Raw genomic sequence first — 72,089 nt, forward strand, 5'->3', positions numbered from 1 at the left:
GTTGTAACCGCGAGCACCGTGAATACCGCGAATGGTGAGCGTGGGCCGCCAAGTAAATTGCCTGGTGTAATTATTAGCCATTACAGCCAAGTCGTTAATTAATAATCCGCCGGGGCTGTGAGCAACACACTAATTACAGGCCCAATTAGGTCTCAATGAGGCTCGTGCTTCCGGAGGACAGTGGGGATGGTGGGGGTGGAGGGATCTGGACCAGCACCCTCTGCCAGGTTAACTGAAAGGGCCCAGGAGCTTGTTATTTGGGGGGGCGGGGGGGGACACTATGGAAAATCTGCTGTTACACAGGGTTTATGAGATGGTTTTAGCCAAACAGGGGTCAGCGACCGCTCCATGACCACAGACAGCATCTTTCCCGACTTTCCACTCTTATGCACCCAGTTAATGTTATCTGGAACCACGTACCAGAAAATCTATGCTGTACTGTCCTCCTAAAGCAAAAAAATTGATGGAACAAATCTCTTTCTTTCTCTCTCTTTCACACACACACACACACACACACACACACACACACACACACACACACTGTCCTTGATGCTCAATAGAGGCCTTCTTTTTTGAGGTTATGCTACCGGGCTACTTGTCGTATCAAGCGGCAGTTAGAAAAACAAGTGATGAGAAAGTAGCTCTTTCATTCTTTCGCACAAGGTCTGCTTTGAACGGATGTTCTCGGACTCCTGGGATTGGTACTCGGTGTGAAAAAGGCCGGTTGGGGCGGGTGGACTTGGGGGTGGCTGACAAATGTACTTCTGTACTGGGGAGGGGGGGCAGCTGAAGGTCTTCCAGGGCAGATGGGACAGTACAGACAGCATAAGAGTGAATCGTGACTCATGAAAGGAGCAAAGGGCCTGAGTGACCAAGCAGCTCCTGTTCTGGCACCACGGTAAATATACCGTCCATAAAACGTCCCTTAGTGTAATATGTATCTACCTACTGACATTCATCTGACACTTCTCTCCAAAGCAACATACAGTTATTAACTCATCAATACAACTGGGCAATTTTTAAGGAAAAAATTTATGATAAGGTTCCTTGTTCAAGTGCAGGAGGAAGGAATCAATCCTGCAACCTTTGGGTCTAAAGGCAGGAGCTATATCTATCCATCCATCCACAGACATTAAGGTAGCTGAGGGTCTCCTGGATTGAAATTCAGCACTTCAAAGAGTACAGGAGCATCACACTGCCACTCCCTACCAGAGGGGGACACTAGTTATCTGCAGTATATTTGCTCCAAAAAGGGTAGTGGGGGGGTAGGGCCAAAGCGGGGTGATGAGTAGGGGTGGTTGTAAATACTTCTCAGTTGACAGCTACCCTGAAGTTAAAGACTGAACATTTAAAACCGAACGTCACTTTATTTGGTACATTTTTAAGTTATTAGCACTCATATCTTTCAGTTTTTGCATTTCCATTTATTCATTTATGTGAATGAATGATAAATCCTTACAATGATTTACCCATTTATATAGCTGGGCAAATGTTTCCTGTGTCAACTCAGTAAAGAGGTAGCTGGTAGTGGAGGGATTAGAGGTTTGGGCTTTTAACCTTACTGTTGTAGGTTCGCATCCCACGTACAACTGTAATACTCTTCACCAAGGCAGTTATGCTGAAATTGCACCATTAAATTGCCTGACTATATGAATAGGTAAATAATGGTAAGTGTCTTTCTATAAAAGTATGAACTAAATAAATAAAATCAACCCAGGGTTCAACAGCTCAAGGGTAGTATAGCGGGTAGTGGGATCTGAACCCAGGTCCTTCTGGGCTAAAGGCTGTGACTCTAATGCCAACAAATATAATTTACGTAAAGATATTTTATGTGTGTTGGAATGCTGGAAACAAAGAACCACTGACATTTACAGAAAGTACAAGCCATGTGTAACAGGACGAATCAACAATCGAATCAACAATTTTCTTAATTCACCACTAGAAGCTCCTGTGAGGTCCTCAAACACGATATCTTCCAGGGTTTCCCTTCTGAATAATCATAAATGATATGAGTCAGAAAACTGGGAAGAGTCAAGGACAGAGGGAAGGGGGTGGACTTGAGTTTCGTACTTTTATTAATAACTCACCTCTCCCATTTCACTGTGTAAAGGGATATCTCTGTGAGGCTCCCGTTGCAGCACCACATAAATGTAAATATAGGAAACAACTACGGGTGTTTTGCATTAATCCTGGAGCCATAATGTTTGCTATGTTTGTCTGTTGGTCAGACACAGGTGGTGCAACACATACTACTAAAATATGTTTTATTTTTATTCATTTTTTGCATCCCACTCTCTACCAAGTGGTTGTTGTCACTGTCACAAATTGGGACTTATTATATTTATTTATACATATATGTCTGTATTTGTGGTGGTGCAGTGGGTTGGACTGGGTCCTGTTCTCCGGTAGGTCTGGGGTTCGAGTCCTGCTGGGGGTGCCTTGCAAAGGACTAGTGTCCTGTCCTGGGTGTGTCCCCTCTGGCCTTATGCCCTCTGTTGCCAGGTAGGCTCTGGTTCCCTGGGACAAGCAGTTCTGAAAATGTGTGTGTGTCTATATTTGTATGTAACTGTATATACATATATTGGGAAAGCAACAAACACAGTTTATATATTATTAAAAAAATTGTGTGTGTGTGTGTGTGTGTAAGAAAAGTGAGCAGGTGGATGGTGCAAAGCTGCACAGGTGAGAACTGCATGATGGATAGCTCCCAAGGGCCTATTCCCCTGTTCAACGACAGCCAGCTGCAGCTACTTCAGGAAAATTTCGAAGGACTTAAAAGCAGCTGGCCTGGAGGTTGGAGAAGATGGTTTCCAGTGTGTGGTTAGTAATTTTCCTTATTTTTTTTTTCTAAAATCTTAATGGGGTCTGTTTTTGGATTCTTTTCATTTGCAGTAAAACCAGTTTTGCTGGAGAACCTGCTGTCCTATATATATGCATATCCAGCTGCTATGCATATATACAGTATATATATATAGCAGCTGGATGGCCTAGAGGCAGTGTCACTGACTTTGGCTTTGACTTGAAGACTTAAAAGCAGTTGCTAGCCAACCAACTAGACGTAGTGGTGGTCGACAAGGAGGAGAAGAGGGCAATTGTGGTAGCAATCCCAAATGACAGCAATATCGGAAAGAAGGAGCATGAGAAGATCGAGAAGTACCCAGAGTTGAAAGAAGAACTGGAGCGGATGCGGAAGGTGCAGTCCAGAGTGGTCCCAGTGGTGATAGGAGCACTTGGGGATGTGACCCCCAAACTGGGAGAGTGGCTCCAGCAGATTCCGGGAACAGCATCTGAAGTCTCTCTCCAGAAGAGTGCAGTTCTAGGAACAGCTAAGATATTGCACAGAACCCTCAAACTCCAAGGCTTCTAGGACCCGAGCTTGAGGAAGACACACATACACCACCCCATATGGGGTTGAGAGGGAGATTTCTTTCCCATAAAGTGTGTGGAAATACGATATATGTTGAGAATTTTCAAGGAAAGCAACATATCTGTGTGTGGACTATCCTCTTTGATTCGCTGCCAGATGAGATAATGAAAGTCAGCGACTGGCCCACTGGGATCTTTCCTGATCCCTTCCTGCTGCCCCCTGCTGCTCTTGTATAAATGTACGCATGTCCTCACCATGACAACATCCTGTTTACTCCCGTTTTCCATGATTCTACATTTTTCCATGTTTTTCTCATCTGACATAACAGGTGTGTAATTACATTTACATCGCTTTTCTCCAAAGCGATGTACATATCATATAAAATACAACGTGTACATTACATTAGCAGAAAGAGACATAGAAGCAGATGTGTTATTCTGGGCGAGATCATAGGCGAAGTGAGTCTGGAAGAGGTGAGTTTTAAGACCATTTTTAAATCTGGACAAAGATTCAGCAGTTCTGAGTGAGGGGGGAGGTCATTCCACCACAAGGGAACCAGAACCGAGAACCTTCGTGCTTTACCTTTCGTGCGTGGGACCACCAAGCGGGCAGATGTAGAGGAGCGAAGCAGTCTGGTTGGGGTGTAGGGGATGATCAAGTGCTCTAGATGTCTGGAAGCAGTTCTATTGATGCATTTGAAGGCCAAAAAGACATAATTAACAATTCCATATGTTCTCTCACCCCCCCCCCCCCCCCCCCCAGCAACTCATACACATGCAAATAGCATCTCTGGAATGCAGGTGCACAACCTTAGCATTGTCTTTATTGCCATTGTCTTGCTCTTGATCACCAGGGTTTCATTCTGCTCAGTCCCTCGGCCTGCGAGCACCACTTGCTCTCGCTGGCACCCCGTTCTCACCATCCCCACTGTCTCTCACTCTTATTTTTAGCCGGCACCCTTCAAAACTTAATATGGGAAAGGCATTCTGGATCGACCCTCTCTCCCCCCCACAACTTCTCCCCTTCCCTGTTGTCACAGTACATATGTATCCCTGTCTCTCTCACAATCTTGCTTAGTGGACAGTGTATGCTACTGGGAACAGGTGCCAGCTGTCAAACATGTGCCCTAACCTGAGCCCGCCTCCTTTTTTTTAGCTTATCCACCCTCTGCTGCTACTTCCACTTTCTCGGGAGCCCCTTCGTCCCAAAAGCGGCTCAACAGCACACACCATCCCGGGTGCGGCTTATTCCACCTCCTCTCCCCCAGCCGGTCGGCCACTTTCTCCTTCTCACCCGTGTTTTCTCTTGGAAGGAGGGACCAGGAGTTGGCCTTGCTCATCACGGGACTGTGGGGGATCAGAATTTTACCTTTTTTTCTAAAGGAGCAACGCGATTTTTATTGATTTTATTTTCTGAGTCAAAAAAAATACCATGAAACTCTGCTTACTTATTTTGGGGGTCATTCTTACTCTTGGGAGGCTGTCTTGGGGAGAGGTAGGCCTAGAAATCCCACAATACGATGGCCGGGACCGTGTCCACGATCTCAATGCTAAGAACTTCAGATCCGTGATGGAGAAGTATGACGTTATGGTCATCTACTACCACCAGCACGTCAGGGACAGCAAGGCAGCCGAGAAACAGTTTGAGATGGAGGAACTCGCCCTGGAGGTTGGTAACAACTCAAGAGGAGGGTCTGGCTTTGCACTGAAAATCATGTCCAGGAGTAAGAAACAGTGTGTACTGCAGGCTGACGCATCAAGCTGGAAGTTGCCAGGGCAGAACTGGCATCAGCAGTATTTTCTGGACAGTCATGGGGTAATTGAGTAGGGCCAGATAGAGGGCCTAATCGGTTTGATGTTCTGAAAGTAGAGTCAATAGAAGGCACATCTAATGTTAGGTGGTTTAAATGGCTTCATCTCAGCAGATCAAGCAATGGTGGGATTTTCTGGAAGATGCCTAGAATGAAAAAAATTTAAAAAAAGAGTGTATGGAATTACTGTTACTAGATTCTGTTTGTGGTGCTCATTAAGGCCATTGAGGTTTGAGGAACAGGTCACCGAGCACCTGGATTGTTGGGCAACTTACAACCTTATTGACAACAAATGCTTATGAATTATGAAATCAGTCAATATTACGATTATTGCGGATGACATTGTTTGAAAAGGGCAGGACTCCAAGGTTGGCATACAGAAGAGGGAATTTTTGTCAGATGAAGTGGGGTTGAAGTGAAAGGGCAAAGGTGCTGGAACAAGGGGTAGCAGTGATATTGTATATTTATGTCTCTTACGCTGCTCTCCAAAGTGATTTATAGCATTGAGTTACAGTGATTTATCTGTTTATACAACTGGGTAGTTTTTACGGGAGCAATTTTAGTGTTGATACTTTACTCAAGGGTTCTTTAGCAGGAGGTGGGATTCGATCCTTGGTTCTTGTGCTGCTTACTAGTGTTACCTGCTGGCCCCATGGAACTGCCAAGGCCAGTAATGCTGGTTCATTGCCCAGCGAAGCTGCTGTTGACCTATTTTCCTCCAAATCTGCTTAAACTGTAGATGTTCAATCAAAAAAAAAAAAACCCAACCGGGAGAGAATTTTCATTTAATTTTCTGAACAAATGAGTCAGATATTCTCTCTGTGGATGATAATTTTCCTTGCTTGTATGGGGTATTCCTACCGTTGGCTCCCTAGGTAGGTTACTAGAGGAGCATGTGTTTGAAGAAGTACCGAGTGTAGATGTTTGTGCAGATGGAATATCTATCTCTCCAAAGCAGGTGCGAAAGGAGACAAGTGTGATTGTTGTTGTGTCCTTGTTTTATGCTGCTTAGGAGCTTGTGGTGACATTTGTCCAGAGAGCTGGTGACCCCAGGACTGGCTTCACATGAACAGCTGGATAATCCGCTCCAGTACACACCCATAGTGTATTTTAGAGAGTGTTATCTGGGAGTGTAGCAGCTACCTTTGAGTGCAAAGGTTACAGGTTCAAATCCCACCTCCAGGTGTAGTACCCTTGAGCAAGGTGTATGCCCTAAATTGCTTCGCTAGAATTACCTAGGTGTGTATGTAATGTATTTTATAACAGTATAAGTTGCTTTGGCGGAAACCATCAGCTCAATCAATAAATGTGCTTTGTTGCCGTAATAATCCAGAGTGTTATGTTAGAGACTGAAAAGTTGAAATGGCATTTAATGTTCCTGTGGACATTGTTGGATAATGTTGACACTGAAAGGACAGAAATGAGCTTTTAGAATAGAGTTTTAAACCAGAAGGTTGATTTTTCAGGGTCCAGAGGAGCGCTACTTGTCATATATGTATGTATTTGGTATATATGCTGTGTGTGCTGATAGTGTTGTGGGCCTAATTCAACAAAACACCAATGGAGGGAGGTGCCCACTTGACAACTTAATCAATCAATCAATCAATCAATCACTCAATCAATCCAATCAATCAATCAAGCAAGCAATCAAAAATTAATTTATCCAATGCATAACAACACAGCATATAGCATTGGTTGCTGGCAATGAAATGTCTTTTTCTGCAAGCTTGGGGGTGACAAAAAGTAACAACCTACATTGAGATTACAAATAAGTAAAAAAACATTTGCAAAATCCAACACAATAGGAATTGGGTTACTAGTAACTATTAAATGAAAGTATTTAACGAAAACCGAATGAGTTGCGGAATTTGGATGCTACTTGACTGGTCAAGAGTCTAACAGCTTGGAGGTAGAAGTGATCCCCCAGTCTGTTTGATTTTGATTGGATACATTGGAAACGTTTACTGGACTACGGGAGAGAAAATAGTGTGTGACCAGGATGATGGGGTCCTTGAGGATAACTCTGGACTTCTTAAGGGCTTAAACCTCAGAGATACACCCATGTTGGGACCCTGTAGTAGTGTCGGTTAGGGATCGAAGTTAAGCTTCTTGATCTCAAGTCACGGAGACGTATGTTGGCAATGTTGGATGTTGTTCTCTGTGGCTTCATGGTGAGGTTGGTTGGGCTGGGTCCTTGTTTACAGCCGTTGTAATATATGCATGGGCTTAACATCTTGTCCTGTGAATCCTGAATGTATGTGTATGTATGTATGGTATATATACACACACACACACGTCTTTCTTGCCTGTCATAATAGGTGTGTTATGAGCAATCCGCATATTGCGTTAGAGGAAATTATGTGTAGCAGAAACACACAAGTAGCGCAGGTGTAAAAATAAGTGAAGTTCAAGTTTCATTGGTTAAACCAAGTAGGTCATTTATTCATTTTATGAGTTTATTTTAAGATTTAACATTTAGATGTGATAAGCTTATATTGATATTTTATACAAAAATAATTACCCTCCCTATAGGGTTCCCACACTTTAAAGCAGCACAGTATTGTATAGAGATGTTGTGATGGAAAAACCAGGGAGAAACTTTTAATGAACTTGTTTGGAGCAGTCTTGAATTCTTTTTAAATTTCAACATTGCACTGAACTGTGCTAAATATAGATTAATTAATCCTACCGCATTATGTATTCATGCTGTGCTCAGTGATGTAACAACTGCAGCCAAACACAGCCGAAGCCCCCCCCCCCCCGCTCCCAACAGGCTTGGGACAAGCCTGGGATGGTGTGCAAACAAGCTTCAGAAAGTTTAGTTTAGGTTTTGATGATGGGAATCGTTATCAAGGTGTTCACGTGCGATCTCAGCCTCGATACCCCCCTCCCAGACCTCTGGTCTTTGCTTCACTGCTTTCCTCCACCCATCAGTCACAAAGCTCAAAGGTGGTTCGATCAGTGTTCATTTACGATCCATCGCCCAACATCAACTCCTTCAGCCTCGGCAACGGCTGGGTTCCGGGTTCGATCAATAAGATAAGTACGGGACTGATTAATCTAAGTAGGAAGTGAAACTGTTCAGTTTAAATTTAATAAAGGACAGGGAGCTTCAGAGTTTTCTCAAAGAAAGTGCAGTTTGCACTCATGAGTAAATGCTGCATACAAATTAGAGTTATGTAACAGCTTAGTAAAACCCAATTAAATGGAAGTGGGATCGATGGAAAGACAGCGCAGAGCACCATGACCAGAGATGGAAAACACTGCAGTGGTAGACAAAACAAACTTGTCAAAGTGTTTAAAGGGAAATTAACAGAAATCAGGCCTTTTCCATTCCACAGTACAAACCAGGAGCTATGAAAGAGAGCTCTGCTGTGCCACGTGACTCACTGATCTCCTCAAGGATTTCGGATATGAAAAAACAAGAAAAAGTATGCGATACTGGAGTTCTGGCTCGGCATAACTGCACTGCCTTTTGACCTCCAGGAGCTTAAATGGAGTGGTGCAGTGGGTAGCAGTGCTGCTTCATGGCTCCTGGGCTGTTGAGGTATTGGTTCAAATCCAGCATTGTCTGTGTGGGTTTCCTCGGAGTGCTCTGGTTTCCTCCCACAGTCCAGTGACATGCAATTCAGGTGAATTGGTAACACTGAGTTGGCCATGAGTATGTGCATGTGTGGCCATCCTGCAATGGTCTGGCATCCTGTCTAGGATATAACCCATGGCCTTATGCCCATTGATTCCTGGATAGGCTCCAAGCCACTGCGACCCTGACCAGAATATAGTTCTGGAAAGTTAGTGAGTAACAAAGTATTTCAATCAGCAGGTGGTAATTAGTGTCTTTTTATGCTTATAGAGCCTAAACATTTTTACAGGCACTGCTGGTTTATGTTGGATTGATCATTTAACAGTGCAAAACCTTCTAGAATATTCCTCTGTATCGCTGGTAACAAATGCGTCAAGTTAAAACCGCAGTACAACTCCGAAGATTTACCGCTGAGGAGTGCTTTCAAAAATTGCAGCATTCATTGGCAGACAATAATGTTTTTAAAGTTGTGAAGGGGCACTCCTTTGGACCCAGAGGTTGCAGGTTTGAATCCCGCCTCCAGCTGTAGTACCCTTGAGAGCATATCCCAAATTTCTCCAGTAAAATTAGCCAGCTGTATGAATGGTTAAATAACTAAACAAGCTTGACCAGGTATATTATTGAGTCAATACAGAATAAAGGCAAAAAAATTAATCTTGTCATTCTTGATTAATGTAAATAGTTTCATACCCAGCATTACTCACTGAGTGGGTGTATGCATTATGCAGCGGACACATATGGCTGCCCTGTGACATATGTAATATAGCACATGGGAGTAATTTCAGAATTGACTACATACATAAAATATGCAGAAACACACACGCAGACATGCACTGAGGAATTGCGAGATGTAAAAACACAGATCGTGTTTCCCTGGCTGATAATTAAGTTCATAAATACATCTGCAACACCTATCGGCACATTATGGAGCCATAACTGTGTACTGCGACACCCTGATCTTGGCCCAACACGCAGTCACATCCCCGTCAGGTTCCTGACGTCAACCTTCTTGTGAGAAAGACATGAGCACAGGTCCCCTCTTCTTCTGGGGATCCGTCTGGGAAAGTGAGACAGATGGACCATGAAGGTGTGTGTTCCAGATGAGGCCTGAGGAGCTCTGTACTTGTCAGCAAATCCCAGAGATGTTCGGGTGTCAAAATAGCTGGAGGCAGAGGACCAAAAGGCTAAATTTAACCAGGACGTGTGCCATCAAGAGCCGCTGCCCCCCTGACCCATTGAAATGCAAAGACATACAAAGTGCTGGAGCTCCGCCCACCGCAACACCGCAGGTCCCGGTGCACAAATCGAGATTCCTCCCGTTTCGACATGTGAGTTTCGCCCCCTGTCACCTGCCCTGCCTATCGATCGAGACAGAAAGGGTTCGGGGGGCCCTCGGCCCTGCTCGTCCATCTCTCTCACTCATCGTGACCAAGCTGGACATGGAACCATCTGGTGGAGGCAGCTGGTCACTGCATTTATTTATTTGTTCATTTTCTTTTCTTTGCTTTTATCTTCTGCCTGTTCTCACACGTTAATCCAATATCGGTATCTTTCGACATTTTCAACAAAAGCATCAGTGGAGCATTTACCAGTTGGCGTCTGTTGCTAGTGGTTCCAGGACATCAAACCACAAGTCATAACACCAGAACGCATTGCAATTTTATTTATTTGCTGATTATTTATTTGTTTACTTATCTATCTACATATACCCGAACAAGAGGAAGACAATTACATTTCCACAGCACTGTAGACATACGCACATTGACAGCTGGGACCACATTGAATTATACAGCCAGAGAATATTCTCCTTGTAATATTTTCCACATATTTATACTTGAGAATACATATAAAAAAAACATATCTATCTATCTATCTATCTATCTGGTTTCTTAATACAACTATCTATTTACTTATTTGCTTATGTACTTACCTATTTACTTATCAAGTACTGATGTCACTGCATTTTTTGCATGCAAACTCACATTTCTGGAAATCAGAACGCTTCATGAGGGCGTCGTGGTCCGACAATAAGCGCACTGTTGTTGGAACAGTGAGATGCAGCTCAACGGAGCATCAATAGCTTCAGTGCTCCAGCAGCGGTGTAAAGGCGTGGTATTGTGTCCTCTCTAAGTCGCAGTGTACTTTTGCTGACCAACACTGAGTCAGCAGAGTTGTGCAAGGGCTGTGAGACACTTGTTCATGTTTGGCGTCTCTGGCTGCCTCAAACTCATCTTTAAAAGGAAAGTTTCTGTCTCCGCATTGACAAGAAGATGATTCAGGCAACCTTGAATATTTTTCCCAAGAAAATGCTTACGGACAGAAAGAAAGGGCTGCTTCAGCCCCCCCTTCCCCTGCCTTTAGGCATATTTCATTTTTAAAAGTTAATTTCCAACAATTAACAATTTATAGGAGAGCTCCTTTGAATATCCCTAACAAAGAGGAATATATTTATAGCTCTTAAATGATGAAAGTAAGAGTAATGGTGATGAGTAACGATGAGGATGAATGATAAGCCCTAATGTGTCGTTATTCATTCATGGGGCTTTTTAAAGATCTGCTCACCTTCTGGAAAGAAGGTAGGAGCTCCATTAAGTCCACTCAAAGATCCGCCAAGTCTGCTTCCACCCTGAGGCTGAGATCCTCAGTTCTCGGTTCGAACGTTGGGTGATTTCATCCGAGCCATGTGCTCGTCAGGTTTATGGCTTTCTCCCAGTAATGTGGATTGTGCCGTGCAGATGACTTGTTTTCGGTTATCATCTCCATCCTGATGTAGGGACGTCAAAGTGATTTGGCCGGTTTTAATTTCAGACATCCTGCAATGTACTGGCATCCCACCCACGGTGTATGCTAACTACAAGTGGTCCCCGATTTACGATGGTTTGACTTCCAATGTTTTTTTGACTTTATGATGGTGAGCTGGCGATAGATATTCTATAGAAACTGTACTTCGAATTTAGATTTTTTTCCCAGGAAAGCGATACACGGAGTGATACTCTCTCAAGATCCTGTGCAGCAGCAGCGATCCGCATCTGTGTGTGTATTATGTGTATTAAATGCATTTTCGACTTACAATATTTTCGACTTACAATGGTTTTCGCGGAACGTAACCCCATTGTAAATTGGGTACCACCTGTAGTTTAGTACTGCATGCTTCTAGGATTGGTCCTGGACCACCATAGCCTTGACTTAACTAATCATTGGACAATACAGTGGTCCCCCCTTATCCACAGGTTTGCTTTCCGTGGTCTCAGTTACCCATGGTCAACCGCAGTCCAAAAATATTACATGGAAAATTGTAGAAATAAACAATTCATAAGTTTTAAATTGCACACCCTTCTGAGTAGCATGACTAAATGTCGCGCCATCCCACTTGGGATGTGAATCACCCCTTTCTTCACCGTATCTATGCTGTATACGCAACCAGCCCATTAGTCACTTAACGTCTCGGTTATCAGATTGACTGTCGCAGCATCGCAGTTCTTGTGTTCAAGGAACCTTTTTTTCTTTTTTCTTTTTTTTTTTTAAATAATTTTCTGTATAGGGAAAAAACATAGCATATATAGGGTCCAATACTACCCATGGTTTCAGGCACCTGCTGAAGGTCTTGGAACAAATCCCCCGCGCATAAGGGGGGGCTACTGTACTGAGAGTGAGTGATGTTATATTTCACACAACCATAAATCAGAACTGTTAGATACTGTATGTATCTGTCATTGAAATTACTCAACTCAATCACTGCCCCTGTGTACTGCAGTCCTTTACTATGTGATTTTCATGTTGCGTGCAAACAGAGAAATGCCCGAACGAAATGTAATCCTGATAAACAGGTGTATAAATTTCATCTTTATGTTTGCTTTCATGGTACACATCATTGGGCTGCTGGAAGGTACACAACACGGGAAATGAGGCGAGCCGGTACCTGGACAAAGATGATGACCTTTAGGGAGACAATAGGCTGGTTTTCTTCACTGCTGATGCTGATACCTGCTGACCCTTAATTCGTGGCTTTTAAAGTTTATGGAGCCCGTGTCTTCATAAAAGGCCAAGTGGCTATCCATCCTTCTTTAATGGGCTTCAAGTGCTCTGCAGCTTTATCCTACTTCGTCTTCCTGAGCAAACATCCTGACTCAGAATAATCTGACTGGGAAATGTGGATGTTGTGCCTGATGGCAGTAATAGCAGAGAAACCCCCCCACCCCCACAAGGCACACCTGTAAAGAGTCAAACACTTTTATCCTGAAAGTGACGTCTCGTAGAATACACTCAAGACTTAAGTGCATGTGAAGCTCGTGAGCTCAGATCTATTACTGGCGTTGCTGACCTTGCAAAACTATGCCATCTCCAAAAAACGGGTAACATCTGGTTTTCAAGGTTATGTTCTTTTATGTCTACATTACTTGCTGCTCTCATTTAATTGAATTGCGCTGAAAGCAGGGATAAAAACATTTTTTCAAAAGCAGATCTGTTGGCAGCGACAGCTCAGTCAGAGAAGGCTCAGTCACATGAGTAGCATCAGTGCAGATGGAACCTGTTTCTTCTGAAGGATTGACTTAAAGAAATGTAACAAATATAAATTTGTGAAAAAATTCCATTTTAGGATGTTTTTGAGTTACTGATGATTAACGTCAGTCCTAGTTCACTCATTTTTTGGTTAAATTTTGTGGACAGTGTCTTCAGCCTCGTTGGTTAGATGGCTCATAGCATCAACTCTGGGCGTTTTCGGTGGGTTAGTATTGTAGGGATCATGCTGCCTGGTGAACAAATATCACTTTTTCATATTAATGTACAGAATAATTTATGGGAGCCGAATAATAACAGCTCCTGTTTTCACCAGTTTAGAGAAAAAAAAACTGGATGACATGCTTCTGTGAGTGAGGGGTGAGGATGGCAGTTGACATTTTGACTCACAAAGGTCAGGTTTTTGAAATACCAGTCAGATTTGATGTGATTTAAGGACAAAAAAATGCATGCACAGAAGGCCAAGAGCAGGCAGTTCAGACATCGCAAGGGGTTGAGTCCAGATACATTCTACCAGAAACCAGCCATCATGAAAAACCATGTCAGAGCAAGATAATCGGCTGGGAATATTTTTACTGTTGCATGAGGTCTTTACCTAAATTCATCTTTTTTGGCGACATTTAGTATGACTCATCTAATAGCAGAACACAATACAACATGTAATTACCAAAAGCATATTAACCGTAACCCTGGAAAATATGACATCTGAGTCAGACGCTAAACTCCCCCAAACCATCCCGCTAATGACATTTTAACCATGTCAAATCAATGCAATCTTCCAAGGCAGCAGGCCTCTCTTTGTCACCACCACACAATAAATGAATAAAAACGGATATTTTACTCCCACTGTACGCTAAGATGAAAGCATGATGTGATTTTTGATTTTTGCTGTCATCTTGATTATGTCAGTAATTCATCTGTACTAATAGGCACAACATCCAAGTCTACCTTTTTTTGTCTACCAAATGAATAAGGTTACTAATTCCACGATACCCAATAGACCGGTGCCAGTTGATGTGCTTTCTTCATCAGTCCTACAGTTTATTAGAAAGTGTGGCTCATTGCTTCTCTTTACTGATGTGATGCCTGTAATAGATGGATACACTGCCATGGTAACAACATTTTAGTGCATTTTTTCATCAGGTAGTGGACTTGATGTTGGGTGATTATGCCCTCGCTGCGTCACTAGAAATCGGTGAACATTTCCTTTGCTAATTCTTCTTTGGCTATAGCAACATGCTTTCCATGGCTTGGAATGTATTTCAGTGACACGCTCTGAGAATTAAATATTGAATATTCTGTTGACTGTTAATTACTTCAGATGGGTATTGACTGATCTGTTGATTGTTGAATATTCTGTACATTGTTTCTTTGAATGAATGATTGTTTATAAACCTTGTGGATTACCATATTCATCATTTCTGGTCTTTGCTGATTAACCTGTTGTGTTAACTCCACTTTGTGTCGATTGCTTGGTGGTCTAAAGCCTGACACTTTTCTCTGCAGCTGCTTACCAGCCCTGCTGCTCTAACGTACCAGGTATGTTTAGCCATTGTCTATATTTACACATATAATCCCCATTGTCCTTTGCCTGTGACTGTGCATCATTGTGGCAGAAAGTGTGCTGTTCCCTAGCAGTAGGGTGTGTTGTACTTACAGAGCAAACAAAATCCCATATTACTAAATGCAAAACCGAGAAAAAAGTCTGCTCTCCGCTTATACCATCATTCATTCATATGTTTTAAGCACATGTTCTGGCTTTCCTTCAGGTGGCTTTAAGGTCTGCTTGAGAACAGAACTTGTCCCATTGGCACCAAAACAAACAAGGACCCAAGAGGAGAGACACTGTATCTTTCTCTCAATGAGAAAGCGTTGATGGGGCAAGGTCTTGGGTTGGTGTGAGACGCTCTTTTCACAGGACCTGATGAAGCATGTTCATATTCAGGGGATTGTGAATGTCTATTGCTGTATGTCATTGCGGTCCATGCTGGGCCGTTATGTTGTTCATTCATAGCCAGCAGGAGCTGCGTGACTTTTTAATGCCACTAACAAAATAGTTGCTTTCTGTGAAAGTTTAATAAGATTTTATGCTGAGACCTGTGTCCAAGACTAAGGACTATGTTTCACTGGCTGCACACAGAAGGTAATGTTTGTTTTTTTTTAAGATTTCCACTCTGGCTGCACTTGAGTGTGATGATTTTTGTATGGCACATACAATAATAATAATAATAATAATAATAATAATAATAATAATAATAATAATACTTGTTCAATTCTAATATTTTTTAATAGTAAGATACACAAAACATAAAAATTACACTGTAGCTCATACCCTATAGACACTGAACCAGTGAGGTGATCGAGTATTAATGTGGCTTCACACAAGAATATAATGAGAAACATTCCAATGCAAATTAAAAAAAATCTGGATAATATTAAGACAAGCAGAATTGAGGTAGGGGATTAGCATCCTACTGGAGTCTAAAAAATACAGCTGAAGTTGGTCAGGCTGCCTGAGGGCCAGGTTCATAACAGGACATTATGAATAAGAGCTGAAAACGGTTTTACAAAAATATGGCAGTGTTCTGCAGTGTTTGCTTTTACTCTTGAAGACAACTGAAAATATTTCGGTAGCATGAATCTAGAACATCAAGTTTAAAGCAGTAGTAGAGCATATTGGGAGGGTTCATGTGATCCTTGCCAACCTCTTTCAGAGTGAATTTAACTATCTCAAAGCTTGTTTAACCTTGGCAATTTTCCAATGTACCAGACTCTTGAAACTTCAATGTCAACAGTGACATCTTGTCAGAGAGTAATCATAGTGAGGATGATTGCGTGCTTGTTCTCATGGTGCACCTCAAGGCATCCAGGTTCCTTTTTTCACGCCTGATGAGTAATATGTCACCTCCCTCTCTGCCCTTCACAGCTTGCTGCTCAGGTTTTAGATGATCTTGATGACGAGGACATTGGATTCGGTCTGATTGATGAGAAGACGGACAGTGACGTCGCCAGGAATCTGGGTGATTTCTTCTCCTGCTCTTTGAGCTCTGCATCCTCCTCTTAATTCACTACAGATTGCTTTTCAGTCTCCTCCTATCTGCTCACTTTGCTCCTCCCTGCTTTTATTTCATTACAGTCACCCCAGTTTGAGACCAGTTCTGCACCTGTACCATACACACATGAGGTTGAGTTACAAATCCACTGCTGTTGATCAGCTCTTATGGTTCTATTGACTGTATCACTTTATTTTAACCATTTCAGGTTTGGATGAGGTGGAGAGCATCTACATCTTCTATGACAATGAGATAATTGAGTATGATGGAGAACTAGCAGCAGACACCTTGGTTGAGTTCCTCTATGATGTAAGTCATCTGTACATACATACCATTCTTGATCTTAACAAATAATAACAATATCTTGTTGACACAAGTCCTCATGGACACTGACTGACTCTATAGGATTTTGGAAACAATAAAAAGAAGGAAGTCAGTCTGGTGAGACTATATTTACATTTATTGATTTAGCTGATGCTTTTTTCCAAAGCGACTCATAATGTTAGACTACCTACAACTATTTATCCATTTATACAACTGGGTATTTTTGCTGAAGCAATTTAGCATCAGTACCTTGCTGAAGGGTACTACAGTTAGAAGTGGGATTAGAACCTGTGACCTTTCAATCCAAAGGCAGCAGCTTTAACCACAACCGGCTGTCTAAGGCTAATTCAATGTAAATTGAATGTTCCACATTTGACATTTTTTTTTTTTTTTAAAAATTAAAAAAAATACAGTTTGTGGAGTTACCTAAATGGAGCCTTAGCAAAATGCTAGATGGGAAATTGTTCATTTTGAAAAGGTGCATAGTACATACAACTTTTTACCTTGGTAAAATTTTTAGTTATCTGTGACTTTTACTAGCTGTGATAATTTTAGGTAAAAAGTAAGGAAACAGTTTTCTGTCTTTTCCCCATGCTGTGTTGTCTCAGGTGATCGAAGACCCTGTGGAAATTATTTATAATGAGCGGGAACTCAAAGGTTTTCACAACATTGAGGAGGACATCAAACTGGTGGGCTACTTTAAAAATGAAAAGTCTCCTCGTACGTACTGAGATTGGACCACTGTAAATACACACTTGTCTTTTCTCTGCTATTTGAGCATATAGAGTATTCAATAAATGTCCATGAATTACATTACTTGATTTAGTTGATATTTTTGTCCAAAGTGACTTAAAAGGCTAAGGTATATACAATTATTTATCCATCTATACTACTGGGTAATTTTTATTGGAGTAATTTAGGGTAAGTACCTTGCTCAAGCATACTATAGCCAGAGGTGGGTATCAAACCTGGGACCTTTGGGTCCAAAGGGTGTAGCGCTAACCACAATGCTACCAGCTCTTTTTAAGCATTGGTTCTGTGTTCTCATCTCGTTACTGACCAAAATCTTTTCCTTCCTTTAGATTTTGTGGAGTACAATGATGCAGCTGAAGAATTCCACCCATTCATTAAGTTCTTTGCTACCTTTGATGCAAAGGTGTGGATGCCTAATACAGCACATTTTTCCAGTTTTCACCCGAAATCCAATACCGCCTGGCTTCATCTTTACCGTTTCCATGCTTTGTGTTGAACATATACACAGGTCCCATTTTGTAATTTCTTAAGAGATGTCATGTCTAAAAGCCCTGCCCTTTTCTACACTGATACCGTGCTTGCTCTGCCACCTTTCATCTAGATTGCCAAGAAACTGGACCTGACGATGAATGAGGTCGACTTCTATGAACCTTTCATGGACAGACCTGTCACAATACCTGGGAAGCCTTACATTGAGGCACAGCTTGTTGCTTTCATTGAAGACCATGACAGGTTAGATCTATCTATCTATCTATCTATCTATCTATCTATCTATCTATCTATCTATCTATCTACACAATTCTGTTTGTTTTGGATTACAGGCCAACCCTGAGGAAACTGGAGCCCCATAGTATGTACGAGACCTGGGTAAGAGCCCTGCATATTCTACAGAAATCACCCATCACACACTGTAGGAAAAAACCTATATTAGAGCTATAAAAACTGCAATAATATATGAAATAGTTGAAGTTTTTTTCTGTTTTGCTCATTTTTCTCTGAAGCAATGGAATGAAGCAATCGTAAACTTACAATGTTAAGTTTTTATACTAAGCTACTACTTTTTTTATTTTACTGGAGCAATTAAGGGTTAGTACCATGCTCAAGAGCACTCCTGTAGGAGCAGGGATTGAAATGCACATCCTTTGCTTACAAGACATAACTGTTTTCCCTCCTGAATAAAAAATCATCACATGATCTCTCACAGCCATGCAGCTCTAAATGTTGCCAGTCCCCTGATAGCAACTACTGTTAATTGTGCCTTTTAATCCCTTCGTTGAGATCTGCTTGAGCATTGTACTACATTAAACTACATTCTTCTAACAGTTCATTCACAAATGTAAACCTTTTGTGCACCATAACATAATGGAGTATACATTCTAGGAGAGCTGATAGTGTAGTGGTTAAAGCTGCTCCCTTTAGACCCCAAGGTTGCAGGTTTGAGCCCTACTTCTGGCTGTAGTACTCTAGAGCAAGGTGCTTATTCTAAGTTTCTCCAGTAATATTACCCACCTGGACAAATTGGTAAATAATTGTAAATTGCTTTGGAGAAAAGTTTCAGCTAAATGAATATGTGTAATGTAAATTCAGTGTTAAACAAAATCAAGCTGTTTCACAATGGTATATCCCTTCCTCAGGAAGATGACATTAATGGCCAGCACATTGTTGCCTTTGCTGAAGAGGATGATCCAGGTGGAGTTGCAAACTGTATTCATTGCACTCATTTTCAGACTTGACTAACTCAAGAGTTTGTAAACACCACCACAATAACATCATAAGAAATTACAATTTATAAATTATCAGGATGGTCTGGGGATTCTGGGAAATATGTTGTGACTTTATTTTGACTCCTTGTTATTTGTGCTATTTAACTAAATAAATCCCTATTTGCCATGTCAGCAAATCTTTGTAAATATGTTTAAATGTCAAAAAAATCTGTTGTTTTTTCATTATCTAGATGGTTATGAGTTTCTGGAGATTCTAATGGAAGTGGCGAAGGAGAACACAGACAACCCCGATCTCAGTATCATATGGATTGACCCTGATGATTTTCCTTTAGTAAGTTTCTTTCGATACCACATACACACACACACTTTCTGAACCGCTTGTCCCATTCGGGGTCGTGGGGAGCCAGAGCCTAACCCGGCAACTCAGGGCGCAAGGCTAGAAGGGAGGGGACACACCCAGGACAGGACGCCGGTCCGTCACAAGGTACCCCAAGTGGGACTCAAACCCCAGCCCCACTGCAGAGCAAAACCCGGTCCAACCCACTGCGCCACTGCACCCCCTCTCTTTCAATACTAAAACATAGGTATAATGACCTAACACAACAGCTGATTTTTTTTTTTTTTTTAATGGAAAAAACACACGCTTGTCACAGCACCTATGGTTGAGCTTTCTGCCCCATAAATGAACAGAAAAAGTAAAACTATTTGTATTGAGATATAGATGACATAGATGAACAATGCTGGAAAGTCATTATAATGTACCTTCTTAACACAATAACCTTTGGAAAAGGATATAAATACAACGGGGGCGTGGTGGCGCAGTGGGTTGGACTGCAGTCCTGCTCTCCGGTGGGTCTGGGGTTCGAGTCCCGCTTGGGGTGCCTTGTGACGGACTGGCGTCCCGTCCTGGGTGTGTCCCCTCCCCCTCCGGCCTTACGCCCTGTGTTGCCGGGTAGGCTCCGGTTCCCCGTGACCCCGTGTGGGACAAGCGGTTCTGAAAATGTGTGTGTGTGTGTGTATAAATACAACTTGATTTTGCTCATTTACTGTAGAGTGTGACCCATTTTACCAAGAGTCATGTGAACCTGAGTTGGATTATTGATAGAAAGATATATATATATACACACATATATATTTACATATATATATATATATATATATATATATATATATGTAAATATGTGTGTGTTTGTAAATGCAAATGTATCCAGGCGGCTTGTTTTCATGCTCTTTGTTGTTTCCCACCTTTTATCTCTTTCAGCTTGTTCCTTACTGGGAGAAGACTTTTGACATCGACCTGTCTTCCCCTCAGATTGGTGTTATTGATGTTGAAGATGTAAGTCAGATTTGTTCTCTTGGTGTGGTATTGCTACTGCATGAAGGTCAAAGAGGTGTATGAGGTGACTGTTAGTATACTAATGCAGGACTAAGGCTGAGGTTGTAGAGTGCTAAAACTACTTGGTCCTGGATGGACAATTGATTAAAGTGTCTCAGATCCAGCTCTCTTCTTTTACTTCTTCAGGCTGACAGTGTGTGGCTGGCCATGGATGATGATGATGACATGCCAACAGGAGATGAGTTAGAGGAGTGGATTGAAGATGTTATAGAAGGCAGGATAGTTCCCGATGATGATGATGACGATGATGACGATAACGACGATGACGAAGATGAGGATGATGACAACAACGATAATGATGAATAAACCCATGTAGCCATCTATTAAGTTTCTATCCAAAGGCTGTTTTAAGTCCAGCTCATCACTTTAACTTTCTTGATCTGGCATCGTCAGCACACACCCTCTTGTTATCTTTATTTAAACATTTTTTTTTTTGCTCTTACTCACTATGACACCAAAGTGCTGTCCTGTCCAAAGAAGCACCTCCTAATCCCTTGATCACTCTTTACTCAGGCCTTAATCATAAAACCATCTCATTTTAGAATTTGCAGATTTCAGTTAAAAAAAATACCTTCTTATATGTTACATTTTGTTATACTTTATGCACTTTTCTCAACAGAATTACTTCTATTGTAATCAGGAATATCTTTAAAAAAGCCAAATACAGACTCAGCTTTCTGAGATGGTGCTGATGCACTGATTTCAATGCAGAAAATATGGTAAACAAAAGGTCTCTGTCATTAACAATAAAGGATTTTCCCCATTCATTTTGGAATAGCCATGAAAAAAATGCCAAAATGCAAGCATGGTGGTGTAAATGGTTTTGATTTTATTATTGAAACTAGTGAGAAGTCAGTTTTCTTCCTCATAGATCAGTACCAACTATGAAGGAGAGAAAATGAGTTTCTGAAGAGCCATCATATGCATACCTGGCACAGAACCAAGGCCTGCTCCCCCTTTTTGGCTCTGCTCACATAAAAGGAATTGGACTTTTCAGCATAGTGTGAACAAACAAAACTGTTTACATCCCCTTCAGGCCCCTGTGGCCAATCCATCTGTGCAAAGTAGAGTACAAACCCCACTGACATTTTAAGTTGAATGCGGATCCTCAAAAATGCTTTTAACCACCTTCTTGGACTTGTGTGGAACATCAAGAAAGCTGAATGCTCCTACCGTTGAATTTCTTAAGCTTTTTCAAAGGACACAACTTCGCTACAATGTCTTAAATAAATAATACAATTTGGAATTAAATATAATGGAGTTTTTGCTTTAGATGGAAAAAACAATTTGATTTGTGTCTTTTCTCTGTGTATATGCCTTATGCTTACTGCCAAGCATCATAACCTCAACTCTTGAGAAGTTATACAGTATCACTCAAAAGTTTGAGCACACCTGCTTGAGTCCAAAAAAACTATTTTTTTGGCAACTCAGTCAACATACTGAACACCTGCTCTCACTCACACCATTTAACCGAAGTATTCACTTACCTGCTTAAGCTTGCACTGGCATAGCTACATTTTAAAAGAAAACAAAAATAAAATAACACTAACAATGCAGTTGTGCTGCAAAACGCCTTTGAAGAGCAACTGTTGCTGAAACTTTGATAAGTGTTTTACTGAATGGTCGCTGACAGTGGTGGTTCACTTTTTGAAATTTGACATCGTACAAACATTACTGATGCACTTTCATAAAACTTGTGACACATCATTCCATATTTTCTGTTTAGCAAAAAAACAGTTGATTCAATGACAGACAGAAAGCCAGAAGAAAAACATTTTTATTTACTTTCCCTGAAGTGAGAGCCTGAGACGAGCTGAAATCACACACTCGCTCTATAGCACGTGCAGTGATTGGCTGAAAACATTATTTGATCCTCTACTGTAAACCCCTTAGCATTTATCTGTGAGACAATCATACCCTGTATCAACCGCAATCCTTCAAGGAAAAAAAAGTGGCACATTTCTTTTTTCAGCACAGCATAACTTTACCCTTAATACTGTTAGAGCAGAATCAACACACTATTCTTTGTGGTGCTCACTGAGAATTTTTCAAAAGACTAAGTGGGATTTCATAACATCTCTTGATTCCTGCTTCTAAGGAGAATTCAAATGTTATCCTGCTTCTACAGAACTATGGTCACGGTTTTTAAAATAATGGAATGTTACCAGCAATTCTGGGACATCTGCATCATAACAAGAAGCATTGATTTGATCATCCACATGACTGAGGATGAGAGAATTGATGAATTACCAAGGACTTATAACTGAGGTCATAAGTGCTCTTAAAATCTGGCAATGAAATGAGATGGCTCCAAACATAACTGGCATCATGTGAATGACCTAAAAAACTGAAAGGGATGATGGTTCCTTTCCACATGTGTAGCGTAGCTGCAGAGAAACAAGCACTTCTCAGTCCTGTCCTCAGAATGGGGGGGGGGGGGGGGAAGCATTCAAGACAGATTCTTTTATAAACAACAGTGTCTTACAGACTTTGTTAAATGTCCTCATCTTCCTCCTCTTCCTCCTCCTCTGCATCATCATCTTCCTGTTCATCTTCATCTGTGTTCAGAAGGAACAAGTCATCATTGGATTCTGTACCCTCTTCCTCCTCCTCCTCCTCATCATCATTTTCTTCGTCGTCGCTATCTTCATCACTGATATTTCCATCTTCCTCCCCATCACCTTCCTCCTCTTCTTCACCATCATGACCAGCAGCTGCAAAAGCATGACTGAGTTTAGAGAACAGTCCACTGAGTTTCAGGGCTAGATTCAGAGACATTATTAACATGGACATACAGACAAGGGTACTAATGTTTATGCACACACACAAATTAAGAATAGTGGCTGACGATTTTTACAGTGGCTATAGGCTTTTTTTGACATAGTAACATGAAAAAGGATTTTTCTGGAGTAGTTTCTGGGCTCCGTGGTGTCCTCTACACTGCCCATTACATACCTGCTTTGTGGAAACATGGTGATACTCACCCACGGAGTCAATAACTTCAAAGACCTGCATCTTGAGTAGATTCTGAAACTCCGACAGCTTGGCTTCCATGTTTTCTGCTATGGCTTGTGTGTCCACTCCCTCGTGCTCTGGGGAATAGAGTGGCTTCTTCAATAGCCTTCGCAGCCTGTTAGACATCAGCTTTCGGTGAGATACAGACACAGATAATACAGACATAATATAACACAGATTTGCTTGGAGATATTTCTCTGCCGCATATTTCACACAAGCAAACAAACCAAACGGTGATCCTGGTGCAGTGCTCACTTTTTTCCCGTGGTGCTGTACTCCTGGAAAATTAAAGACATTTTAGAGGTAATGTTTCCTATTTAAAATAAAATAAAATTTAAAAAAAAAAAAAAAAAAAGATTCCAGTAAGAGAGAACACACGACATTAAAATGTTTACATTATCACCTCAGCCGATTCTGAAAAAAATGTAATGATACTAAATGTCTTGTAAGCATTTTTTTTAAGATGATGTTTCACAGCGTTTCTTTGTACAGTAGCTCTAGATCTACACGACATCCAAGTAGCAGTTAAAATCGAAGAGGAATGAATTCAGAAAAAAAAAAAAGGTTATGGAATAAAGAGCAAAGGTGCTGCATTTTCTCATCTGGAAGAAATACAGGGGGTTCGCTGAAGAAGAGCTTACCCACCTGCAGAAAGGAGAAAGGGTCATTCTGCCTCAGGAGTGCTTCAATGCCAGTGTGGACTTCCTGCAGGCGTGCTTGGTCCTGCCTAATTTTGCTCAAGTTCTGCTGCTTGTCTATGTCAGAGAGGCCACTGTGAGTGCGAGCGCATTCCCTCAGAGCTGAGAGAAACTCCTCCAGCTGCCCGTGCAAAACCTCCCCCAACGTGTTCACCCGCTGCTCCGTCTCCTCAAAAAAACTCTTCAGGAAAAGACAAGAAGGAGGCATGTGTGACTGTGTCCTCCTCGGCACCGAATGCTGACATGCATCATGCCATCCTGTGGGGTCAAGGCCTTTATATGACCTCTGACCTTCTTCACTTGTTTACCAGGGATAAAAGTCCTTTGTAACCTGTGACCTTGCTTACCTGACTCTCATGCTCATTGTTCTGAAATTCCTGCAGGGTTTTCTCCGACTTGGTAATTTTTCTACTGGTCTTCTGCAGCTGGATCTCCAGGGATCCCTGGTTTGTTTAGAGAACAGAGTAAAACACAGCACATGTACCTGCTGTAGTTTTTACACAGTTACCATTTCTGTATTAACCGCTTGCATATAAAACTTTGTGGAAACAAACATAGTTCTCTCATATAAACAGAAAACTGATGTCAGTTCAACAAAGTAACAGTGTAAAATTTAATATTGACTGATGACTGCTAAAATAAGTGCAGGGATTTCATGGGCATAAGGAAGACTGACATGGTCCACGTCAATAGCGTCCTCTAGTGGTAACTGTACACAAGTACAGTTAAGATCAAGGGAACTTCCAGATTTATGTCATGAAACACAGTCCTCTCAGTCCAGCTTGACAACACTACTAATCATTATTAATCTTGCTATATGCTAATTTCAATATTTACGGATTAATCACAAACGCTACAAAACAATACTAATATAAATATCAGGTTGATATATTAGTCATTGGTACCGTTCCACTTCACTGTGAGCGTAACTGTCAGCTATAGCACTCCTAAATCCATCACTATAACTAAAACATAGTAACAACACCACTGAGAAAGCAGGGCCCCTATTCACTCACTCACTCACTCACACACACACACACACACGACAATGAAACCCACTGTATACAATAGAAAACAATATCACTGTGCAGAACAATGTTCCAGAATGAGTCCTGTCACTTCCATCATGTGACACTTGTCACATGCTTCTTGTTGACATCCCCGTGATGGGCAGCCTACCTTCAGGTCCTTCATCGTGTTCTTCATGGTCTTGATACTGTGTCCAGAATGGTTGCCTTCTATGGTGCAGGCGTTGCAGATGCACACCTTCTCATCCAGGCAGTAGTACCGGAACATCTCGTCATGCTCGGGACAGCGTCTCTTCCTCAGGTCACTCATAGGTTCTGCCAGAGGGTGCTCCCGAAAGGCAGGGCGCTCCAGGTGGGGCCGTACGTGATCAGCACACATGGACACCTCACATTTCAGGCAGGTCTTCACAGCTGCTGCTTGCTCCCCCAGGCAGTAGTCACAGGCGACCGTAGCAGGAACAAGGGTGGATGCCTCTGCCAGCGGATGGCCCCTCTTGCGGTACTCCTCTGCGATGTTGGCCAGCCGGAAGTTCTTCTGTAGCACCACGCCGCAGCGGTGCGTCTGCCGGCACTCGGGACACTTGATGCGGCCCCTCTCGGCTTGCTTCTTTAAGCGCTTCACGCACAGAAGGCAGAAGTTGTGGCCGCACGGCAGCAGGTGGGGGTCTCGGAAGAACTCCAGGCACACGGGACAGGTCAGCTCCTCCTCCAACACGCTCTCCTCCATGGAACTAGCCATGGCGACCTCCGCCTGCATTCACAGCAGCAGGCCCACTGGGGCTCACAGGGTCTCTGTTTCACGACAGCACAACATGGTAAACGTAGGACAACTGGTCAAGAAGCAGCAACGCACAAAAGCTACAGGTTTGAGAGGACAGCGCACCATTAAATTGGAGGTCCTTATGCTTTTGCAGGTGCCAGACACCTTTAAGAGCCAAACGAAAGCCAATGAACCCCTCAACAGAAAAACGTCCACAAGTTCCGATAAATTGCGTATTGTTTCATCGCGCGAAACTTGACTGCCTTTACAGAGAATGGTTGCAGACTAGCAGAGAAATAGTTTTAATTTTTGCATTATTTTACAGATGTCTTTTCCCAAAGCGACTGAGTGTTTGATTCGTACACTAAGCTACTTACACAAATTTAGTGCTGCTGCTGCCTTTCGATCCAAAGGAGCCAAGTTTCAGTTGCAACTGTTATACTGGTGCCCTTGAGCAAGGTACTTACCCTAAAGTACTCCAGTAAAAACTGCCCAGCTTAATAAATGAGTAAATCCCTGTAAGTGACTTGGAGAAAAGCATTAGCTAAATAGAAAGCGAAAGTACTTCACTCTAGGATTACTCAGCAGTAGCAAGATTTTGAAACTGGGGGCTTCTGGCTGCAAGGCAGCAGCTCTAACCACTATGCTACTGTGGTAACTTAGCTGCGTTATCTTCAAAAGCCTTTCAGTGTTATTTTCTACTAAGGAAAATGCTTCATGGACCATCTAAAGCCCATCCACTGACATCTCATAAGTCACTACACGTACAACTTATTCATTCATTCATTCATTCATTCATTCATCCATGGAACGCAGGCAGGGTAAGAACCCCTAGACTTAAGACAACAGAGTCAAAGAGTGTGCTGACATGGCTCTGACCCCTGCTGTGCTCAACTACAGAAGTTGAATCTGGGGTCGAATCCCACCGCCTGCTGTAGTACCCTTGAGCAAGGTGCCAGTCATTTAAAGCTCGTCACGTGCATGTCGCAGAATGAAATCCTCGCTCGAGTGTCTCCCGCAAGTCATAAATACAAACCAGGCAATAAAGAGACAGTAAATAAAACACCAATAAAGAGACAATGAACACAACACTGATCCATTATACACAAGACAAAACATACAGAAACAAACACAAGGTCAATTCTTTTTGCTCATCTCTCCGTGTCGGTGGGTGTTCGGGAACCTGGAGTACCTACCTTGAATAAATACAGGAAAAAAAGTTACCCAGCTGTATAATAAACGGCTAAATAATTGTGAGCAGCTCGACAATGTAAGCTGCTTTGAGAAGAGCGCCAGATAAATGAATAAATGCAAATGTGGGAAGGCGCGTGAGAGCAGCAGAGACACCTTCCGCTTCGTAATAGAACGGGACGGCAAACGCCCACCACCATGAATCATCGGCACGCGCACTATGTATGAAACCTGCTGACAGAGAAGCGGTGCTCTCGCGCTCTCCACAGGATTCTTCCAAACACGTTTCTGCTTGAACGCATTACATGACACACTGACTAAATGGATTTTTTTAAATTTATCTAGGCGATGTTTACGCATCAGCTGTGCGACGGAAGGGACGGCGGCGGGACGGTTCCTCACACAGACAGAAAACACACATGCTGCTGCAGCACTTTCGTTTTCGCTTTTTTAAGACCGCCTCGCGCCTCAAGGAATGCCACATTAAAACCCATAAATTTGCGACCGAACGACGCGGACGCGTTCCGAGAAGCGGGCTCGCTGTGTTGCGGTCCACAGTTAATGAAGAAAAGCACCGCGTTAGACATGAATTCAGTCGGAATCGAAGGAAAGCGCTTCCGCCATTTTTTAAAACGGCACGAGAAGGAGCGCTAATGCCAGCTAGCAACAGGTGGGCTCGCCGAGAGCGCGCAGCGAGCACCTGCTACCCGCGAATGCGTTACGGAGGAGTGCGAAAACGCTTACCGTGCTCAGGAAAAACTCGGTTTGCTAGTCACGCGCCCCGTCACAGAGTAAGCGAGGAGCTGCGCTTTACTCATCGCGCGCGCGCGCGCAAGTCCCGCCGTCTCGGGGAAATGACAGGTGAGGCACGCGACGGGCACGTGACGTGCTTTGCGGCCCGCTGGGGTTCGTCGAATACACGTTCTGTACGTGGGGGCCAGTATGGGTTCAGACACACAGACAACAAATGTGTTTCTTCTCTGCAGTGTCGTCACTGGGGGTGCGGGGCGCACTGGGTGACACCATCAGAGTGGGAGTGACACCAAAATGACTGCTTTATAAGTTTTATGTAGTGTTTGTGTCAACAGAAATTTATTATTTTTAATAAAATATTCCTGTAATTGGGGGCACGGTGGTACAGTGGGTTGGACCGGGTCCTGCTTTCCAGTGGGTCTGGGGGTTCGAGTCCCGCTTGGGGTGCCTTGCGACGGACTGGCGTCCCATCCTGGGTGTGTCCCCTCCCCCTCCGGCCCTGTGCCCTGTGTTGCCGGGTAGGCTCCGGTTCCCCGTGACCCTGTATGGGACAAGCGGTTCAGAAAGTGTGTGTGTGTGTATTCATGTAATTAGTTGTAACAACAAAAATGTTTTTCGTAATAAAGCCCAGCTTACATGTATTAATATACCTACAACAACACCGTGGTGATGTGGCGGGTCAGCCAGTGCCCGCTGTGTGTCGGGTCTGGGGTTCAGGCCGTGCTTGGGATGCCTTGCAATGGGCTGGCGTGTGTTCCCCCCCCCCCCCGGGCTTATTACTGTTTAGATAAGTTCAAAGTACTGAGATAAGATTGTCCATGTTTGTAGAGAATAATGTTTATTTGGGATATTTAGTTGGATTTAGAGAATTTTTTCAGTACGTTAGGCCCATTGCAATTTCAATTTTGTGTATTAATAACAAAAATGTGCAAGAGGAATGGGTAATAAACTTGTCTGAAACCATGAGTTTTTTTTTTTTTTTTAAAAATCTCTTTCTCTCTCTGACACACACCATTTTACATACTTTTGTCTACCTATCACTGGAAATGTTCGGTGTATTTACTGCAAAACAATTTTGCTCTCTAGACTCATTTAATGTTTGAAATAGACAAAAAAAAAATCTAAGAAATGAAGTAGTATTGTGCTTGTTTCTTTTTCTTTTGCAATAATAATTTTTTAATGTCTGGTGGCTCTGCTTTCAAGATAGGTCCCTCATTTCTCATGACACAGGCACACAGTTCTGGTAAAGTATACTGGTTGGAGGAGTGCTGAGCCAGTGATTCAGAGCCAGATGAATCCCTCCATCTGTGGTAGTAGAATTCCTGCTCTCAAGGGCAAATCCATGGTAGGTTTCCGGAACCATTTATACACCGCTGGCAGTGTCCATTTGAGTAGATCCAGCAGTGTATGGATCCTCCTGGATATCACTGGTGCTCCTGTTGCTGTCATCAGCTCTCAGCAGTCTTCTACAGCAAGAAGGCATTCTGAATACCCCCCTCATATCCTTTCTCATGAAGATATAGAGGACAGGATCTACAAGGGCATTGAGGTCCACGATGTTAAATGTAACAGCATGAAGGTAGCAAAACTCCGGAATTTTGAAAAAGAAATGAACAAAAATGTAAGGAAGGAATAATACGCAATAGATGCCCAGAACCATAAATAATGTGCCAAGAATCCTTCCTTTTTCAGCGCTGGGAAGATTTATGGTTCTTGACAGGCCCTGTATGGTGCCCACATTGAAGAAAATCAGAAAGGGGAATGGTAGAAGGAAGACTGTAGCATATATTTTTTCCAAATACTTGTCTAACTTATATGTAACAACTATGGCAAAAGAAAAGAGAATCAGCCAGGCGATCAAGGACACTATGATCGAATTTCTCACATTACGTCTGTAGCGGTACCAAACAGGATGAGCAACCACCAGGTATCGCTCCAGAGAGATGCCCATCATAAAAAATGGGCTAGCAAAAAACCCAGTGTTTAGCAGTAAAACTGCAAAGGCATACAACTTAGTACTGATTTGAATTCCATGATCACACATAGTAAAAATTGGCCTTGTTGAAATCTGAAGGAGGTCGGATAGAAGGAGGTTGATGACGTAGACAGGAGCCACATGGTCAGCCTTCACTAGACGAATCAAAGCATAGCCTACGAGAAAAATGGTCGGCAGCCCAACACACATAATGATCCAATTAAAAATGTGAGACATCTCATACTGAGGGCAAGAGGCTTGTGAGCTGTTGCTTGAGATGTTTGGAGTAGGATGGGAGGTATTCATGTTGTTGTCTTAGTTCTCAGTCTTGCGATACAACCCTGTCAAGATAAATATGGTTTTGGCTTATGAAATTGACAACAAGATTTGAGGTACTAAAACACATTTACATTTTTAAAAAAAAAAAATACATTAACCTTACTGAATAGTTCAATTTTACATGATCCGGAGCATTAAAATCTTGGATAATATGCTGTGATTTAAATTCACAAAGATACATACATATTCGGGGTCGCGGGGAACTGGAGCCTAACCTGGCAACACAGGGCGTAAGGCTGGAAGGGGAGGGGACACACCCAGGACGAGACGCCAGTCCCGTCGCAAGGCACCCCAAGCAGGATTCAAATCCTAGACCCACCCGAGAGTAGGACCCGGTCCAACCCACTGCGCCACCACACCCCCCCTTTCACAATGATAACCCATTTTTAATGTTCACATACTAATGTAAGTCCTGCTTAAACATCATTACCCCATGCAAACTTGTAATATGCAACAACATCCCGTAATTTTAGCATCAAACCATGTCAAAAATATCCATTTGATTTTTTCACATTAGCTAAAGCAATTTACTAAAAAATCACATACATTAAAGGGTCTAAAATTACAGCAGTTAAAGTCATTACAGTTATGTCTTTAGCTGACTCTTCTCCAAAGCAACTTTCAATGTTGAGGTTACAATTATTACAAGCTTATGATTAATTACCCTTTTATTCAGCTGGGTAATTTTACTGGAGCAATTTAGTACCTTCCTTCGGGGTACTACAGCAGCAGGTGGGGATGAAATCAGCAACCTTCGGATCCAAAGGGAGAATCTTTAACTTCTGTGCAATCAGCTGTCTCATACCTGGAAGAGGTGTGAGTTCAGGTATTAGGGACTTGAATGGAGACACTTCTAGAACTGTGCTGCGGTGTGTAGGGAATTTGCTGCTGTGTAGTTATATGCTTTTGCAGCTCTCACAGGAACTTTTTATCTCAGTCTTTGTCTGACGTGTCTTCAGCTTAGAAGTAATCAGTTAATATCTGTTCATCTGCGGCTGTGCGTCAAAATGTGTTTAATAGTGTGCACACAACCTCCATCTTATTTTTCCTGATCTGTAGAGATGGCGACTTTAACAAAACTGCGTTGGCTGGGAAATTTTCAGGATTTGTTAAATCTCAGAATCTCTATCCACATTTAAAAAGTGTCTGAAAACTCACCTCTTCCTGACTCTCTTCTTCGCCCATGATTTCTGAGGTTCATGTAAGGTGTAAATGTTTATGCTCCATAACTTTAAGATCATACCCGGGTAAACCTTTACACAGCTACTCCTGTAATGTAACGTAAATGTTTATATGTCAAAAAAATTGCCAGGTGCATAGCTTTACTATGTTGCATAATGTTTACGCAGAACTACGTGTGGGTGGTGTGAGAAATGAAACGAGGTTGCGGATGCAATCATCGTTTATTGGGCGACAAATCACGGCACTCTACAGATTCAGTGGAATCAGACACGGCAAGAATAGGGCGATGATGTGAGAAGTATGATATCGCCGCAGAAGATGATGTTCATGTCGCCGAAAAAATCGTCGAAGTTGATGTTGCCTATGTGCGAGTGGATGGCGCCTAGCATGCCGGCGCCGACCATGCTGACTTCGTCGATGATCGCTCTGTCTCAGCATCTTCGGCGCCTTGCTGCCCCGACCCGCTCGGCCCAGATATCAGGTCGGTCACTGCTGCAGGCACGTCCGTGGGCCCGTGCTGCACGGTGATGTCGGGTGCACGAGAAGTCGATGACGGTTGCGGCTCCGAGGCCGCCTGAGGTGATTTTGCAGCGTCCCGCACCGCCTTGTCCCAAGCACGCTGCTCATGCTTTCACTGAGCTGGTGTCTTATTCGCCTTCAGGCCCACTACCTTGGTCTAAATTAAGGTTTTCCTGCCAGTGCGATATGTATCAGATAGCACGGCTCTCTAGCGATGAACTGAGGTGCTGACGTCAATGCTATGACGTGCTTCGAACGTGATGACATGTAGTGCAGCGCGCGGCAACTCCATCACGAGGCAAATGTGGGACATTTTCGCAATGTTGCCAGCGAGCGAAATGTAGGACATTTTCGCAACGTTGCCAACTCACTCAGGCTGAACCGGCAGCGCCCGTTCATATCTCGTTTGATGCGGTGTTCCTTCCTCTGTCCAATGGTACATGCACTACCTCTCTGTGTCTTTTCATTTGCGAGCAGTAGCGGCGAGACGGGTTGCATTTTTTTTCGTGACGGTCAATTCCCAAGTTACCCCCCACCTAGTGAGGAGAAAGACGTAGTTCTACGTCAGGAAAAAAAAATGTAGGAAGGTGATCAGGAATCGTGGATATTTGGATAAAGTTTTATGCAGCTACTCATGTGATGAACATTGGTTCATATAGTAGAAAGAAACAAAATTACTTTAGAATCTTGTATCTGCATCTAAGCCTCTCTTTCTGCTAATGTAAGGAACACATTGTATTTTCTATGAGATGTATGTTGCTTTGGAGGAAATCGTCTGCTAAATAATAAATGTAAATGTAAATATAGAAGATCTGCTGATCCCAAAGCTGACAACCCAGAAGCTTATCCTGTATTTCTTGATGTGCATAGTTTAACACCCTATGAATTTTCACATAATGTTATGTCAGTACTGTGGTTCTGAGCATTGTGGTTTTCATGTTTAAATTCGACTTTTCCACCCTCTCACTTGTTGGCTAGTAAAGACACAACTGACAACTTATAATAGTCCTCCAGGAGCCACTGTGGATAAAATGTTTTTAGTCAAAAGCTTTATACAAGCTCATACTATACTATGTCAAAGTACAAAAAAAAATAAAAATAGTCCTTACTACATCCAGAAATGAAAACATAATTATATATTCCACAATTACAGCAATGAATTATATAATTGTACAATCCAGCAGCAGTTATTAGTGTGAAAAACCAGATTAAAAGCAATAAAAAATACTTACAGGACTTGATTTTTTCCTTCGCCTCAGAGAGAGAGTGCTTTATTCCTCAACTCCTGGTTTTTTGGTGGTTCAAAGCACGAGAGGTCTGAAATCAAAACTCTACAGGTTCTCTGATCTGTTGGATTGAGCCCCTAATATGTCTCAGATGAATTCCTTTCAACACTGATGATTCATCTAAAACCACATCTCTTTTGCAGCCGCTTTTCTCTTGATCTTGTAAAGCATCATCAGTTTGACTCACGTAATCTGTCACGATCGCCTTGTTATTTCCTACGAATTCTGTGGGTAGTTACTCGCATCATGCATTGGCAAAAGCAATGGTTTTGGGTACAGCGACTGCACTGAGGGATGTTAACCATAAATAATATTATATCAGAACAAAGAGAACTGAAACACACTAAACATGTAACCACTTGCTTTGCAATGCTTACTTACTGCAGGACTTACTGCTGCTTGGAGGATTGCCATAAAATTGGGTTTCGCTTCTCACAACGTGCATCTGTTATATTTTCTATATATTTCGAAATATATCACCCCCCCCCCCCCCATTTTTTTTCAGACCACTATCTTAACCAACTCTTTTAAACCAATATTTCCTCTTTCAAGAATGAATAGTTCCTGCGCATCACAGTTAATAAGAAGAAACACTTAAGTCTCTAAAAACTTCCTCTGTCAAGAAAGAATAGTCTCAGCATTGAGTATTTAGTTTTCTAACAATTCGGTCTGTTTCCTCCATCCCAGAGGGCCTGTGAGTCCATGTGCACAGCACAAATAGATTCACCCTCATGGCTCATGTGATGTGTGACCTCTTCAGCCTGCCGAAATGTCTGTATGGACCCCAGCAAGGGATACTGACCGTTAACTACAGCTTCTGAGAGAGCCTTGGTGCTCTAACAGCTCACAGAGATCTCTAAAAAAAGGTCTCTGATATGTCACCAAGTCACTGAGCACGTTGTTAAAAAAACAGATGCATTTAAATTACTTTATTTAGCAGATAATTTTCTCCAGAGTGACTTACAATAAACTCCATGTAGTGTTATCAACCTACACACTTGGATCACCCAGGTGACTTACACTGTTAGATACAATACTTACAATGGCTCACTCATCCATACATCAGTGGAGCACACTCACTCTGTCCCTCACACGGCATCTGCCTTGGTGCTCTCAGGGCCTCTGCCTTGGTGCTCTCAGGGCCTGGTCTGTAAGTAACACACACACACACACACACACACACACACACACACACACTTTCAGAACCGCTTGTCCCATACGGGGTCACGGGGAACCGGAGCCTACCCGGCAACACAGGGCGTAAGGCCGGAGGGGGAGGGGACACACCCAGGACGGGACGCCAGTCCGTCGCAAGGCACCCCAAGCGGGACTTGAACCCCAGACCCACCGGACAGCAGGACTGCGGCCCAACCCACTGCGCCACCGCACCCCCTGCCCTGTAAGTAACAGTGAAATTAAAATGAGTGAAAAACAAGGCCCACCTTGCCTGTCTAGGATTCAGCCGGCATGCTGTCTGGAGGTATTCCAGGTTATGGTGATCAACTAGGACCAGGAAAGGGTGCACTGCTCCCTTCAGCCAGTGTCACCAATCTTCAAGAGCCAGCTTAACAGCTAGCAACTCCCAGTTCCCGATATCATAATGCTGTTCACTTGGGCTGAGTTTGCGAGAAAAGAAAGTGTAACGGTGCAGTTTGGTCGGGTCTCCCTGGCGCTGGACCGCCACCACTCCCACTACAGAGGCATCTACCTCAACCATGAAGGAGAGCGAACAGTCAGGGTGTTGGAGGACAGGCGCCGATGTGAACCACGCCTTGAAGCCTTCAAAGGCACATTGGGCCTCCTCTGTCCATCTTAAGCGAGGACCCTTGTTGGATGTGAATGTCGTCGGGGGGCAACGACTGAGCTGTAACCCAAGGTAAAGCACCTGTAAAAATTTGCGGAGCCTAGAAACAATTGCAGCTCTCTCAGCATTTTGAGTCTCAGACACTCCAGCATGCCCTGAACCTTTTGCGGATCCATTGCCACTGATTGCCTACTTAGGACAACCAAGGAAGGACACGTGGGTCTGGTGAAATAAACACTCCTCACCTTTCACGTACAAACCATTCCATAGGAGTCATTGCAGAACCACCCTTAAATCTTGCACATGCTGGTTCGAGGACTGGGAAAACAATAGAATATCATTAAGATACATTAGAACGCATTCATTTATCAGGTCCTCCAAGACATGGTTGACTAAAACTTTAAATATGGAAGGCGCGTTTGAAAGGCCGAAAGGCATGACGAGATATTCATAATGCCCTAGGGTGGTGGAGAAGGCAGTCTTCCACTCATCTCCCTCCCGTATCCTGATGAGGTTATATGCACTTCCGAGGTCTAGGTTGGTAATCCCTGAGAAGCTGTGAACTTGCTCGAGCGCCGCCAAAATCAGAGGGTGCGGAAAACACACCGTGATTGCATTCAAGCCCCTGTAGTCTATACATGGTTGTAGCCTCCCATCCTTCTTTTCTACAAAGAAGAATCCCACAGAGGCAGGTGATGTGAAAGGTCTGATGATGTCCGCATCCAGGGCTTTTGTGATGTACGTTTCCATGACCTTCTGTTCAGGTAAGGACAGGGGGTAAATACAATCGTGTGTGGGTGCCGTGCCCGGAAGGGGGTCAATTGCACAATCCCAGCTACGGTGTGGGGGAAGCTCTGCTGCCTTGGCCTTACTGAAGACCTCACTGCGGTCACAGTATTCAATGGTGATGGTTACTGAGGTTGTGTCCTCAGAGGCTTTGATGGAGGTAGTGCAACGGGGGAGCATTAGACAGGTTTGGGCACATTGGTGCCCCCAGGACACAAAGTCCCTGGAACTCCAACGAAAAACAGGGTCGTGCCACACAAGCTACGAAAAGCCCAAAATCATCGGGGTTTCAGGTCTGGATAATGTAAGAAGTCATCTTCTTACTGTGACACACACTGACCGTTAGCTGAAAAACGTCAGTAATGGAGTCCACTACTCTGGAACCTAAAGGTTGGCCATCTAAGGCACTGACCTGTAATGATACGTCACATGCCTTCATAAGAACATTGCGCAAACTCCTCATACATGAAGCAGTCCGCAGCACCAGAATCCACCATTGCCATTGCCACATGTACCTGGGTTCCCTCCCAAGCCAGGGTCACCAGTAGGTTTAACTGAGATCGGGGCTGATGGGTATCACTCACCTGAGACGCTGGGCGTGGTTCGGGAGCAGGCTGTTGCAGACATTCCTTTCAGAAATGTCCATGGGTTCCACAGTACATGCATCGATTTTCCCTATCTGCATTTTGGCCTATCTGCATCGGCTTTGGGAGATCTGCGGCCGTCTCCAGGATGGGAGGAATCAGCCTCAGTTTCAGATGGTGCTCCCGGCCCAAGTTGTTGAGCACAATCGAGTTCTCAATGAAGCAATCCAGGTCCCAGTCATCCCCGCGATACACCAACTCAGCTTCAAACCAGGGGTAGAGGCCGGCTCGGAAGCTGACTAGAGGGGAGGTGGAATTCCACCCACTTTACTCCACTAGGATTCGGAACTCAAGAGAGTAAGTAGTGACCGATCAGTTACCTTGTTTAATTTTCATGAGATGGTTGCTAGTTGCTTGAGAGGACATGGGGTGGTTGAACACAACCTCAAACTTCTTCTTGAAGTTCTCATAGGTCATTGGTGAGCAGGTTTTTCAACCTGCTGTTTCCCAGTGTCACGTTGGACCCATCAGTAGTGCGATGAGGAACGCCACCTTGGTCTCATCATTGTGGAACAAGTGCAGGGAACACGAGAACATCAGCTTGCACTGCATAATAAATCCTTGGCAGTTTTCCAGAGACCCATCGTACCTCTCAGGAGCAGCTAGGGAGCGCTGTTGCGTTGGGATGCTGGAGCGGAAAACGTCTCTGGAAGAACCAGGGCCGTAGCACTGGGGGGCTCCGGAGAGGGTGGGGCTGTCTGTATTATCCCACTCTCCTCTAGAGCGGAGACCAACCCACGAAACGTCACTTCAGTCTGGTGCAGTGATCGCTCATGTGAGCCTAACATGGCGCTTTAGGAGGAGATGGCGTGGTGCAGACAGTCGAGCATCACTGAATCCCGGGTTGGAGCTGGAGACTTCTGTCATGTTGTACACAGGAGACGTACTCAGCAGACTCAGATGCACGTGTTTTTATTATGATGGGAAATCCACAGAATACACACACACACACACACACACACACACACACACACACACACACACACACACACACACACACACACACACACACACACACACACACACACACACACACACATTTTCAGAACCGCTTGTCCCATATGGGGTCACGGGGAACCGGAGCCAACCCGGTAACACAGGGCGTAAGGCCGGAGGGGGAGGGGACACACCCAGGACGGGACGCCGGTCCGTCGCAAGGCACCCCAAGCGGGACTCGAACCCCAGACCCACTGAAGAGCAGGACTGCGGTCCAACCCACTGCGCCACCGCACCCCCCATCCACAGAATAGTCGGGGACAATTAGGGTTCACTTGATTCGCAATCATCGTTCAAAATGGAGCATTCAATAATCAAAGTTCGAGGACAGGAGCACAAATCAGGGAGCCAAAGGAGATGTCGGGGGGAAAACCAGGAAAAGGGAGCAGGGAAACACAGCGAGTAGAGCACAGGGCGTGAAGCACTGGTTGCGGTGGCTCGTAAGAAGTTCCGTGATCCGAGCCAGTCTGGTTGCGTCCTTTATACTCGCCTGCCTGGATTGCCCGCAGGTGCGGCGGCGGGCGTGACAATGCCAGTATGGCATCATTTTTAAAGCAGAATTAGAAATGATGTTTCATGTTTCATTCTGATGGAAAAGTGTACCTACTAAGCAAGATTTATTTTTATGACAGAATACAACTATATTTGTGACCTGACAAGTGTCTTGAACAAGGAAACACCGTTTAATAGGATTTTTCTACCGTGAAACACGTGAAAGATTTTTTTTTCCTTTCCCATTCAGCCATAGAACACCCTGAAAGAAATACACTCAGACAGACAAAGACTTTTCACAACAACATCTGCTGATGGGAGAGCCCCGGAAATTGGGTTTCTCTCTGATCAGTCTTTATTGTCTGTTTTTATTTGCCAAACTCATACATAATTCATTACATTGCATTACAGCAGGTGTGTTCAATGTTATCCCGCATTTATGCCCAGTAACTTTCCAGTCCTTCTCAAAACCCTTCACTCTAAAGCTGAACCATCCATCCCTCATCATCCAGCTTACCTTAAACTGACCTCGCTCCGGGCAAGGCAGGACCACTGGCCTATCTTGATATGCTGTTGGTGTGTACATCCTGCCATACTAAATGGCCTTTGACCTGGTGTCTGGTACAGCCTGCTTCTTATACAATGGTCTTACATTCCACAGCACAGAGCACAGCCTTAAACCCAGTACAAAAATATTACCATGTTACCATGCTGAACAACTTCTACAACTACTAAATTTTAACACCACACACAAGTGACCCCTTTTTTATATTACAGGTTTAATTGACGCCAAATCACTTTCATATTACATTGTGTCTGGTAAAAAAAGCCACTGAAATGAAATAAGGAATAGTGATCCTAATAATTTCTCTTCTCTTTCTTTTATTATATATGGGTTGCAGTTTCGTGAACATTCATCCTGTGATTGCTGGAAATTTTTAAGGTTACATGTTTTGCCTCTGGAATTTCAATGGACACCCCTTGGGTATCCCAGCAACAATTTGTGGCCACAGTAACTGTTTTGCATGAAAAAAATCTAATTTTGGAAAACTAAAAAGCATGAAACAATTTTTGGTTAATGTCAGTATAGTTTTCACAACGTTTTCTTCACTAGTATCATCAGTATAAACGTAGAACAGGGTGCACTAGGGTGCTGAGATACACTTCATTGAACATCATGGCATCCATGCAACAGAAGTACAATTTATCATATAATTCCTTTCAGTAACAATACAACTATAAGGAAGAAATGACACACAACAGATGCCAAGAACCATAAATAAGGCACCATGAATCAAAAAGCATGGGGCAAGTTGTTGGATCTTCACGGGTTCTTTATGATGCCCACTCTGAAGAACACGAGGATCTTTGCTTGGGCTGCTGGAACAAGTAATGCATTTACAAGTGTATCTGGACCTGAGAATGACACTGGATGTTGTCACTGAAAATAAATGTGACTTTAGGATTTATGATCTCATTTAGAGGACCTGCAAGGACTGCTGTCAAATTCCCATGGCTTCTCAGATGCTACTTCATATTTATATAGCAGGAACAAGGGTGAACGCCTCTGCCAGTGTCACAGAAAAAATCAAAGAAATGAAATAGTATTGTGCTTGTATTTTTTATTATTTTTTCCTAACAATTTGTAAATGCCTGGGGGGGGGGGCGTGGTGGCGCAGTGGGTTGGACCGAGTCCTGCTCTCCAGTGGGTCTGGGGTTCGAGTCCCGCTTGTGGTGCCTTGTGATGGACTGGCATCCCGTCCTGGGTGTGTCCCCTCTCCCTCTGGCCTTACGCCCTGTGTTGCCGGGTAGGCTCCGGTTCCCTGCGACCCTGTATGGGACAAGTGGTTCAGAAAATATGTGTGTGTGTGTGTGTGTATGTGTGTGTAAATGCCTGGTGGCTCTGCTTTCAAGATGGGTAAATTCACGGTAGGTTTCCAGAACCATTTATACACCGCTGGCAGTGTCCATTTGAGTAGCTCTAGCAGTGTGTGTATCCTCCTGGATATCACTGGTGCTCCTGTTGCTGTCATCAGCTCTCAGCAGTCTTCTACAGCAAGAAGGCATTCTGAATACCCCCCTCATATCCTTTCTCATGAAGATATAGAGGACAGGATCTACAAGGGCATTGAGGTCCACGATGTTAAATGTAACAGCATGAAGGTAGCAAAACTCCGGAATTTTGAAAAAGAAATTAACAAAAATGTAAGGAAGGAATAATATGCAATAGATGCCCAGAACCATAAATAATGTGCCAAGAATCCTTCCTTTTTCAGCGCTGGGAAGATTGATGGTTCTTGACAGGCCCTGTATGGTGCCCACATTGAAGAAAATCAGAAAGGGGAATGGTAGAAGGAAGACTGTAGCATATATTTTTTCCAAATACTTGTCTAACTGAAATTTAACAACTATGGCAAAAAGAAGGAAAATCAGCCAGGCGATCAAGGACACTATGATCGAATTTCTCACATTACGTCTGTAGCGGTACCAAACAGGATGAGCAACCACCAGGTATCGCTCCAGAGAGATGCCCATCATAAAAAATGGGCTAGCAAAAAACCCAGTGTTCAGCAGTAAAACTGCAAAGACATACAGATTAGTACTGATTTTAATTCCATGATGTTTCAAAGTAAAAATTGGTCTTGTTGAAATCTGAAGGAGGTCGGATAGAAGGAGGTTGATGACGTAGACAGGAGCCACATGGTCAGCCTTCACTAGACGAATCAAAGCATAGCCTACGAGAAAAATGGTCGGCAGCCCAACACACATAATGATCCAATTAAAAATGTGAGACATCCCATACTGAGGGCAAGGGGGTTGTGAGCTGTTGCTTGAGATGTTTGGAGTAGGATGGGAGATATTCATGTTGTTGTCTTAGTTCTCAGTCTTGCGATACAACCCTGTCAAGATAAATATGGTTTGGGCTTATGAAATGGACAACAAGATTTGAGGTACTGAAACACCATTTACATTATTTTTTTTTAATACATTAGCCTTAGTGAACAGTTAGATTTTGCCTGATCTATGGTGTGAAATTCTTGGATAATATGCTGTCATTTAAGTTCACAAAGATAGCCCATTTTGAATGTACATACACTAACGTAAATCCTGCTTAAACATCATTACCCCATGCAAACATAACAAAATCCCATAATTTTAACCTTTGATCACATAAGCTGAAGCTATTGTTTTTTTTTTTTTTTAAGAGGGAGTTTGCTGCTGTGTAGTTACATTTATTCCTTTAGCTGGTTCTTTTCTTCAAAGCCACTTACATTGTTAAGGTTACAATTATTTACTCATTTACACACACATGGGTCATTTTACTAGAGCAATTTAGGGTAAGTATCTTGCTCAAGGGTACCACTGCCGGAGGTGGGGATCAAACCTGCAACCTTCACATCTAGCAGCAGCACAGACCACTACACCACCAGCTGCCCCTGTAGCTGCATGGTTTTGCAGCTCTCAGAGGAACTTTTTATCTCAGTCTTTGTCTGTTTCTTCAGCTTAGAGGTAATCTCTCACACACACACACACACACACACACACACTTTCAGAACCACTTGTCCCATACAGGGTCGTGGGGAACCGCAGCCTACCTGGTAACACAGGGCGTAAGGCCGGAGGGGGAGGGGACACACCCAGGACAGGACGCCAGTCCATCGCAAGGCACCCTAAGCGGGACTCGAACTCCAGACCTACCCCTAGACTTACGTAAACAGACCGTTCTTCAACCCCTTACGTAAGTCAAAAGTTACATATGTGAGATTTCCCCTCCTCCCCCCCCCCCCACTATTCAACACAGGCTAGCCAACCCTAGCCTAGGCATTTGTTGCAAACACGGGTATAAAAAAATGACACAATATAATCCTCTAGTAAATGTCTGGGTAATTTTAGTGGATTAATTTGGGGTAAATACCTTGATCAAGGATACTATAGCTGGAGGTCATAACTGTCACCTTAGCATTTTAAGTCACTTTGGAGAAAAGCGTCAGCTAAATTAATAAATGTAAATGGGATTCAAATGTGTAACCTTTCGGTCTAAAGTCTGCAGCTCTGCCCACTACATTATCACTTCCCCAGGACTACAGTCTAAATTTTTATAATACAAAAAACTAACATGATGTACATGACTGAACCTGCTCAGAGGAAAAACATACATATGATGGAGAATGTGCTCCATACCCTTTAAGCTCCCTAAATCTTTCCACATCAAATAAAGTGATTTTTCAGACACTCCAGCAAGTCTTGAAATTTGTTATAAGCTTTTGTTTGTATACATATATATGTTTAAATATATAAAATTAGGGGGGTGCGGTGGCGCAGTGGGTTGGCCCACAGTCCTGCTTTCCGGTGGGTCTGGGGTTCGAGTCCTGCTTGGGGTGCCTTGCGGCGGACTGGCGTCCCGTCCTGGGTGTGTCCCCTTCCCCCTCCGGCCTTACGCCCTGTGTTACCAGGTCAGGCTCCGGTTCCCCGCGACCCCATGTGGGACAAGTGGTTCTGAAAATGTGTGTGTGTATATAAAATTATATTTAAAAAAAATTAAAAAAACTAGGGAGGTAATTTGGAATTTTGGATCTTCAGATTAAGTTTTATGCTGCTACTTGTGTGGTGATCATTGTTTCATATGGTGGAAAGTAACAAACTAACTGTACTTTAGAATCACACATCTGCATCTAAGTCCTCTCTGTTACTCTGCTGCATGTCTCTGAGCACTTCTTCATTTCCTTTCAAACCTGCTTCACCACTAACTCCTCGCCTCTTTCCGCACCCCTTGTCACCTTCCACAGCAACTTAAAATCTCTCTCGCCTTCCTGCCTTGCCTCTGCCATGCTGTCCACTCTCCCTTCTGCTGCACAATTCTTGGATCTATCAACAGACGATGCCACGAACATTTTTCTCTCTGCCCTATCTTCCTCTCTTGACTCTCTTTGTCCACTATCTCTAGTGGCACTCCATGGCTGACTGATAAATTACGTGCTAACAGGACCAAACTCCGGGCTGCAGAGCGAAGATGGCAAAAATCCAAGACTCGCTTGGACCAGGATGTCTATAAACAACTCTTAGCTACTTCTCACTCTGCTGTCTCCTCAGCTAAAACTTCCTTCTACCACAAAAAAAAATACAGTCTGCAACTAAAAAAACCACACAGACTCTTGGCCACCTTCTCATCCCTTCTGTGTCCTCCACCGCAAGTCAATGTGATCACGGACAAGTTCTTAGTATCACCCTGCCCGGTTCACGCTGGACCTCCCTGAGAAGCTATCCTCTTCAAATTCAAGCTGCTCTCCGAATCTTAAATCTCTGACTTCCTGATATCCCACAGAGCCACCACCTGCTCACTTGCTCCGATCCCATCGTCACTCCTACAGAACATTTCCGGTAACTCTCCACCTTCATCTGTAAGATCATCAACTCCTCGCTCTCTTCTGGCTGCTTCCCTTCTGCCTTCAAAATTGCTCTCAGTTAACCTCTGTTAAAGAAACCCTCCTTGGATCCCAACTCAGTCCAAAACTACAGACCAGTCTCCCTCCTCTCCTTCCTATCTACAACTCTAGAATGGACAGCCTGTGATCAACTATCTGAATTCCTCACCTGGAACCATCTCCTCAATGGATATCAGTCTGGATTCAAAGTTGATCACTCCACAGAGATGGCGCTCCTGGCAGTTTCTGATGCTCTCCAGTCTGCAACAGCCACCTCCCTCTCCTCAGTCCTCATCCACCTCGATCTGTGTGTAGCATCCTACACTGTCAACCACCAGATTCTTCTCTCCTCTCTTAGTCAACTTGGAATCAAAGGAATGGTTCTACGATGGTTTGAGTCCTACATATCTGACAGATCCTATCAAGTGGTCTCGCAGACCTCCTGTTTTTCTCCTCTGCCTCTCTCAACTGGTGTCCCGCAGACCCAGCTCTTCCTCTCCTTTCCACCTGGAGCATCAGAAATTTTTGCACACATCCCTGCCTGCCTGCCTGTCAGACATCTCTGTACGGATGCCTGATCACCATCTCAGCCTCTCCAAAACAGAGATTTTTCACCCCCGAGCTGGCCTGTCTTCCTGTCTTGATCTCTCGATCAAACTGGACAACTCACTCATTTTGCCTACCTCCTTGGCAAAGAGTCTGGAAATGAGGTTTGACTGAAGTCTATGTTTCTCTCAGCACACTGAAGCCATAACCCAGACCTGCAGATACGTCCTGCATAATATCCGCAGGATCCGTCTTTACCTCGCAAGTGACTCTGCCCAACTGCCTGGCCATGGTGACATCCCATCTGGACTACTGCAACTCTCCCTTGTGTGGCCTTTCCGCTACTGTGAATAAACTTCTGGAGCTGATAAAAAATGCTGCTACATGACTTGTGTTTGAGGCGCCAAAGCATTCCCATGTATCTCCTCTACTCATTTCTCTGCACTGGCATTCCATAGCTGCCTGGGCCAAATTTAAGACTCTGGTTATTGCCTACAAATGCATCAATAGAGGAAGGGGTGTGGTGGCGCAGTGGTGCAGTGGGTTGGACCCCAGTCCTGCTCTGCGGTGGGTCTGGGGTTCAAGTCCCGCTTGGGGTGAACTGGTGTCCTGTCTTGGGTGTGTCCCCTCCCCCCTCCTGCCTTACACCCTGTGTTACTGGGTAGGCTCCGGTTCCCTGTGACCCGGTATGGGATGAGCGGTTCCAAAAATGTGTGTGTGTGTGCATCAATAGAACTGCTCATAGCTATTTACAAGACTTGATCAACCGCCACACCCCAACCAGACAGCTTTGCTCATCTACTTTTGACCGCTTAGTGGTCCCACACACGAAAGGTAAAGCAAGGAGGTTCTCAGTTCTGGCTCCGTTGTGGTGGAATGACCTCCCCTCTCACTCAGAACTGCTGAACCTCTGTCCAGATTTAAGAAGGGTCTGAAAATTCACCTCTTCCAGACTGACTTTGCCAATGATCTCTTAAGCTCATGCAAGGTGCCTTTACTTAAAAATTAGATGTCTGCAGCTATGTCTCCATTTCTTCTAATGTAATGCACAAATTGTATTTCTCTGAGATGTATGTCACTTTGGAGAAAAGCATCTCCTAAATGAATAAATGTAAATGTAAATGTAGAACATCTGCTGATCCCAAAGCTGACAACAATCCTCTATTTCTTGATGTTGTGTACATTTTGATACCCTATGAATTTTTCGCATAATGTTATTTCTCCTGTCAGTACTGTGGTTCTGGGCATCGTGGTTTGCATGTTTAAATGTAGCTTTTCCACCCCCTCACTTGTTGGCTAGTAAAGATGCAGTTGACAGCTTATCAAAGTCCTCCAGGAGCCACTGTGGATAATATGCTTTAAATCAAAAATTTTACACAAGTTAATGAAATGTTCTTACTATGCTTGTCTTAAAGCCCCCCGCAAAAAGAACAATCCTTACCAAATCCAGAAATGAAAACATAATGATATATTCTACAATTACAGCAACTAATTATTTAATTGCACATCCCGGGCAGCAGTTATTAGTGTGAAAAAACCAGATTAAAAGCAATTAAAAATACTTACAGTGCTTGATTTTTCCCTTCACCTTAGTAAGAGTGCAATACTCCTCCACTTCTAGTTGTTAGGTGGTTTAAACCGTGGGAAGTCTGAAATCAAAACTCCTTAGGTTCTCGGATCTGGCTGTGATGTGTTGGACTGAGCTCCTTGTGTCTCTCAGAACTGCTGAGTTCCTTTCAACACTGATGATGGATCTGAAAACACATCGCTTTTGCAGCCGCTTTTCTCTTGATCTTGTAAAGCATCACCAGTTTGGCTCACGCAATCCGTTAAGATCGCCTTGCTATTTCCTACGAATTCTATGGGTACTTACATCATGCGTTGGCAAAAGCAATGGTTTTGGGTACAGCGGCTACGCTGAGGGATGTTAACCATAAATAATATTATATCAGAACAAAGAGAACTGAAACACACTAAACATGTAACCACTTGCTCTGCAATGCTTACTTACTGCAGGACTTACTGCTACTTGGAGGATTGCCATAAAATTGGGTTTCGCTTCTCACAATGTGCAACTGTTATATTTCATATATATTTCAAAATATATCCCCTCCCCTTTTCTTTCAGACCACTTTGATGATACCAACTATGTCACCCCACTTGTTTAAACCAACATTTCCCCTTTCAAGAATGAACAGTTCCAACACATCACAGTTTATAAGAAGGAACACTTAGGTCTGTAAAAACTTCCTCTTTCAAGATAGATCGGTTTTAGCATTGAGTATTTTGTTTTCTCACAAGTCTATGTAGTGTTATCAGCCCACACACCTTATTCACCAAGGTAACTTACACTGCTACATACACTACTTACAATGGGTCACTCATCCATATATCAATGAAAGACACACTCTCTGTGTTACGCACACACTATGGGGGAACCTGAACATCATATATTTGGACTGTGGGAGGAAACCAGAGCACCCAGAGGAAACCCACAGAAACACAAAGAGAACATGTAAACTCCACACAGACTGAGTGGGGATCAAACCCACATCCTCTTGTACCACCCAGGTAGATCAGACTTTTTGAAAGGAAAGATGTGTGGGAGGTTTAACCTTTGACACAGTACACTTACTGTCTGTTCTTCGCACTTCACAGCATAACAATTGCTGCTTCAGACACCATGTGATATTATCAAATGACAGAGCAAAGTTTTTTTTTTTCTTTTTCTTTTCTCAGTGAAATATTCTATAAAAGCACAAAGGGAATTGACTCATGTTAAACATGTAACCAGCTCTTTATTAAGCCTGCCATAAACTGAGTTACACTTCCCACAATGCAACAGTGTTACCCATCTGTAAAACGTCATGAGTCAATATTTATTTATTAAAATAATCTAATCTTAAAATGTAATGAAAATAATCTAATCTTAAAATGTCAATTCCTCAAGTATGTATATACTGGCAAGCAACTTTCAAAATAACATACAGTTCTAAGTAGTTGCAACCCAACCGGACATGGTTATATCTATAGAGGGTATGACCTCAGACATTATGAATTTCCTAAATAAAACTGCTTGAACTGCACTTTGAGAATGTGATTATTTTAACGATATAGCAGCACTAACCCATACAGGAAGTGTTTTTTTTTTTTTTTTTTTTTTTTTGGAGCCTTTCGGTAAACATCTGCTCTTATGCTGGTGTGGGTAAAATTGTGAAATATCATATTTGCATTGCATTTGTTCATTTAGCAGATGCTTTTCTGCAAAATGATGTACAGCTCAGAGAACAATACAAAGAGTGCATCACATAAACAGAAGGAGAGATCTGGATGGAGACACGTGATTCTTGAGTACAGTCCATTTGTCACCTTCTAGCTTATGAACCAGTGTTCATAACATGAGTAGCTGCATAAAGACGCTTCCATCATTAAATAAATTGTAATTAAAAATGATTAAATGTAATTATTAAATATAAGTGGGTGGCACAGTGGCACAGCGACTCGTCGTAAGAAAAGTGTCAGCTGAATGAGTGAATGTTTCCTGATGTCTTGCAGCAGTTTAACGAAGAATTTGTAATGTAGTCAGGCCTGCGTTGCTTGCTATGCACACATCTTTAATAAAGTGCATAATATTTTTCCGTCCAATTTAAGAGATCACTGGCCTAGGTGTGCATAAGTGACGTACGTTGTATGTGGCAGGTATTCGTAATACACACAACCACACACACGTTTTCGGAACCGCTTGTCCCATACGGGGTTGCGGGGAACTGGAGCCTACCTGGTAACACAGGGCGTAAGGCCGGAGGGGGAGGGGACACACCCAGGACGGGACGCCAGTCCATCGCAAGGCACCCCAAGCGGGACTCGAACCCCAGACCCACTGCAGAGCAGGACTGTAGTCCAACCCACTGTGCCACCACACCCCCCTGGCATGAAACAATTTTTGGTTAATGTCAGTACAGTTTTCACAACGTTTTCTTCACTAGTATCATCAGTATAAACGTAGAACAGGGTGCACCAGGGTGCTGAGATACACTTCATTGAACATGATGGCATCCATGCAACAGAAGTACAATTTATCATATAATTCCTTTCAGTAACAATACAACTATAAGGAAGAAATGACACACAACAGATGCCAAGAACCATAAATAAGGCACCATGAATCAAAAAGCATGGGGCAAGTTGTTGGATCTTCACGGGTTCTTTATGATGCCCACTCTGAAGAACACGAGGATCTTTGCTTGGGCTGCTGGAACAAGTAATGCATTTACAAGTGTATCTGGACCTGAGAACGACACTGGATGTTGTCACTGAAAATAAATGTGACTTTAGGATTTATGATCTCATTTAGAGGACCTGCAAGGACTGCTGTCAAATTCCAATGTCTTCTCAGATGCTGCTTCATATTTATGCACTATTCTGCTGAACAGCAGACACAGGAAGAGCAAAGAACTCATTATCATCTGTAATTTTACTCTGTTTTCTTTTTATGGACAGATATCCAGTGAACATCGCTCTATCTTGCGGTGTGTTACAATAATAGTGCCAGTGGTGCCATCTTTGGTTCTTTTATATGCACAGTTATATGCATTTTGTGTGAAGCCTACAACATATGCAGAACTCTGTTGTCTAATATGCATGTGCTTGACTGCTGTTCATAACACACAGAGCTATATTATGGATCATCATGGGTGTGTATTTGAGCATGGGTTTCAAACCAACTCAGTCTGAGCAGTCCCACAGTCTAAATATATTCATTTCACTTGACTTTGTGACTCTGGAGTGTGTACATGCATGTGCATGCGTGTGTGTTTGTGTGTGTGTGTGTGTGTGTGAGAGAGAGATCTCCTTTCAAAAGGAAATTTTTTCACAGTTTTTCCTTTGGCTGTTATGAGCGGGGCGGGGGGTGGCGCACTGGGTTGGACTGGGTCCTGCTCTCCGATGGGTCTGAGGTTCTCCGGTGTATCCCCTCCCCCTCCAGCCTTACGCCCTGTGTTGCCAGGTTAGACTCCGGCTCCCTGCAACCCCGTATGGGACAAGCGGTTCAGACAGTGTGTGTGTGTATATGTATATGTATGTGTATATTTTGATAATGTAGCTAAATATATGTAATTACCACCCCAACCCAGCTCAGGAAAAGCTGTTCTTGACATTGGATGAATGGATGTTGAACAACACATATGTTTTTTTAAAAAAATCCACTGTTAAAAAGTTTCTGTTGTCACTTTTCATGCAAAATTGTAAACATACCCTCAGTTCCAGCACTAACCAATTAAAAAAAAAAAAAAAAACATCCGTTAAGAGTAATAAGAGTGACAAGAATTTCCTTTGGGATGAATAAAGTTTTTATCTTGTCTTAGCATACCTAAAATGAAGTGTGACTTAAAATTTCACAAAGCAGTCCTGCTGAGGTTACACTCTGATCAACTTCAGTGTTCTTACATTTTACATTGACATATTTAGCAGACACTTTTCTCCAAAGTGACATACAATAAACTCTATATAGTGTTATCAGCTCACAAACCTTATTCACTGCGGTGACTTACACTGCTAGATACACTACTTACAATGGTTCACTCGTCCATACATCAGTGGAACACACACACTCTTTCTGCCACTCACACACTTTGGATGAACCTAAACAACATGTTTTTGGACTGTGGGAGGAAACCAGAGCACTCAGAGGAAACCCACACAGACACGGGGAGAACGCGCAAACTCCACAGAGGCTGAGGAGAGATCAAACCCACTCCCTGTGGGTTGGTGTGCTAATGTGCTGTCCCGAAGCTCATAGATTTGAAGATGCTTTCTGCTGTTTCAAATTTCTGCACTGTTCAGCTGAGCTGCTCACACAGGAAAGAGCACGGAAGGCCTTATCATCTCCAATTTTATTTTATCAGCAATTTTTTTCCCATTTTTTTGACTAACTTGACCATGTTAGATATCTAATATCTAGTATATCTGGTTTCTGGTGTGTCATAGTAGTAGTGTCAGCGGTAGGCCATACATACTTTCCATGCTAGGTTTCTTTATGTGGACAGAGAGACATATTTATGAAGCCTACTAAGTGTGTAGACCCTTGCTGATACACATTCATAACAGACATTTAAACATTTAAAACATATTTCTTTTTTTTTTTTTTTTGGAAAAGAAAGACAGTTATTTTCTCCACAATCATGAAAAAAAAGAAGAAGAAACACAGAGTCTATGACAATAAATTCTCAATTTGAGAAACATGGGACAGATTGCCTTGTGGTAAAAAATAAAAGACTGAAAAAGTTGAAATAACATGGAAAAAAAAACATTTTGGGTAAAAACTGAAGAATACAGAAAGGTAAAGTTTATTGGAAAAGTAACATTTCATGTTGATACAGTACATGAAACCTTTCGGTTAGTTTTCGTGTTTCCATTTGAAGTAAGGTATTAGCGGAAACACACATATATGCACACACACACACACAAAAAGAAATGCATTATTCTATTTCTTTATGTACATATATATATATATATATATATCTAATATACAAAGAGAATATACATACTATACATATGTAGTATGTACTGTATATTCTATATATAGACACATCTATATATTTGAAGTTGTACATTTTATGCAGATGTTTACATACAAGGGGGCGTGGTGGTGCAGTGGGTTGGACCTGGTCCTGCTCTTCAGTGGGTTTAGGGTTTGAGTCCTGCTTGGGGTGCCTTGCGGCGGACTGGTGTCCCGTCCTGGGTGTGTCCCCTCTGGCCTTACGCCCTGTGTTACTGGGTAGGCTCCGGTTCCCTGCAACCCCGTATGGGACAAGTGGTTCTGAAAATATGTGTGTGTGTGTGTGTGTGTGTGTGTGTGTGTGTGTGTGTGTGTGTGTGTGTGTGTGTTTTTGTTTACATACAAATTAAAATTTTGCCTTTTTCAAAAAGTTGTGTAATTCAGATTAGCAAATTACTTTTATTATCAGTGATGTGGTGACTGGAGAACATTGAAGATGTGGAATTTTGGAGACTTGGTGACAAGGAGACTGGAGAACTAATAGGATCAGACTTGAACAGACAGGGAACTGGGACTTGGGACAAAAGGTAAACACACAAGACCAGAAGCTAGAGGTACTCACAGGAAACCATAGTGATCGATAGTTGCTAATAAAGTATCCACAGCCTTCAGTTTGTCCTTTTCTCCATTTCAGGAGCTGTAATCAAGTAATTATGAGAAATGACTGCTTGCGACTCATTTTCAGGTTCAGCTAGGTGGTCCTGAGCAGCGCCTCTAGGGGTCAATGAGAGTATTGTTCTGGGGAGTTATGAGTGGGGATGGTGTACAGACATGTGTCACTTAACAATGGGGACACATTCTGAGAAATGTGTTCTTAGACGATTTCGTAGAGCGTACTTATACAAAACTAGATGGTATAGCCTCAGTCATAGAGTGTACTTATACAAACCTATATGGTATAGCCTCGATCACAGAGTGTACTTATACAAACCTAGATAGCAAAGCCTTGACGCAGTCAAGAGACACAGTCAACACGAGACTTATGACGCTGATACCGGCGTAACACAGCAAACTGTTTTACGGTAAACTTTTTTTTTAATTAGTAGAAAGAGTACACTGTAAAATAACAATAGAAAGTACAGTACAGTAAATACTTAAACGTGTAACATAGTTGTTTATTATCATTATCAGGTATTATGTACTGTACATAATTGTATGTGCTATAGTTTTATATGACTTCAAATTAAAAATGTTCACAAAAGTGCTAATGTTACCAGTTTGAGGCGTGGTTCAACGTCACATTCAAGTACAACAGATCGTATCTACGTCACATTGTTCAGATAGCATATGTGACTTAAAAAAAAATAACAGACATTGAATAAAATAATTTATTTAGGTGTTTAGACTTCTAATAAAGAGAAGCTTATTTCCAGCAATCAGAATGAGGGAGTTCTACTTAAGTTCTGAAACAGAATGGTGCTGAAATGTGATTGGTGCATATTTGGGGCAGCATTCTGGCATCAGGCCTACAGGTCTTTCCCCCACCACTGTAGTCCCAGGCAGAGAGTTACATGCATCGGGAGCTTGTTTCCTCATGATTTGCATGTACCTGTGAATAAAACAGAGAATCAATATGAAACACTGCCCCTAGTGGCCAGTTAGTGGAAAGATACGTAATACTGAGCTGTTGTCAAGTTTCAAGTTTATTGCCATAGGTACAAGTACCGTGTACAAGTATCATGAAATTCTTTTTGAATTCTTCTCCATAAACTATGGACAAGGACAAAGACAATAGAAATACTGTACGAAACAAAACAATGACAATGACAATGACAGTGAGTAATGCAATAGCAATAACAATAAATAACGGCAGCAATAATAACAATAATACTAGTAGACAGCCAGAGAACTCAGAATGTGAGAATGAGAATGCTTAAAGTGACAGTGTAATTTACCAATGTGCTTGGGTGGATCAGTCCAACTCTAGTTACTAAGGGTGGCATATTGGTTAGTGTTGTATACTCTTACAGCACTGGGGTAAAAGGTGTTCCTGTACCTAACAGTGTGGGTTCGAATAGACCTGAGCCGCTTTCCAGACTGCAGAAAAGAGAAAAGTGCCTGTGTGGGGTGACTGTGATCTTTCATGATGTGCATCGTCTTTCTGAGGCAGCGTGTGGTGTAAGTGTCCTTGACTGCTGGTAGTTGTGTGCCGATGATTTCCTGAGCTGTTTTGACCACCCTCTGTAGGGCTTTCTTGTCCTGTATGGACAGACTCTTTCTATATCCTTTCTTGTCTGATGTCATACTGAAATAATTATCACGGTTTTTCAGTGAATGAATTCTTCAAGTTTCTCCATCACAGTTTACCTTTTGTTTCACTGTCATCATCTTCTTGTAGATGATAAATCTGTCCATCCAGTTGAGTCCTCCAGTGCAGTGTTGTATCATTTGACATCCCTTGGTTAATCAGCTCCTTGCGTAACTGGAAAATAGCAGGTGGCAACTTTTGACCATCATGACACCCTTCCTGTGAGGAGGTTTACTAACAAAATGGAGAAATGCTCACATGTTCTAACACCTCCTTACTAAATACAGGACTGGTTAGTTCTCCATCAGTACTGATTGTAACTTTCACCACCGTTTTCTTTTCTGTGGGAAATGAAGAATTGAAAAGTCAGCAATAAAATAAATAAATAAACAAGCAAATTGTTTATTATCTTTAAAATATGAATTAAAAAACATTATTTTTATATTTAAAGGATAAATAAGCATTTCCCCATGCAAAATGGCATATCTATGAAAAAAGTAAATAATCTCATTAAAAGAAAAATTGTTGATAAAGTATTTAATATTTGCTATTTTTAATTTTATTAAAATTTTAATATTTAAAATGATGGTGGGTGTATTACTGTGGTTTAATGTGCATTGCTATTATTTCAAAAGCTACTTAATTAAAAAAAATGCTGCCTTTCAAAAAGTAGTTAAAATTCAAGAGTCAAAATTGAATAATTACCTTCACTCATCACATCCGAATTATTATATCAGATTGCCCGCAAGTATCAAAAAACTGTGTGAATAGTATAAGGCCATTTTATGTAATATTACTTTCATATTCTATAGTGTCTAAAGCCAATAACAGCTACTTAATTTTTAGTTTAGTTTTGATATACTTTATATGTTGTTTAGATGGATATAAATCATTATATTTAGCACAAACAAATGGAATTTGTTCTGTTCATTCACTCAGAGGAAAACTGAAAGACGAAGGCATAAATACAAGTGCATTGTTTTGGTTTCATTTGCAAGCAGTGATTCAATGTTTTTCCTGCTGATATCAGTATTCATTTGATTAACTTTGCTTTTCAACTGTGCATCGTACTTGACTTACTGGACAACATATAGCTGATTGTGTCTCCCAGTCCTGTATGTAAAGATTTAAAAAAAAGTATAAATACAGGCAGTAAATATCAATTCAAATATATACTGTATAAACACAGAAACATTACACACACAGTTCCAGTAGTTATTTTCCATTCGTAGCAAATACGTTTTAAGAAATATTTATTATGTTATGCTGTTATGATTGTAAATATTTTAAAAGTACTTGCTAAATGCTGCATTACTGCAGTACTAATGAAGAAGAGTGACAGCGTTGGCTATCATTGCTAGATATATATATGTTCATTATCAGATCATATACTCTAGGTACTGTATGAGTGCGTATTTATATCTATAGAGTATACACACATTTTTCTGTCACTATACTGGAATTACTGTAGTTTCTTTTTTTGCATTTTGAAAATACTTTATGGGAAAGAATGCTGAAATAAAGGATACTGAAGTATATTACAGCCTATTTTATTAATTCCTATAACTATAGTACATTTGATACAGTAAAGAGGTGCCATTCTAGTTTTGTAATTGAATCATGGTTTAAAAAAATCAGATAAATCAAAGACAGTGCAATTTAATGTTAGTGTTTTTTAGGCCATTGTGTTGTAAGTTTCAGTGTTCCTAACTTTTGTTAGCATTATGGTGGAATGAATTGACATACTGTATACAAACTGTTCCCGTAGTTTCAGTGAATTTTTGATGAGAAATTAATCGATGTTGCAGTGCTGCATTTGTTAAACTAAGTAGGTATTTTAGAACTGTAGAACTTACCTAAACCAAGTATTCACTTTATAAGTTTAAGATTTAATGTTTACACTGTATACGTGTATCTTAATATTTTATACGAGAATAATGACCATCCCTAGAGGGTTCACATTCTTTGAAGCAGCACTCTCTCTCTAGATCATATACAGTGTATATATATAGTTATATACTGTATATAGTGAGTATGGCTGATATTTACTCTCTCTTTCTGTCTCTCTCTCTCTTTTTATATACTCCCTATATCTATACAGTGTCTCCTGTCCAAGGCATGGTCAGCCATATTCACTATTTTTTACTAAGTGGACACATACACGTATAAATATACATTATTTTGTATTTTGACCATGAAAGCAAAGGATTAACAACTTACTGTTGTAGCAGAGGAACGGTAGGATTAAATCACACTGTACATCATCCCATTTACCCTTGCCTGGGTTTCTGAACGAGGTTACAGCACAATTTTCATTCCTATAATAATTATCAGGTTGTCCTCGTGCCCAGTAGCGAAAGGAGGAGTTCCTCTGGTCCGACCACTTCCAGGTTTCTCTGAAGAGACCGAGCCACACGGTGTTCGTTCTTAAATTCTTGGGCTGTAGAATTGTCGTATATATGTAATCATTTTCAGTCTGGTCCTTCACACTGACAAGATCTGTATGATTATTCCTACAGTAGCTCTGAGCATCACTCCAAGTCTCCTTTTGCTCAATCAAGACGTAGCTTTTCTGGATTTTGTTTCCGTTGCTGATTTCGGTGCTCATTACTGAATAAGGGGACATGGGTTAAACCTGAATGACCTTCACATATTGCCGTGTGAAATAAATACAATTATTATTTAGTTTATATCAATTTTAGCATATCATAATTTTACATTTTTACTACTCACGCTCATAGCAGATAAAGAAGAACTTATTTTCACATGAAAAATCTTTCCATGTCCCAGTCAGAACGGACATCCCAGCACAGCTCTCGTTCCCATTTTCATTGTTTGGTTCTCCAGATTTCCAGTTCCTGAACGTGATGTTCCAAACACCACTGACATTTTGGTTTGTCATTGACCACTGCCAGCTGTCAATATCATTATACAGTCCTATCCAGACTGGACCAGTATAATAAAATCTAAAAAAATCAAACAACATGTTTATTTGCTCTAGGAGGTCAAAGGTAACCAAGTCTTCATAGTTCTTTCTGCAGTAGTTCTGTGCACCAGACCAGCTGTCTTCTACTTCCACAAAGATATATTCAGGAGAGATGCATGGAAGTGAGCAGAGCCCTGCAAGTTCCAAAAACAACAATTATTATACATTAATTTAGTGATTTACATTGCTTATATACTAAGCTACGTATAACATTTCTCATTTTTACTGCTGCTTAATTTTTGCTGGTGCAATTTGTGATAAGGACCTTCCTCAAGGGTACAACAGCTGAAGCAATAATTCAAACCCAGGTCTTTTAACTGCAAATTGATGGCTTTAAAAACTTGGCAACTTGCTAATGAAGATACGCTACTGATGGAGCATACAAACACTATTTTAGCGTACCCTTACCCAACAGCAGGCAAAGAAGCACAGTGAAATCCATGACAATGAACTTTCGTTTCCTGAAACATGCACAACGCCTGCACTGGTGACCATATAAAAATGATAGAAAAAGTGGCGATGAAAAAAAATCAGTTGAAAATCAACAGGAAAGCAACAAACAACACTATAAAATCTATCCACTTTGTCGAACACAGGGTCCCAGTGCCTTGGAGCCTATCTCAGAAGCGTAGGACTTAAGGGAGGGTCCAACCCAGATGAGAAGCCAGTCCACTGCAAAATAGGGCATTATTTAATGAATTGTTCTCAACTTGAAATTCAGTAAACTCTTATTGCGACATCAGTGAGCTCTTACCAGTGGCGAGTGTTGACTGAATTCTGTGAAACCTCTTGAATTGCTTTAAAGTCCCTGTTACAGGTGTGTGATTTGGGTACCAGTGAACCAAACCCTCCCCACATTTTGTTACTTTTACGCATTTGGATACCAATGACCCAAAGTGCCTTCGTATGCAGTGAGTTGACGAGTTAATATCATATCTGCAATTGTCTGTGTTTTCTTGGTGTTTATAATCTGATCAAAGTTTTTTTGTGCAGAATTATTAATTTATTCATAGGAAATGTTTTTTTGGTTAACAGCTGAAGGTATGAGAGAATGAACAGCAGAAAATGTAGATGGTAAAAGTACGCGAACATCATGAGGTTTCATTAAAGTATATTAAATGTCTGGGAATATTTTGTATTAATATGCAATAATCTGTGTCGTAATGGATAATAATTCATACTCAAACATAAATATATGTCATTGTTCAAAGTGCACATGAGGTTTTGGATTTTCAGAAGATATTTATATCTGAACCTTGAGTGACAGTTAATCAATATTAATTTACATTTACATTTACATTTATTCATTTATCAGACACTTTTCTCCAAAGTCACATACATCTCATAGAAAATACAATGTGTTCAACAAGCGAGCAGGTGTGGAAGAGTGAAGCAGTCTGGTTGGGGTGTAGCAGATGATCAAGTCTTGTAGATAGCTGGGAGCAGTTCTATGGATGCATTTGTAGGCCATAACAAGGGTCTTAAATTTGATCTGGGCAGCTAAAGAAAGCCATTGGATGTAATCTGGATTAAAAAAAATTAAATGTGTCATCGCAAATTCACATCTGACATAATTTACATCTATTTAGACAGGCAAACAGGGTTGGTACATTTTTCAGATTTGTGTCAGAAACACCTGGTTTGCCTGGACACAGCTGAGTTAACCTGGAAAAACGTGGTATTTGTATAGAGCCTGTACTAGGGAGCTTCAGAAAAAAAAAAAAAAGACATTCATACATAATTTTGAGGCGCTCTCATTATGTCAAAAAATATTGACAGAATCAAGTTTCCCTGGTCAATCACTTCCGGTGGAACAGAGTAATCTACAAATTCTGCACCTTTCTCTACATTATTGCTGTACACTGTCTCAGCACGGTTCCCACCACTGACCAGTTGGTAACCTTCCACTCTGCAAAACCCCCTAGTATTGTATCCATCTTTCCAGTGGAAACATCAACATTTTGTTTACTTAAAAAATTTACCTACAAATAATTAACATTGCTGAACATTACAGGGACAAAATTTTTTTCACAGCAAATGGGTGATTTTGTTCTTCTGAAATTCTGTTCATGATGCAAATTTCTATAAAATAAGCTCTTCATTAACATTAAATTAAGTTACTTTTTTAATGGGAAACATAATGTATTCTGGAGCGACAGAAATGTTTCACACAAAAAATTTATTGAGATCCAAGCTCAGAATATCAGAACTACTCAGGAAACCTTCAGATATAGCCTCAAGACCCACATGTTCAAAACCCTTTGTACACAATACATTTGCATTCTTCCTTTTTCTATCCTCTTTTCCTGTTCCCTCTCATAATTTCTATCGCTATTATTTTCTGATATTGTTCTAATAAAACCTTATATAAAATTATTGTATCCTATTAATGTAGATGAGTAATTTTTCCTGGAGAAATTCGGAAGTACGTTGCTCAAACTTTAAACCAGGGATTTGAACACGTGTCCTACAATGGCAAAGCAACAGATATAGGAAATGACCCAGATCTATTCTGTTCATGTAAATTATGAAAAAAAAAAAAAAAACTTGGACATCACCAAGTATTCAGTTGAGACATCACCTGTTCATTTTCAATAACTGCTCGTCAAGTTGGTGTCTCGTTGAGATGAAAGCAATATGGACACAACAAGGTGTGATGTAACATATTCCTGTATTACAGACAGGAAGCTAGAATGCCATTAAATGCCAACACACTCAAACACTGGCACACACTGAATCACAGAACCGCACACTAAGGGCAAATTCCTGTAATGTGAGTCAATAAATACAAGACTAAAGGATGCAAATGTCTCTCATTTTATTCAACAAATACAAATATAATGCATTTTTTCTCTTTTTTTTGCATTACATAATATATACACACCTGAAACCAAAAGGTAACAAACACCTGAGAAACACTGCTGATACCTCAAAGCCAGTTATACATGCAATGTTATTTTTCCTGTTGTTTATACACATTTCAGACAATATACAGTTTCAGATCTGTATCACTGTACGTGTCGTGGATAAATGGGGAAATAAAAACACAGATACAAACATACAGGTGCACCTGGTTTACTTCAACACAGTTGAATGATGCTGCAGCAACATGGTATTTGTGGACAGCCAGAACCGGGCACATTTACAAAAATGCAACACATGACCAAGTACACAGAGGACTCTTCACAATACCATAATATCAATGTATCAATATGAATTCAGTTTCTTACACTAAAGTTAACGATTTCAAAGGTTAATATTTCAGTGTCAATGTTAATCAAAAGTACAAAGAAAGAATTTTAACACATAATATTGCCAGTATTTATTTCACTTATTCACACACGGGTTTCACTTTCATTTCTGTTAACATGCTGTGTATGAATTAATTTCTTAAGCCGTTGAGGAACTTCTGCAGAGATTTGTATTTCTAAGAGAATGAAGTTTTACCATCAAAACACCAAAGACACAATTTTAATACCATAATATAACCAGTATTTATTTCACTTACACATATTTTACTTTCATTTCTCTTCGGGTGTGTGACCAAGACCAAGGCACAGATAATTACTCTTTGCCTCAACATTTTAGCTTCCGCTTAATGTGCGTAAATAATGGTAAATCCCAGTTTCTATTTCAGACAAAATTTACTTGTAGCATTTTACAATAACTCAAGGTGTAATTGATGTATGGGTACAAAAGGAAGGGAATGGCACCTATCACACCTGTAAATTTATCATGAGGTAACTTTGTGAGAAGGGCCCTTAGACAGTTCTCGGGAGGAGGAAATGTCACCAGTTTGATGGAAAGTATCGCTTCTGTCATCAGCAGTGTACTGTAGGTGAGCATTAAGGAACAGTGGTCTGAGGTCCAGTCTACTGCAGAGCATCCTCCACCAACATCTGAGAATGGAACACACTGGGTCAGCACCAGGACTCTACTTCCTACAGACCAGTCAGATTCCTTACAGGGAATAATATTCCCAGACATTTATCACAGATTTGCAAGCAGATGGAGAAGGAGATGATGTTCATCTACAACGTGACATTGCCTTTTGTCTTTGAAGCAAGACTCAGTGGCTCTTTTTTTCTCAGTCCTTCTAAACAGGTTTAGTGCAAATACCTGACACTCTTTTTGGCTCTGCTGTTCCTTTTTCAGTTGGAAAATGTTCCCATCTGGTTGAGTTCTCCACTGCAAGGAGGTGTCTTCTGACATCCCTTGCTTGGTTAGTTCCTCACGTAACTGGACAATGACAGAATGGAATGACCACCTCAAACATTTCATTATTCGTGTGTCTCTCTCAGCAAAATGTTCCCTATGGAGTAAAATGCACTGACCTGCTGTAAAATACTGTCACTCAAAGCAGAATCTGAAAGGTCCACATCAGTACTGAGTTCCATCCTAACTACTCTTCTTTTGGGAAATTGTGAAGATTCTAGAACAGAAACACACACAGACACACACAATTCACAGTACTGCCAGGAATTATGTTTTACACACAAGGTCATCAAGTTACAAACATTTAAGTTTTGAATTTTCAAAAATATGCATATTTTGAAAATCAGTGATTTATTTAATTTTAATTGTATGTACTTGACTATTTTGAAAAGTCTTTTTGTTCCATCACCTGAATATCTGTACCCAGCTGTTATCTGATATCTAAAAAGTCATTCATAACAGCAGCAATGTTATGTATAATCATATTTAACTTCTTGCAAAGAAAATATGTGAGAAAATTTATGAAGAACTAAACAAAAACTAAACAATTCGGTGACACGTCATCAGTTAATCCTTGCAAAAGCCTTATATTTAAAACAGAAACGAATTAGGGTGGAAACAAAATAACCCTCAAAAAATTATTTTTCAATATTTCTATTTTTCAATTTCCTGTTGAAGAGTCAGATTTTTTTTCCATTGTTATTGAAGTTATAACCCTACTGTTTTTTAGATCATGACATACGAATTTCATTATGTTCAAAAAAATTTGTTGCTTATCATTTTTAGCTGAAAATTGTCATAATGTAACATGTGTCACGACCTTGGCCCATAGCCTGAAAGACTACATTTAAAGCTCATTACACAGCTAAGCTGTATCTAAATAACAATAATTACAGGGTCTCTGAATACAAACATTTATGGAATCTCTACGGAGATCACATGTTCATCTCTCCTTGTCCATCGTGCCTTGCTTTTCAGACCATGACATTTGCATCAACCCCTTTCTGTTTGGATAAAGACCCGTCGGATTTCAAAACCTCGTCCCTCAGACCATGACCTTCTGGATCTCAACCCTCACTTCCCGATCCACAACCACTGGACCTTTGCAGTTGGGACCGTGACCTAGATCACGAATCAGACCCGGGCCCACGCCACCAGACCCCACCTGGACTGTGTTCTCCTCCGTGACAGAAGCTCTCAGGTAGGACAGTGTCAATTCTCCTACCCTTCTTGGCAGTCTCATGCTAATATTACTAACTCAACTCTGCTTTTGTGTTCTCAACACTACATGTGAAATCATGACAATGAGAATTTATAATTGTCTGATTTCCAGTCACATCTTGAAATAATATTGGAAAATGTAAACCACTGAGAAATTATTGCAAAGAACTCACGTGTGGTACTCTCATTTGAATTTGTCACTGTTGTTGCTTCATAACCTGGAATAATTCAAACGATAAGATTAACAATTTTGAAATTAATTCAGTTCTGTGTAGCTAAATAGTGAACTGATTGAATGTGTCTATCTGTTAAGGAAAAACAAATTGATTTTACATGTAAATATAAAGAATTGTCTTCTGCCAGAACCTTGAGCATTCTATGCCCTGCCTAATGTCAGACTTTTTTTTTCTTTTTTTTTTTCTAATTTTCATATTCAAAGTTTCCTTTGTTCCTGTGCAGTGTTATTTTGGCTCATAGAATACTGGTATTTGACGCTCCTGCTGTCTTGTGCCTCAACCCCACATCTGGCCACATAAACCCATTCCAATCCTCAGAATCGGATAAGAAGATTTCAAGAACAAAATACAGGCAGATGTATTGACCAAAAAGACACCAGACAGCGGTCAGTGATCCAGCAGCCAAAGTGAAGGGACTTCATTTGAAACCCTTTTGGCCCTGCAGAAGTCACAGGTTTTGTATGATGGGTACAGGGTTCCATCTCATTGTTCCTGAAGTCCTAAGCTTTTGTGGATCCACCTGCTGTGACCTGTAAGAACGGCTCAAACTTGGGAGGATGTGAAGAATGAGATCAAGCAGAAATAACAATCTGGTGACATTTCGAACAAATTTACTTTGGCTGCAGCTAAATTTTAGCTTCCAGATCCATTAAAGACGAAATTTCCAGAAGTTTCAAAAAAGCCAAAATATTGTGTGCTTACAATACTTTCATACCTAAGACTTAAAGGCATTCTCTCTGCTGGCGACATGGAATAGGTAAGAGCTAATGAATCCTTTTACCAGAGGGTGGATAACATCAAGTGACAAGAAAGAACTTCATCAGAGCCCCTCTAGGTAGGTTTTGACAAAAGGTAAGAAAATATGAAGATAGCTACATGTTAAAATACATAGTTACACAATTAAAAAAAAAATAAGAAAAATAGATGAACAACAATGTAGGGAACTCATACTCACCTGCAGTGTTCTCACTCAAGGTTGCTCCTGATATTGGCTCAGTGCCTGGAATAATTCATGTGATCAAATTAACTATGAAAAAGTTTTAACATGAGTGAAAACATTTATTCCATGTAAATAGTCAGATTTAGTCACATTACCCAAGTTGAGGAATCTGTTTTTATGTAATTATTACAATATAGTGATAGTTTTCAGAGTTCCGACTTTCGATTGATAAGCATGTCTATACATTTAAATGTTCCTTTTCAAATACAGACGGTCCCCAACTTATGATGGGGTTACATTCCGATAAACCCATTGAAAGCCAAAAATATTGTTAGTGGAAAATGCATTTAATCCACCTAACCTACCAAACATCATCACTTCTTATCCTTTAAGATGGTCGTAATGGTCAATTGGGAAAGTCCAAGTTCACGTGTGATGGCCATTATGGGCTTGCCACCTTCGTGCTGGGCAATTATCCTGAGTTCCTTCTCAAAAGTAATTGCCTTCCTCTTCTTCTTCCCACCAGTAGCAGGAGACACAGATGGACATTTCATAGAAATGATGGATGCACAAAACACAGCGTAGATGCAGCGGTGGGTTTCCAAAAAAGGCTGGCAACACGAACACTGTAGAGTATCAGTTGTGTACACTAGCGACCATGTGGCAGACTTTGAGATGCGGACTGCTGCCACTGCCCAACATCACGAGAGAGTAATGTACCACATATCACTTGCCTGAGAAGAAAATCTGAATTCAAAATTCGAAGTAGGGTTTCTAATGAATGTGCATTGTTATCGCACCATCGTAAATTCAAAAAGTCATAAGTTGGTTGGGGACCGCCTGTATATACTTTCCACAACTCAAATAAAAATGATAAAAGCACATGAACAACAATGTGGAGAACTCATACTTGCGGTATTCTCACTCATGGTCGCCCCTGATGTTGGATCAGTGCCTGGAATGATTCATGTGATCAAAATAACTATGAAAAAAAATTAGCTCTAATGTAAATAATTCATGAAATAATTTATATATACAAGCTGTTTAAGTACAATTTTTTTTTTTAAGCAAATGTAAATGCAAATACGTATGTCCTCTTCAAGAGGCGGAAACATGCTAGTTCAATATTCTGCCTATTGTCAGTCCTGTGTCAAATGTCAGAGAAAACAAAAATCAAAAATCTCTAGTCAAAGGGCAAATTATGACTATAATAGATGAAAGCTGGTCTGAGACTGCAGGGAGCACACAGAGAGACCAATGACTTGACTGATGGATGACTGATGGAATAGCTTTGGTAGAATTTCTTAGTACCATTTGAGGCATTATGGCTGATGACAGATATCTGTTTTGCCTTCTTTCTTGCTTTACTGAAAGGACCCTTATCCTTATTCTGTGATTTTTTGACTCATAAGAGCCTAGTTTTTTCAAGATCTTGTAGTCCTGTGCCTGGTAGGCAGTGGGGCCACATTTGCTTTATGTATACTCAGGACATCCACTAAAATCTTTCGACTTTGAAGAAAAAAGGAAATATAAATGTTTTTTTTTTTTTTTTTTTTTTTTTTTTTGTTTTTACTAAAATCCAGATAATGAGAAAAATTCCAGAAGGTAATCAAAATGACGAGGCTTGATGTAAAGCTCTATGACAAGTGACTGGTCCATGTGGCACAGCAGCATCACACAGTGTGTGTTCTTAAAACTTATTGACTGTACCACACATGTACAGCTTATGCTTAGTGGAATTTCAACAAGTACTGCATCAAACATCAGCGGCACTAAAAGGTAAAAGATGCCTAAACAGGAGTACTTTATTTAAGCTGTCTGATTTTAAATACTGCGTTCAGAAACATTTTTTTGGTTACTATAAGTCCTCTTTAAACCAACAATTAAGTTCAGAATTAATATTTTTTTGTTTAAATTATTTCCTTAAATCCAATTAAAAAATAATCCACAAAAGAATATTCCATACTTACTTGTGTCGTATCCATACGCAGTCATCTTAGTTGTCGATTCAAAATCTGGAATAATTACGGTCACCAGAATGAAAACATTAAATAATTCCTATTTTGTGTGCCAATAATCAGTGTAGTGATGAACATTGTCAGTCTATTCAGGTACAATAAACTGTTCGTATATTTTTAATCCAAATACTGCATTTATTACTTGGAACAAGGCAGTAACATGATAATTCCATATCCTGCTGAGTTCTTCTACTGAGCTATTTCTCGAGAATAACAAAAATAAAAATCCTCTAGTTAAAACAGCCATTCTGACTTTTATGCAGTGGCCTGTCTGAGATTGCAAGGAATACTCAGAAGGACTGATGGGAAGAACAGCTCCTTCTAAACAATGGCTTTGGTGGAGTTTCTTAATTGAAATGAATAGAATTGCATTTTCAGCCACACACTTTTAGGATCACTATGGTGGATTGATTACTGACCATGTGATGGTGTGATTACCATGGTATTTGTCAGAGAACAAGGTTTAGCATTGTGTTAAGGTTGCCACAGGACATGGCAGAACTCCCACCCCAGGGATTAGAGTTGACTTGGGCTCATGTATTTGTGATGCCTGAGGCAAAAAGGCAAGAAGGTTTAGACTGGAGTAGCATGACCTCACAACACCCGTTGGACTTTATGGTGCCCCTAGATTTCGACTTTGTGGTTGGGAGCCTCCTGTCTTTCCCAGCATGTCAACACAGTTACCTTGACAACATTATTGTTATTATTTATTTATTTTTTCGTTTTTCTACCAGTCAAAGGACAACTTCTGATAAAATAACGTTTATGGATTAAGTTGTGCAGTTTTTGTTCAATTACCTTGCTTACTACATTCAGCTATTTTATCTTGTACAATGTATACACAATTCTAATGACTGATCATTCAAAAAGCAATATCTCTCCTTTGCCCTTCAACAGAAGAAACATTTAACTTACCTTTGTAGCAGAAGAATGGAAGCAAAGCATTGCATAGCTGATCTTCCCAGCTTCCTGAGTCTATAAGCATCAAATCTACTACTGCACATTGCTCATACAATAAAGTATTATCAGGCTGCCCCAGGCGCCAGTTGAGAAATGAGGAGACCTCCAAATCCGACCACTTCCAGGAGTCGCTGAACAAGCCGATCCACAGAATCATTGGAACAAAGTACTTTGCCTCTATAGCCTGTAGGATCTTGTCATTCTCAGCCTGGGTCCTCACGCTCACCAAGTCTGTGTAATAATTTCTGCAGTAGCTCTGAGCTTCAGTCCAAGACGTCAGAAGGTCAACTATGACATACATCTTTGGGCCATTTGCTGAGGAAACAACAGTGAGTTGAAGTCTCTCAGGAGTGCAGGTCACCAAAGGGAATAGAGTGGAAAGGTTGCTTACAGATGAGCAGAATATTGTTATTCCTCATTTCAATTACTGAGCTCGACTGATTTATAATTTGTTTTTTTTTTTTTTTTTTTTTTACATTGAATGACATGGAGAACACTGAATTCAATAAACAGCAGGTAAAGGCATGCCTACTCACCAGCAAAGCAGATAAATACAAATGTTTGTTGACATGAATAAGAACCCCATGTCCCAACAGAATTTATGGCTGCACAGTATTCTTGACCACCCAAATTATCTGGTTCTCCAGATTCCCAGTTCCTGAAGCTGGTCTCACCAGTACTATAGAAAGAGCTGTCTGACAGTGACCAATGCCAACTGTTTACATCGTCAAATAGTCCAATCCAGGCCTGTCCAAAATAGGTAGAAGGTGCACTGTTAACCAGATTTTGCAAATCATCTGTATCCCTGATGGTGGCCAGGTCAAAGTAATTATTTCTGCAGTAAGTTTGTGCATCTGTCCAGGTTTTCCCCGTGTTAATGAAGTAAAAGTTACGAGAAAGGCATGAAGATAATACATAAAGACCTGAAACAAAAGAAATATCCAAACATGAAATTAGTATTGAAATATTATTTCTGAAAGTATTTCAAATATTGTTTCTCAACTGATCCAGATTGTTTCTGTAGAACAGTTTCATTGTTTATTCTCAATCACATTTTCTCTCCATTTAAACAGACAAATAAACAGAACACATATATACACCTTTGATGTGTACACTCACATAAACACAGATTTGCAGCATTCACACAAATACCAAAATACACACACTTAGAAAAAATGCACAAACACATGGACACTCACCAGAGAAGAGACTGAGGAGAAGGACAATGCCCCTCATGACTCGAAATTGAAACACATTAATAGGACTGACATCTGATGATGGAAATAAGTAGAATGAGACTTCCTTCACTTCTTCCAATGGACAGAGTTATTCAGCATTGAAAAGACCTATGTAAGTGAAACTGAGAAAGTATATTGAGATGTGTAGGATGTCAGTCTGGGTCTTTGTAAACATAGTATCAGAAGCATATCACAATGTTCACACAAGAAGCTTACTTTACATCGTGCTCTAAATGGAAAAGTTCATCAACTACTTTGAGGTAGACACTGCAATGCATCAAATGATAAGCTATTAAACTTAGATTTTATTGAATGTAATTTTCAAGTAATGCACTTGCCTCATAAACCTATTTAGTAATTTCTATTGACACCACATCCTTGTATTCATGAGAAAATTAGTAGGAAGGTATTTTTTAGGATTAACATTACCAAATCATTTTGATATTTTGAGCAAATCATCTCCAATTTAGATTTTTTTTTTTTAAAGCAGATTAAAATCTGTACTTTCTTACCAGAGACTAACAATTTCTGTGAGCTCTTTCTTGGGATCCTGTTTTAATATAGGTGGCTTCTCTTCATTGAGATGCAAAGCATAATTTTAAAGACCACTCAGATACTCTAATATGTTAATTTGGATGCAGGGGATTCAAAGTTCATTCAGTTTTATTGACGCATGTTATTTTGGATACCAGTTACCCGTGTGCTCAATTTGGGTACCAGCAACCGCACACCAGCTCAAAGAGAAAATTTAAATTCCAGGATGGTAAACATGCTTATGGTAACAGTGCAGACCACTTATTCACACCAGAAGCAAATATGACATATGCTGTAAATTGTGCAAGAGACAGGAATTTTTAAAGTTTTTTGTAGTCTTTTAAAGTCACTTGTATTAATGTTTACAGTCAGCAGACTTTAATTTGACAATCAGCAAATTTTCAGACACACAAATGAGAAAGAGGAGCTTCGGTGGGGTGCCTGGTTTACCTCGACACAGCTGAGTGAGCCTGCAGTAACATAGTATTTGCATTAGCCTTGAACCAGTGAGGTTCACAGACAGGGCTTCCACACATCACTGAGTAGATCTAACTTTACATTAGACACCATGTCAGTCACTGTATTGTTAAAATGAATAGGAGCATAGCTATCAATGAAATAACTGTATTATTTTACACAATGCCGTGCATTGCGTTATTAGCTGACAAATCTTTAATACTGTGATCACTTCTTAACATCATACACTCGATTTAATTCGATTAATTTTAGTTCCATTCCGTTCAGTTCAATTCATGTTTTGAAGAGCTGTGTCAGTCAGTGATGCAAAGGACCTATGTGGATATGGCTAAAAGAAAAAAAAAAAAACCTGCAATACTACTTTCATATTTATCAAATGTGGTATGACTCAAACTAATTTTTAAGACTATGATCACTTTTTAACATCATACATTCAATTCAATTCGTATTTTATAGAACTGTATCATTGGAGTGGCACAGGGCACTGTACAGATTACCTAAGAATTCATTGATGAAGAGTAATAAACAGTATCAGACTCATCAACTATATGAATACTAAAATCACCCATCAAGAAAACTTTGCCATAGGTGATGGCAAATTCAGCTAGAACATTGCTAAATTCGTTACAGAAAGGAATATGGTCAAGGATTAATAAGTAGCATGACTGTGCTAGGTTTCAATTGAAAGTCTACAGCAAAAGATTCATAATGGGCCTCTCACTGACTGTAGTGGGCCCTGTAGGTACCAGATCCAAGTTTGACATGGCTAAAGTATCTACACACACTAAACACACTGAATTTAACCGACTTTCCAAATCGGTGACTACATTTTTAACATGGTCCCCTAAAGCACTAATTTCTCCCAGCAACCCAACATTAGCTACACATTTTAAAAACATGAAATTTTCAACATTAGTAGACTCCACTAAACTATATGTACTGCAGGACAAATAGAACAGAAGAGCAGTCTTGAAAGGTACTTTCAGGATTGAACTTATGGCTAGCTGAGAATCCGTTATGATGATAGGGTCGTCTTGCTGGCTGTTTATGAAAACAATGCCTTACAAGGTTAATTCCCTTCTCCATTTCATTCTGGGGCAAAATCTCAGTGACACAACTTTAGTGTAATAGTTACCAGATTGATTTCCTGACCAGCAGAAAGCATTTCCAAATTCCATCTTTTGTAGTTAACAGCTGATTTGGGTTGCAATGACACAAAATTTCTCCACACCATGTTAAACAATTAGAGGAGGCATTCCTTACATGTATCTGTCACCATGTGTCTCTTCCTTTGTTCACAATTTTTCACACCAGAAATGGGCATAAAAAATGTGATCTATATATAAGCCCAACTCAGTCTGCTTAATGACAGAATCAAGTGGCAATCTGGAAGCTGGTAAATTAATTATACACTTTTTGACAGAACTCAAAAAAATCACATCCTAACAGGAAAAAATTTGGATATTTTTACAAGATGCATTATGTGAATTAGGACTTGTGCATCTGTCTGTTTTGAGGGCACATAATACTGCAGAATCCTTACGCAAACTCTCTTGGAACAGTACGTTTGGATCTGCAGAGGCCTGCTTTTTGTGATAGAGAACCCAAACTGCCAGGGAGTATCAGGAATTCTCCTTTTGTTTCAGTCTTTAAGCTTAGGATCTATTTTTCCTCATTGCATATGTGCTGTAAAATCCATCCATTGTCAACAGCCACTTGCCGCAAGTGGGGTCGCAGCAAGCCGGAGACTACCTGACAGCACAGGGTGCAAGGCTGGAGGGGGAGGGGACAAACACAGGACAGGACGCCAGTTTGTCACAAGGCACCCCAAGAAGGGCTCAAACCCCAGACCTGCCGCACAGTGGACACTGACACCATGCACCCGCCATGCCGCCATGTCACCATACCCCTCTTCCTCCTATGCTTCAAAATAATTCCTCATTTTTGCTTTATGCTCCCTGTAAGAGACGAGGCAAGAGACAAGAGGTGCAGTTGCCCCTTGGTGAAGGCTTTTATTTGCCCTTACAGCAGGGAGAAGGAAGGAGATGGAAAAGCTGGACCAGGGAACAGGTAGGATGAGGTTTCGTGCGAGTCAGGGGGGCTGGGAGAGTCGGGTCGGTCAGGACGCGGGTGTCGTGTCTGGGATCGGGTTCGAGCTCGGGTTCGTCTCTGTCTCGTTCTCCTCCTCGGTCTCTTCCCTCTACTGCTGGGCACTGGGGAAGAAATAGGGAATGTCATCAGCCCCAGCTGTGGCTGTTTTGCCCCCGTCTCCGGCCCCTCCCCAGGCGGCCTCGCCATGCAACATTCTCATGTCTGTTACTTTCTAGTGTAATAACGTTGTATTAATTACATGTTCAGTAGCCGCAGTGTATTCTTTCTTTCTTGTGTCTCTCTGCCAGGAGCCAACAACTGTGTTTAACAACTGACTGGGATCAACAACCTTGCATCTGGAGCACACATTTCCAGCTGCCATATTTGATAACCTCACTGGTTCAAGGCCAATGCAAAAACTGTTATTGGAGGTTCACTCAGCTGTGTCGAGGTAAACCAGGCTCCCCAGCGAAGCGCTTCTCTCTCATTTGTGTGTCTGAAAATTTGCTGATTGTCAAATTAAAGTCTGCTGACTGTAAATATTAATACAAGTGACTTTAAAAGATTTAAAAAAAAAAACAAAATTTCATTAAAGAAAGGTAAAACAAAAAGGTGTTTCCAAGAATTGTTTTTTTCTAAAGCAATTTACAAGTACCTATGTACACAGTAGGAGAGCTGCTTTAGTCGAGGATATTGTATTTATTTATTTTAATATAATAATGATAAGTCCTTTGTGTTTGTTTCTACTTTGTACTATGTACTACTGTACGTAATGTACATTACAACACACTCATCATTAAAGTATTGTTCATGCAAGAAAACAGTGGGATTTAAATCCCTCTCTTTTGCACAATTTGCATATGTCATATTTGCTTCTAGTGTGAATAAGTGGTCTGCACTGTTACCATAAGCATGTTTACCACCCTGGAATTTAAATTTTCTCTTTGAGCTGGTGTGCGGATTTTGGTACCCAAATTGAGCACACGGGTAACTGGTATCCAAAATAACATGCGTCAATAAAACTGAATGAACTTTGAATCCCCTGCATCCAAATTAACATATTAGAGTATCTGAGTGGTCTTTAAAATTATGCTTTGCATCTCAATGAAGAGAAGCCACCTATATTAAAACAGGATCCCAAGAAAGAGCTCACAGAAATTGTTAGTCTCTGGTAAGAAAGTACAGATTTTAATCTGCTTTAAAAAAAAAATCTAAATTGGAGATGATTTGCTCAAAATATCAAAATGATTTGGTAATGTTAATCCTAAAAAATACCTTCCTACTAATTTTCTCATGAATACAAGGATGTGGTGTCAATAGAAATTACTAAATAGGTTTATGAGGCAAGTGCATTACTTGAAAATTAGATTCAATAAAATCTAAGTTTAATAGCTTGTCATGTGACGCATTGCAGTGTCTACCTCAAAGTAGTTGATGAACTTTTCCATTTAGAGCACGATGTAAAGTAAGCTTCTTGTGTGAACATTGTGATATGCTTCTGATACTATGTTTACAAAGACCCAGACTGACATCCTACACATCTCAATATACTTTCTCAGTTTCACTTACATAGGTCTTTTCAATGCTGAATAACTCTGTCCATTGGAAGAAGTGAAGGAAGTCTCATTCTACTTATTTCCATCATCAGATGTCAGTCCTATTAATGTGTTTCAATTTCGAGTCATGAGGGGCATTGTCCTTCTCCTCAGTCTCTTCTCTGGTGAGTGTCCATGTGTTTGTGCATTTTTTCTAAGTGTGTGTATTTTGGTATTTGTGTGAATGCTGCAAATCTGTGTTTATGTGAGTGTACAGATTGAAGGTGTATATATATGTGTTCTGTTTATTTGTCTGTTTAAATGGAGAGAAAATGTGATTGAGAATAAACAATGAAACTGTTCTACAGAAACAATCTGGATCAGTTGAGAAACAATATTTGAAATACTTTCAGAAATAATATGTAAATACTAATTTCATGTTTGGATATTTCTTTTGTTTCAGGTCTTTATGTATTGTCTTCATGCCTTTCTCGTAACTTTTATTTCATTAACATGGGGAAAACATGGACAGATGCACAAACTTACTGCAGAAATAATTACTTTGACCTGGCCACCATCAGAGATAAAGATGATTTGCAAAACCTGGTTAATAGCGCACCTTCTGGCTTTTTTGGACCAGCCTGGATTGGACTATTTGACGATGTAAACAGTTGGCATTGGTCACTGTCAGACAGCTCTTTCTATAGTACTGGTGAGACCAGCTTCAGGAACTGGGAATCTGGAGAACCAGATAATTTGGGTGGTCAAGAATACTGTGCAGCCATGACGCCAGGTGGGACTTGGGATTCTTATTCATGTCAAGAAAGACTTCTCTTTATCTGCTTTGCTGGTGAGTAGCCATGACTTTC

At 41.2% G+C, this 72,089-nt stretch overlaps 2 protein-coding genes across 3 annotated transcripts; one reads left to right on the forward strand and one right to left on the reverse strand.

The window, feature by feature from the left end:
* Nucleotides 1-4,490: 4,490 nt before the first annotated feature.
* LOC108941091 (calsequestrin-1-like) lies at nt 4,491-21,295 on the forward strand. Of its 2 annotated transcripts, XM_018763572.2 has the most exons (12): nt 4,491-5,035; nt 14,785-14,817; nt 16,205-16,298; nt 16,540-16,640; nt 17,264-17,375; nt 17,738-17,811; nt 18,010-18,140; nt 18,230-18,275; nt 19,043-19,097; nt 19,363-19,463; nt 20,394-20,468; nt 20,655-21,295. In XM_018763572.2, the coding sequence occupies exons 1-12, from the start codon at nt 4,799-4,801 to the stop codon at nt 20,832-20,834; spliced, it is 1,239 nt and encodes a 412-aa protein (XP_018619088.2). In that variant the 5' UTR covers nt 4,491-4,798; the 3' UTR covers nt 20,835-21,295. The 2 variants fall into 2 exon arrangements, with proteins under 2 accessions (XP_018619088.2, XP_029112364.1); XM_029256531.1 differs by lacking the exon at nt 14,785-14,817 and having other exon boundaries at nt 4,492-5,035.
* Nucleotides 21,296-22,287: 992 nt separating this feature from the next.
* Nucleotides 22,288-28,213, reverse strand: LOC108941089 (E3 ubiquitin/ISG15 ligase TRIM25). Its single transcript, XM_018763569.2, has 7 exons — nt 27,965-28,213; nt 25,421-26,061; nt 24,589-24,684; nt 24,189-24,422; nt 23,799-23,821; nt 23,513-23,658; nt 22,288-23,242 (listed from the first exon to the last, which is right to left on the reverse strand). The coding sequence occupies exons 2-7, from the start codon at nt 26,024-26,026 to the stop codon at nt 23,022-23,024; spliced, it is 1,326 nt and encodes a 441-aa protein (XP_018619085.1). The 5' UTR covers nt 26,027-26,061; nt 27,965-28,213; the 3' UTR covers nt 22,288-23,021.
* Nucleotides 28,214-72,089: the final 43,876 nt, after the last annotated feature.

This window comes from Scleropages formosus, chromosome 11 (genome assembly GCF_900964775.1).
Source record: "Scleropages formosus chromosome 11, fSclFor1.1, whole genome shotgun sequence".
NCBI lineage: Eukaryota > Metazoa > Chordata > Actinopteri > Osteoglossiformes > Osteoglossidae > Scleropages > Scleropages formosus.

What these genes read in the sequence shown, in the direction of transcription:
- LOC108941091 (XM_018763572.2), top strand. Translation starts at nt 4,799, where the DNA reads ATGAAACTCTGCTTACTTATTTTGGGGGTCATTCTTACTCTTGGGAGG. An exon ending in TTCATTGAAGACCATGACAG is followed by an intron (nt 18,141 to 18,229) that starts GTTAGATCTATC and finishes TTTGGATTACAG; the next exon opens with GCCAACCCTGAGGAAACTGG. An exon ending in ACCCTGATGATTTTCCTTTA is followed by an intron (nt 19,464 to 20,393) that starts GTAAGTTTCTTT and finishes TATCTCTTTCAG; the next exon opens with CTTGTTCCTTACTGGGAGAA.
- LOC108941089 (XM_018763569.2), bottom strand. Translation starts at nt 26,026, where the DNA reads ATGCAGGCGGAGGTCGCCATGGCTAGTTCCATGGAGGAGAGCGTGTTG. An exon ending in ACACGATGAAGGACCTGAAG is followed by an intron (nt 24,685 to 25,420) that starts GTAGGCTGCCCA and finishes TAAACAAACCAG; the next exon opens with GGATCCCTGGAGATCCAGCT. An exon ending in TGAAGTTATTGACTCCGTGG is followed by an intron (nt 23,243 to 23,512) that starts GTGAGTATCACC and finishes ATGCTTTTGCAG; the next exon opens with CTGCTGGTCATGATGGTGAA.